This window comes from Panicum virgatum, chromosome 7N (assembly GCF_016808335.1).
Source record: "Panicum virgatum strain AP13 chromosome 7N, P.virgatum_v5, whole genome shotgun sequence".
Taxonomy (NCBI): Eukaryota; Viridiplantae; Streptophyta; class Magnoliopsida; order Poales; family Poaceae; genus Panicum; species Panicum virgatum.
Window position 1 is genome coordinate 32362452 of NC_053151.1, and position 61116 is coordinate 32423567.

At 44.5% G+C, this 61116-nt stretch overlaps 5 protein-coding genes, 2 long non-coding RNA genes and 1 pseudogene across 22 annotated transcripts; 6 read left to right on the forward strand and 2 right to left on the reverse strand.

Moving 5' to 3' along the window:
- Nucleotides 1-6022: 6022 nt before the first annotated feature.
- LOC120682301 (probable protein phosphatase 2C 41) lies at nucleotides 6023-10680 on the reverse strand. Its single transcript, XM_039964131.1, has 6 exons — nucleotides 10526-10680; nucleotides 10158-10367; nucleotides 8522-8764; nucleotides 8167-8443; nucleotides 6615-6769; nucleotides 6023-6508 (listed from the first exon to the last, which is right to left on the reverse strand). Exons 2-6 carry the CDS (start codon nucleotides 10191-10193, stop codon nucleotides 6368-6370), a joined length of 852 nt encoding a protein of 283 aa, XP_039820065.1. The 5' UTR covers nucleotides 10194-10367; nucleotides 10526-10680; the 3' UTR covers nucleotides 6023-6367.
- A 2128-nt stretch (nucleotides 10681-12808) lies between these two features.
- On the forward strand, nucleotides 12809-14251 carry LOC120680569. Of its 3 annotated transcripts, none has more exons than XR_005677726.1 (2): nucleotides 12809-13082; nucleotides 13703-14251. It is a non-coding gene; the product is annotated as an uncharacterized LOC120680569 (long non-coding RNA). The 3 variants fall into 3 exon arrangements; XR_005677727.1 differs by having other exon boundaries at nucleotides 13711-14251; XR_005677728.1 differs by having other exon boundaries at nucleotides 13731-14251.
- A 1306-nt stretch (nucleotides 14252-15557) lies between these two features.
- LOC120683212 (cryptochrome-1-like) lies at nucleotides 15558-19830 on the forward strand. 2 transcript variants are annotated; one of them, XM_039965238.1, is made up of 5 exons: nucleotides 15558-16327; nucleotides 17004-17222; nucleotides 17534-18240; nucleotides 18346-19198; nucleotides 19499-19830. In XM_039965238.1, the coding sequence occupies exons 1-4, from the start codon at nucleotides 15976-15978 to the stop codon at nucleotides 19162-19164; spliced, it is 2097 nt and encodes a 698-aa protein (XP_039821172.1). In that variant the 5' UTR covers nucleotides 15558-15975; the 3' UTR covers nucleotides 19165-19198; nucleotides 19499-19830. The 2 variants fall into 2 exon arrangements, with proteins under 2 accessions (XP_039821172.1, XP_039821171.1); XM_039965237.1 differs by having other exon boundaries at nucleotides 18346-19160.
- A 456-nt stretch (nucleotides 19831-20286) lies between these two features.
- LOC120683213 (ubiquitin carboxyl-terminal hydrolase 4-like) lies at nucleotides 20287-25730 on the reverse strand. Its single transcript, XM_039965239.1, has 6 exons — nucleotides 25177-25730; nucleotides 23180-23296; nucleotides 22088-22186; nucleotides 21577-21759; nucleotides 21310-21491; nucleotides 20287-21023 (listed from the first exon to the last, which is right to left on the reverse strand). The coding sequence occupies exons 1-6, from the start codon at nucleotides 25297-25299 to the stop codon at nucleotides 20624-20626; spliced, it is 1104 nt and encodes a 367-aa protein (XP_039821173.1). The 5' UTR covers nucleotides 25300-25730; the 3' UTR covers nucleotides 20287-20623.
- Nucleotides 25731-26034: 304 nt separating this feature from the next.
- LOC120683214 lies at nucleotides 26035-31610 on the forward strand. Of its 12 annotated transcripts, none has more exons than XR_005678707.1 (6): nucleotides 26036-26763; nucleotides 26877-27042; nucleotides 27779-27814; nucleotides 27903-28285; nucleotides 28782-30688; nucleotides 30805-31610. It is a non-coding gene; the product is annotated as an uncharacterized LOC120683214 (long non-coding RNA). The 12 variants fall into 12 exon arrangements; XR_005678716.1 differs by having other exon boundaries at nucleotides 26037-27042; nucleotides 27593-27814; nucleotides 28782-29195; nucleotides 30565-30688; nucleotides 30783-31610; XR_005678717.1 differs by having other exon boundaries at nucleotides 26038-27042; nucleotides 28782-29195; nucleotides 30557-30688; nucleotides 30783-31610.
- A 1883-nt stretch (nucleotides 31611-33493) lies between these two features.
- LOC120681636 (synaptonemal complex protein ZEP1-like) lies at nucleotides 33494-42145 on the forward strand. Of its 2 annotated transcripts, none has more exons than XM_039963222.1 (20): nucleotides 33494-33653; nucleotides 33764-33953; nucleotides 34048-34097; nucleotides 34930-35137; nucleotides 35210-35335; nucleotides 35536-35634; nucleotides 35932-36608; nucleotides 36709-36957; nucleotides 37047-37175; nucleotides 37254-37322; nucleotides 37416-37526; nucleotides 38301-38408; nucleotides 38483-38593; nucleotides 38670-38765; nucleotides 40123-40212; nucleotides 40303-40395; nucleotides 40529-40612; nucleotides 40696-40758; nucleotides 41234-41335; nucleotides 41815-42145. In XM_039963222.1, the coding sequence occupies exons 2-19, from the start codon at nucleotides 33803-33805 to the stop codon at nucleotides 41330-41332; spliced, it is 2613 nt and encodes an 870-aa protein (XP_039819156.1). In that variant the 5' UTR covers nucleotides 33494-33653; nucleotides 33764-33802; the 3' UTR covers nucleotides 41333-41335; nucleotides 41815-42145. The 2 variants fall into 2 exon arrangements, with proteins under 2 accessions (XP_039819156.1, XP_039819157.1); XM_039963223.1 differs by having other exon boundaries at nucleotides 38670-38756.
- Nucleotides 42146-42298: 153 nt separating this feature from the next.
- Nucleotides 42299-46177, forward strand: LOC120681637 (sugar transport protein MST1-like). The gene is made up of 4 exons (XM_039963224.1): nucleotides 42299-42936; nucleotides 43115-43434; nucleotides 44810-45442; nucleotides 45536-46177. The coding sequence occupies exons 1-4, from the start codon at nucleotides 42801-42803 to the stop codon at nucleotides 45974-45976; spliced, it is 1530 nt and encodes a 509-aa protein (XP_039819158.1). The 5' UTR covers nucleotides 42299-42800; the 3' UTR covers nucleotides 45977-46177.
- Nucleotides 46178-54278: 8101 nt separating this feature from the next.
- On the forward strand, nucleotides 54279-58529 carry LOC120683948 (annotated as a pseudogene).
- Nucleotides 58530-61116: the final 2587 nt, after the last annotated feature.

Below are 61116 nucleotides of genomic sequence, written 5' to 3' on the forward strand. Positions count from 1 at the left end.
GATAGGCGTAGAACTAGCCGCAGTACAAAGAAAACTACCTGATCGTACTGTAGTAGGACTCCGACTGTATTCAGCTAGGACTTTCTATGTAAATCTGTCCCCCCGGATATATAAGGATGGGCAGGTACCCCCTCAAAACACATCAAACACCTAAGGCAATACAACCACCACACAGAATGTAGGGTATTACGCAACTCGCGGCCCGAACCTGTCTAAATCTTTGTGTTCCTTGCACCATCGAGTTCCAGAGCCGTCGATCCCTACCTACAAACCTTACTGTTAAGGGTATCCCTGAGCAGACTTGGCGGTAAACACCGACATCAGCCTCGTATCATGCTATACCATGTCTTTGCATCACATTGATCATAACTTCTTCATTTTGAAGCTTTTCCATACAAAACCTCCAAGTGTGAATGTTAGCGACAATTGTGGATTTCGCTACACATTTCACAAGTTCTACTTTTGTACTCACAACCTTTTGAGAGTACTTGTTCCCTCGAACTTAGCATGAGACCGACATTCTCGATTTCATTCTGCCAACAGTTGAAGCATATGGAACTATTTCTATTTCACATTGGTTCCTGGAACACTAAGGTTCCCAAAACTATTACCCTTGACGATAGGAACAGGCGTAGGTTTACTCATTTGCATACGTCATTTCTTTAGAAGCTTTATGAGTATGCCTTTGCAGTAACCATAGTAACCCTTTCTTTTATCTCGATGAGTCTCAATTTGTAGAATGAAAAACTCATCACCGAGACCAAAACTTGAGGACAAGAATTCTTTATCTATAACAACATATAAATACCACCACTAGAAAGTAGGATGTTATCTTCATTTAAGATGTGGAAATCAGATTTCCCATTCTTTTACTTTGCTTAAAACTATTGTCCTCCTCAATCTCTTTAAACCCAAACTTTCTTCTCTTTGTATCTTTTGACACAAGTCTTACTTTATATCTTTCAACATTCCCTCTGGAGTCGCATTTCGCTTTGTAGGTTCATTATAACCTACTATGATGGCTCTTTTAGGTATCATTCCTTTTTTCTGGACTTAACACATGAAACTCTTATGACTTCTTCAAATGAGGTGGAATCGACATCCATTTGATTTTCTTTACTTTGTATAGGGCTGTTGTTGCTCCTTTTTGCCAAATAGCAATGGACTAATGAGTCCAGCATAACAAAATTCTTCTTTACTTTATTCATTTTCTTTGAGAGCTAACAATATGTGTTGTATACAACATCAGCACGTATGAGAAACTTATTGTTCTTGAATCATTGAAGTGGACAGGCATTCCCTCTTCTATTCATCAAGTCTTAGGTCTCTACATACCATGCTCCCCCAGATTTTGTCATCTTTTATAAAGATGACATATCAATAAATCTCTTTGTTTGGGTTCTATCTATTAAAAACTTTATATGTGCTCTGTAAGCACCATCTTACTATCTTTGAGTGTCATCCAGCATGAATGCTGAAATTTAGCTATTTCTTTACATAGGGGTATTAGTATAGTGACCGTTGTACTCCCCCTGACGGTCACATTCATTCTTTAATAGATCATCTCTTACTTTAGTATAGTGACCGTTGTACTCCCCTTGACGTTCACATTCATTCTTTAATAGATCATCTCTTACTTTCAATGCACATTACAGGGGAGTGTCTTTTTTAACTGTCTCATATATATTTCTCCCCCTTGAAATGTGGCTTGAACTTTTCTGCCATAATTTCGAAAACTATTCCCAACTTTTGTGAATGAGGAAACTTTATACTTCATCCACATGATTATGTCATGTAGAACAAAATAATTTCTTAATTCGTATGAGAGTACCTTTTACTCATTTCACTTTAAGAACTCAACAGAGTCCTTTATATCATATGAAAGTTCTTTTTCCTCATTTCACTTTAAGGACTCAACATAGTCCTTTATTTCAGACCTTTTGGCAAGTCACGCTTGTATATCATTCTTATCTTGAGGTTCGTATGTAACTTTTTGTTCTTCTTAAAACTCATTGAGTGCTAAATCACTGTGACACAATAGAAGTGCCCGATAAATTCTAGAATAGCAAAGCTACTCCAAACTTTTCTCCCAGTGTGGGATAGACCAGCACATGAGTCATCACAACTTTCTCCCACCATGCAGGATTAGCACTATATCAACTTTACCCCATCATGCGGGTATTGTTTCATACTTTTTTCCAGACATAAATGTCAGGATTGGCTCATCAAATTTAGAAAAAAATCTGAATATTTCATGACACACATGCTTAATCTGACGTTGGTCAAATTAAACATGTATGACTTATCACAACTTTGAATGAATTCAAAATGAATTCTACTTGATAGAGAGTACATAAGAGACATTTCTCAAAACAATCTCTTATTGCTCTATCTTCTTTTCTTGGATCAATATCCATAAGTACTTTTCTTTTCAAACCAGTCTTTATAGAGAATGCACTTTCTCATGTGATGACCCCTTTTTTTTCCTCTTTCTGAGTAACAACTACTCACTTCATTTTCTTATGTACCTTCAAGAAGGAATACATGCAAATCTTTGTCTAAAAAGACTTCAAGTTCTATTCTATTTCACCATTGGGCAGAAATAGAATAAAATATCCTTCTTTTTACATTAATTCTGTATCACCGTTGGACAGAGACGGAATTAACATATGGAAAACTCAATAAACTTTAAAACCATATATCTGGTCCAAAAAATTAAATCCACCCGTTGGTTCAAATTTAATTAGAGGATAATCAACTTTATTGCAGCAGAAACTACAAAATATATTTCTCTAGTTTAAGAGCAGTTCTTTTATCTGTTCTCTAAAAAATGGTCACTTTGATGCAACATTTACCAGAGACTTTAAACATTAAGCTATGACTCATAAAAATTATAATACTATTATCATCAACGTTGGTCAGAAAATAACAATACTATAATTAACTTTAAATTTCTCTCCATTGAGAACTATCTTTATGAGTCCAGTAAAGCTCAACTTTGAGACTTCAAATGGCAGAATAATGCCAAAACTCAACTTTAACTTTAAACAGCGGAAGCTTTACTGAAGATTAAACTTTAAATGTAGCTTTTACTCACAGGAAAAACGTATGTAAGACTTTTAAACTATTCTTTCAATTAAATCTTCTGGTTGGTTCCGATTTAATTGAAAGATAATCTCATTATAGCAGCGGAAAACTTTTCTTTCTTTATGGCAGCGGAAAACTAGTACTTTGTACATACTTTCTCTCTAAACAACTTATCCCGTTGGTTCAAAACTGAATAGAGAACATACTTTTACTTTGCAGCGGGAACTAAATAAAACACTTATTCAGAAGCATCTTTGTATTCATTCACTCTCTAAACAATTTTTCATGTTGGTTCATATTGATTAGAGTCAAAACTGTATAAAATTCATCAATGAATTGCTTTTTGAAAATGGGCAAAACCATTTAAAACTTTACTGTGCAAAACTTTACTTTGCAGCCCAGACCAAAATTTGGCCCGCGCCCCTTTATTCTCTTTGCGCGCGCTCAGCCCACTTCGGCGCCTGGCTGGGCTTTCGAATCGCACGCGCGGCCCAGCCAGCGTGCGGCACCGCGCGGCCCAGCAGCCGACGATTGCACAGGCCGGTGGCCCAGCCCGCGGCTCTCTCCCCCTCCCTTTCGCCCGCCTGATCTGAGCCGTTGGCTGTGATCGGACGGCTGGCGTGATTCTCGGAGGGGCAAAACCGGCCGAGCGCAACCTCCCCAACCCTAGCTCTCTCATTTCTCCTCCCCTTTCTCTCGCACAGCCGAGCGGCAGCGGCCGGCAAGCGGCTCGCCGGCGGTAGTGCACGAGGAAACACGCGCACTCGCGGCCCTGTGCCGCCGGAGTCCCTTTGCCCTTTCTCTCTGTTTCCCGCATCTCACGGAGCGGCGGCGGCCATTGCGGCTGGAGGAGTGGCGGCGCCGCCGCCGGCCCCCTCGCCAGCGAGCTCACTCACCCGTGCAGGAGCGCGCCGCCGTCGAGCGGCATGGCGGTGGTGCCCTATGCCCGAATCGGCGCGCATACGAGACGGCGGCGACTCGGGTTCCTTTTCCGCACAACGGCGGTGGTACGCCGGCAAACCAGCGGCTCTGGCGAGCTCTCCGCGTGGCGGTAAAGCCAACGAAGAGGCCTTGGTAAGCCCCGCCGCCATGTCTTTTCCTTGGTTAGGGTTAGGGAAAACCCGTTCTGTGTTCTTCGATTTGAATTGAATTCCTCTTTCTTTTGTATTTGTTTCTTTCGATTCGTGAACGAATCCTCTCTCCCCATCTCGATCTATATCGCTAGATCGGCTCTGATACCAATGTTAGAATCTATTAACACATCTAGGAGTAGATCGAATGGGAGTAGTCTTTATAGAGGGAGAAAACATTGGCCCCCTATGTAAAGAAATAGCTAAATTTCAGCATTCATGCTGGATGACACTCAAAGATAGTAAGATGGTGCTTACATAGTACATATAAAATTTTTAACAGATAAAACCCAAATAAAGAGATTTATTGATATGCCATCTTTACAAAAGATGGCAAAATCTAGGGGAGCATGGTATGTAGAGACCTAAGACTTGAATAGAAGAGGGAATGCGTGTCCACTTCGATGATTCAAGAACAACTCACCGCGCACTGAAGGCCCGGCGATACCTTCGGGGTAGCGTCCCGCGTACGAATCGGATAGGGTAGACAATTTGTACACTCCGACCTGTATGAAATGACCTCATGCCCGGAATATTCGCAGGATATTCCCGGCAGGTAGGGGCATTATGGTCATTATGTAACAAAGGTTAGGGGTATAAATACCCCCGACCAATCTGTACCGGACACATACTAATACGAAGGCGACACTCCGCCACTTTACCCTGTCTAACCTTGGTGTATGCATATTGATTGGGTTGTAAAGAAGCCGAGAACCCAACAGGATATCCTTGCTGGCACACAAACAACAGGAGGCTTTAAAGTAAGTTAGCACTACTTCAAGCCAATGGAGATCGGGTGACTGTCAAGTATCATGCCAATTAGTAGAGCAATATACAAGCATGTTTAATATACTAGCCATGTGCATATGGTACAATAAGGCAGTGTAGCTAGTGCCAAGCTTAAGATGCTACTTGTGTTGCATCATTGTGCTCTTGTAGCTGACGGTGAACACAGACGCAAATTACAAACAACACCACAACTAAACATAAAGTTCGACTAAAGAAGTACACCCAGCATGCCGGCGTAAATCCGTCACCCTCCAGACCCAACTAACATCCCTAATCGGACAAGTCACTTTTTCGATGAGTATCCAAGCACGAACTTAGTGGGCAACGAAAATCTATTGGCCACGATTTGGGGGAAATTGAGACCGATCAAGATCAAAGCTTATGCGGGAGACAGGAGGGGCAAAACTGGCTGGGGATGGCGTGGAGAAACTGAGAGCGCGCCGGCGGCGGCATACGGGTGCCCAAACAGCGGCCGAGGGTAAGCCGCAGGGTTCCACATCCTCGCAGGGGCGACTCAGTATTTTAAGTTTGGGTATTCAACATTTTCAAAGGTCCAAAAAGATTTAGCAACCGTTGCGCAGTTTCCAATATCATAGGCCATTCCTGTCTTATCGCAAGTGGCCATCACCCACCGCGCTGCTAGGGTTCTCTACCGCCGGCCGGAATCGGAAAGGATGCGGCCACATATGGGGGGAGTAGAATTGGGATGGATGGAGCTGGGGATCTAGGGTCGGTGCCAATTAGGGGGCGCGACTGGGCCGTTGCAGCTGTGCCTAGAGGGAAGTGGGCAATCTAAACACAAGAGGTAATATGTGGGAAGGTTGTTTTGCAATGCTAGCTCATCTCCACGCTTTGGGCATAAATATTTTAAGCGGGTCTTACGGACGAAGGCGAACATAAAGTCCATGAGAATTCAAAATTTCCTCCACGCTTAGCACGGAATGGATTTGGTTGGCGAGAGGCTTTTGCAAAACCGTGTCTGTATAACCTTGCAAAACCATTATCTAAAGAAAAAATTATCCAAATGTCAACTCTCAATCTACTCTCACAAATTCACAATGGACGATCACAGGGTTAACTTCCAATATCTGCAACCATTATTTACAGATGGTAGCTATTTACATAGCTCTAAGGCCTCCTCACAATTGTACCTTTGAATTGCCAAACGAAGCCGACAAATCATTTATATATATGAACATGCAATGGAGCCGACAAATCATTTACAACCAAACAACCCAGTAATTAACTAATTATTCTTTGGACTACCACAGCCATCGTCAGGCAGCCTAAGCAGTGCCGTAAAAATCATTTTCTGCTCTTGTTCACAATCCCCCGTGTGTCAGCTGCGATCTGCTATCGATTTACGCCTTGAACCGAACGACAATGCATGATATATCATCTTTACTGTCTCGTTTTAATGCCTCGGCGGTTAATTGCTTGGCAGCTGCACATGGATCCTTGAACCTTTTGGCCACATCAACGACTTCCTGATTGTTCATCACCTGGTTGATTAAAGAAAATTGTAAAGAATGCAGGCATGGATATGGTTCCAAACTTCCAATCAGCTATATTGGCCATGTGGACAAATTTAGAAATAAAAAGCCATACCTTCCAGAGACCGTCACTAGCAAGGACAAGTAGCTCGGCAGTGTGATCTATGTTTTCAACTTTTATATCGGGCTCTGATCTCAGGAGTGATTTTAGATTCCTGTCTCCAAAAGCTCTAGAGACAGCCAACTGACCACATACTCGGGGGCAATCTCCTAAAATTTACAGTGTCAGATTCAATAGGCTGTAAACAGAATGTTTAAATCACATAGTTTTGTTTATTTTTAGGCACATAAAGTTTTCTTAATTGCTTATCTAGGTACTGCATATTAAAGAATAAGAATCACCAAGGGTTTCCACATGAAAGAAGAATTATTAATCTGATATTCCTGGGACTACGACTATATTGGAAATTAAAATGTGCTCGCTTAAAAGAAAAATCATGTGAAGTGAATGGTTTCCACAGAAAGGCGGTCATGAAAATGTGTATGTACTTGGCTACTTGCTAACAATCTTCAAGTTATCACACTTAATGGATTCAGCAATTATCTCCAAATTTAAATGTCGTTTCACAGTCTCAGTAACCAATGAATTGAGCACACAGAAGCTGACTAGACCCACTAAACAGATTACTAGTCAGTTGTACTATAAGTAACCAACCCTAGTGTAGCACAACAAAAACTAGAATCATCGCACAGAACAAAATGTGACAGAAATAAGCAGAGAGGTAAAGCCATCAAAGATGAGTATCTGCATAAAGAACATCACACAAGGAACAACAGAATGATCTTGACTTATAGTATATACCATTATCCCATAGAAAATATGTTCTATTACATCTAAAGAAAGGATCTAGTGCAATTTAAGTGAAAAACAGATACACAAGGCTAGAGAATGGTTTGCCTTCCGAAAAATCAATTGGAACCTTTAAACCCTTTCACCAGTATTCCTGTTTTGCTAAATTTAAACCAAAGTTTTTGTTTTAAGAATACAAGTAATGGCATTACACCTGACTAGAGTTAGGAATACTTAAGATTAACTCATATGTGTCAGTGATAAAATTTTATCCTTCATCCCTTGCAGTAACCCCATAAGATGTCTTTTGGAACCAGAGATTGAGCTCATAATTGACTTTCCAAAAATGCACTGCCTATAACATGTTGTTTCATATCACGGTACAAGAAGTAGAACTATCTATATTATTTTTCTCATGCAATGTATAATTAAGCCATCAGCAACATCCTTTTGCTATAAAATGAATGCTTTTGCTAAATATCAGTATATGGCTTGCCATAAGAAAAAGTCTCAATTATAAGCTAACCACATGGTGTTGTACAATGTGCAACCAACAGAGACATCTGACTAGTGAAGTAGTGACAATGGAGGTAATCATGTCCTGAAATCGGCTAGTAGACACTTTTTTTGAATTTTCCATACTTAAAGAGTCTTTCACTAAGATTATGTCAAAAGATTATTTCAAGAAGACTGTGTATTTAAGATGTTCAGATGCTCTGGAGCAAGACCCATGAATCAAATACCAAAAAGAAGATAGGCACACCAATCATTTAAACCAAGGTACCATGCTTAAAGAATAAAAGAATTGAGGACACACCTGGCATGTTTGAAACAAAACCACCCCTATTTTCAATTACGCTACGCTCAACATTCGGATCATGGTCTATTGACATCAGTATGGCTTCACCGCCTTTGAAAAGAACAGCTCTCGAATCACCGACATTAGCTACCCACAACTTCCTGCCGTTTACAAGAATGGCAGTTACAGCAGTGGAGCCACCTTGTCCCAAGTCTGGAGTATGTGACAGAATAGCTTGGTCTGTTTTTTCGTAAGCTTTTGTGATCGCTCTATCTGGATGTGTCCAAAATTCTTCCTAAAATAGCATGATAAGAATAAGATCACCACAGTGCTAGTAAATTGACCCTCATCAAAACAAAAGCTAGAAACTTACTTCATTCAAAATATTTGAAAACAGATTCTTCTGTAAGTATGCAGGAACAGTATCTCCTAGATGACCATCAAAAATAGCGAAAAGACCGAGCTCGCTTCCCTTTACTTCAACAAAATTGGCGACATGGTAGTCCTCCATTGGATGATTTGTCTTCCCTCTTACAAGGTTATAGCCATAGCAGACCTTGACTTGGCCCTGGCGGCCTTTCCCTTTACCAGATGCCGCTGACCCATGCCCTGTGAACTGTACACAAGCAGAGCAATGAGGAAAGTGATATGGTTGAAGTGCCAATGATATAGATTGCAAGCTCCAAACTTAGTTCATGTACAGTCTTTTGAGAATGCTTCTAGGTAGAGTTTAGAACAGGTATGGTGAACAATTGTTAAACTCATCTCATTGGAAGCTAGGAATAATGACGATTTCTTATGTGAACAACTCAATGGTAGAGATTATTATCAAAGCATACTGCACAAACACTTCAACAAACCTTTTTTCTATGGGCAATGCTATGGTACTCCATTTACCTCTTAGGAGGTAAGAGGTCAAATAAATCTGAGCCATTGAATTTTTAAGGATTAAATCCATCTTAAACATAAAAATATTCGTGCTTATTTATCTTGCATGCATGCATGCATGCAGAATTGCAGATCCGAAAATCATGGAACTCCAACGTTTTCTAATCATGCATGCAGGATCTTTCACCTAAATCATACATGCACGTGTGGGGGAAAAATTTGTAGAAATATTAGTCTCGTTGGAGTTTAGAAAAATTTTCTATAATAGTTGAAAAACATAGCACCTCCCGCACAAACATAGCAATAACATGTGCACATGTATTTATGTCACACTATAGAAAATAAACGCCTGCATCTAACGCTTCATACATCTCTCTGTTTTTTTTTCAAGTCATTCGTTACAGGCATGTCACGTTAGACCAAGTCCTACCACTAGATAACTCAAAAAAAAAGTCCTACCACTATATTATTATGTCATGATACATATGTGCAGCTGTCATGCATGCTACAAAAGTTATAGGCACCTGCCACAATATTGTTGTAAAAATATTTTTTCTGGTCAAGTTTGTCACGTATACATATTATTGTCACGAACATGTTTTTTTTTTCAAAGTGTGACCACACACCTCACGTTTGCTTTTGTTCACATTAAAGTTAAACAAATTTGAGATCTCATCAACTAATATAATGTTTATGACCGGCACATCACATGAAAAAAAAAACAGAAATATAAGATCTCAACTAATCTGCATGCAAGTTAGTTCTGATTCTCTATTTTTTAATTTAAAATATATAAACTAAATATTAAAACTATTACCTCCTAAAAGGTAATATGACATTATATCAACGGTCCACAGTCACTTTGGTGTACCGTAGCAAAGCTCTTTTTCTATACTAAAATTTAAGAGCTTTTATAGCGAAAATGGTAAAAAGAAATAAATACGTTTAGGATGACAAACTAAAGCTTAAATTTAAGCAGAAAAAATCGCTATCTGCTCAACCTGTCACTCTAATGCATAAAGCCATAAATTAACTGGGAGAAGCTACAGAATAACTCCATACATATATGTACTTGATGCAAAGAATGATGAAATACGGAAGGCCATTAAAAGCAGACTTACCTCTGAACCGGCACCGAAACAGTAAAACGTTGCCATATGTTCTGGATCCCCTCTCAGTTCCAATCCAGCAACTGAAATTTATAAAAATAAGAGAAAAGGGGAGGAAGCTGAGAAGTCCCCCACAGCCACCGATGCTTCCCTCGGGACACAGGTCGAGTTCGCTCACGACGGTCCTCCCGAAATCGCTCCCTTTTCATGGAATATCGCACCCTGAAATCAAGCAACCATTCAAATTTCACATAAAAGCAGATCCAGCAGCGAAACCAGACGGAGAAACGGGCAGTAATTAGAAGCGGAGTGAAGAATTGGGCGGTTGAAGCGGGGAGAAAAATCAGGACAAAGAAGTAACAAGGAGCAAATCAACTTACCAATCGTGGAAGGAAGAGGATTGCGAAGGCCGGAGCTTTGAGCGGTCGAGGAAGTGAAGAAGGCAAGAAGCCGAGCTTCTCTTCGAGGCTTTGTTTTTATTATTAAAAAATGATTTTTCTTCGGGTTTGCGCGTCGGGACAAGAAAGTCTATGGGGAGGGCCTTTCAAGGGTCAACACTCAACGCGGAGCAGCCGGCTGGGCCCACGCGCAACCAAGACCCAGTTCTTAAACCTTCCACTTTCTACTGGTCACTGAACGATGGGTCCGAGGAGGTGGGGCTCATACGTCATTTATTGCCGTGAGGTGGAGGACGGGTGGGTGTGGCCTGCGGGACTTCTCAGCTTCCCCCCCCCCCCCCCCCCCCGTTTGACTCGCATGTCTACGGGCCGAGACGGGCGTTAGCCTTCTGGGGACGTGGCCCCATAGAGTAGATGGGCTTTCGTACAGTTTAATATATGGGCCACTTCCGTAACAGGCCGCTAGTTATGGGCGGGCCACCACGGCTTTGACACACAACATTTCCGGACGGCATAGATGCAAGAGTGCTCCTAACAGCAAAAGGGCATGTAGCCTAATGGTTACAAAAGCCTCAGTAGCATCTGAGGTCCTGGGTTCGATTTTTTATGGGAGTGAATTTTCTAGAATTTAACGGCGTTTGTGCTTTTAGTGGTAGGCGATGTTCCCGTCGACAGCGGAGCGCCTGTGGTGACTTCGTTAATCTCGAGGATTTGCCGACTTAGTCTCTCGGATGTACTCATAGGGGTAGGGTTGCGTGCATGTATTCATAGAGATGAGTGTGTGTGCGTGTTTGTGAGCGTATGTGTCTGTACTGTGTTTCTCAAAAAAAAAGAGTGCTCCTAACACGACGCATGCCTTCACCAGAAAAATCGTCGCATGAACCGTGAAGGAAATCTTTAACCTTTCCAAATAGCCTTTAATATTTAATATAGGTATAAATGGCAGAGGTACACTGACTATACTTTTTTTTATAAAAAAGTAGCACTCTACTTTTGTTGCAAGTCAAACTATCATGAATTTGACAGGTGGCCATACTAACCAATAGCTAGTGACACCTTTTCATTTACTCCCTATGTCACAAATTACCATTTATTTTTAGTTTTTTATATATCATTTTATTGTATATATCTAGATATAGCATATATCTAGATGTATAGTAAAATATATATATCTATAAAAGTCGAAATGAATTGTAATTTGGGACGAAGATAGTAGTCTCAGTGGGTCGTGATCTTTAGAACAGTCTCAATAGGAAGTGTTATCATACAGTTGCCCAGAGTACCACATCAGCTTGATACTGGAATAACATAGTCACTCTCAGTGCATAGTTTCATAAACAACTTATAATATTAAATAGTCTAATGGTTGTGCGATCAAATGTGCTAGGACTCAATGAAGACCGACATTAGTTAGAGTGTCATGCTCCTGTCGTGGCTTGAATCATGGTAATGATCTAGATCATCTCTTTCCTCCTAACTCTGTTGCCAAATGGCAATTTTGTTGAAGTGTAATAGTATTTAATGATGATTATGATACATTGATACTCTTATGATATTAGCACTAGTCTTCGTTGCGCGTGGACCAGCCGGCTGCTCCACGTTGAGTGTTGACCCTTGAAAGGCCCTCCCCATGGAAGTGATTTCTGTCACCTCCAGTGACACCTAGCTCCGCACATTTCGGCCCGGAAATTGGAGCTTGGGTGTGGAAGTGGATAGCTTTCGGCCCGTGATCCCCGAGGAAGGAACTGAAGGCCCAATGCAGGAATATGGGGGTGGCAACGCGATACGGTGGCACGTCAGCTAGGTGTAGATGAGGACCACGTCCCCATCCCCGCGCGCGAGTGGCGACCGGCGTCTCTGCCGGCGACGGCGACGGCGACCGCATCAGCCATCAGAGCCAGCCAGCAAGCAAGGGCCGGGGGCCGGAGGATGGGCCGTGGCCGTGGCCGCGCGCAAGCAAATATCCGGGCCGGGCGGTCGGCCGACCGACCGGGGCGGGGCGCGGCTAGGAAGCAGGCTTGGTAGCCCTGGCTTGCTGGTGCTTGCACGGACGGACCACGCAGCTAGCCGGCCCGGCCGCATCACCACTCGCCGTCGTGGAAATAGCGCGGCGCCGATGGCGTCGCCGTCGTCGCCGCGAGCGACTTTATGCGCCCACCCACGCAAAAGCACAACGGGGGGCCCCGGGGCCGGGGGCGGCGACAGCGACGCCCGAATGGGAATAATGGCATCCGCGCCAGGCCCCCGCCGATCCATTCCCGCCGCTCCGACGCGCACGGCGCGGCGCGGCCGGGTCGATGGGAACGCGTGCCCCGCTGGCTCTCGCTCGCTGCTGCCTCTCGCTCTGTGGTGGTGACCGTTCGAGCAACGAAGGCTCCGGCGCGGCGCTGCTCGCCGGTGCTCGATCTCCCTGTTCTGGAGCAGGCGCAGGATTGATCGGCACCGGCGGTCAGTGCTCGACCGGGCGCCTTTATCCGGGCATGAGGTGACAGCGCCGCTGCGTCCTCCGACGACGTGCGGTGTGATCACCATATGCCAGGTTAGATAGGTTCTCTTTATCATCTACAGGGAATAATATATATTCGTCACTAGGATCCGTGGATGCAAAAGCAGCATGCCATACGTCCCAAAACCTATGGGTGCCAATTGGTAACTATTAGGTGCCCCTCCAACCTTCTCTAGTTCAAAATTTTGTACTAATTCTTCAAAACTATATCTCAATTTAGAAAATTAGTATAAAATTTTGAACTAAAAAGGGTTGAAAGTGCATCTAAGAGTCACCCATTTGCACCCCTACCAAAACTTTCTTTTTCCGCCCCCTAGACCTATCAGCTCGTCTTTTCGGTTGTAGGTCAAGCACAAGTGCGCAACACACACCCTCAGAAAAAAAAGGCTCGAGGAGGGAGATGCTTTGGCATATATAAGTATATAACCTGTCCATACGACCATATATGCTACGACCAAGTCTTTTGGGCAACTTGATTATTGCAAAACAACCAGCAGAGTGATTTGATCTCAACATGTTTTTTTTTACGGAACACAGTACAAAGTACAAACATAGACGATGTTGGCACACAGAGTACTTGTATGAAACTCTACCTTTATGAACACCTCCAAAATATTTGACCCATGTATCTGTTGACATCATGTAACCTGTAGATCGTCAGTTATTGGTATACGAGTGTAGGAGTCACAGGCAACAAGAAGGATCAAGCTAGCGTACGCATGGACGACGATCGGCAACTTTCTAATGGCGTCTGTCCTTTCCGGGAGATTGCGTGCATAGGTGGGCACATATGCGTACGTGCATTAAGGAGATGTTTCTAATTTGCATGCAAGATGATTAAAAGGCAGGTGGCCGGATTGATTAACTACAGAATGTCAATGCGTGCATGTCAATGAAGTCCGTTTATGGTAATATGTGCAGAAAAGGTGCATGTATCCGTGAAAGACAAGATGCAGCGACATAGTGATGTTTGGCCTGTTGAGAATAAAATATTTCCTAATCTAATTGTCTTGGCCGAAACAAATGCAAGACAGAAGATTCATTGATGAGGATTCTACGGAAAATAAAGATAGAGTCCATGTATCTTAGTATTTCTTTTTAATTTAGATTTTGCTTGAGAGGCAAGTCAGACCAGACTATAAATATGTACCTCCATCCATTGTAAAGGGTTTGTCACACGATTAGAAGAATTATCTTCACCTTGTCGGTTGAATGGTCAAACTGACTGGCACGTTTGGTTTGTATTCTGAAGCTTTGGCAAACAGTGCCTTCAGATTCTAGTGTGTTGATTTTTACATCAACAGTATCGTGAGATTTAACAATACATTACTTATTTCATAAAAAATAATAATTTAAGAGTAAATTGTACCATCGGTACTCAAACTTGTCGTCTAGCTCCGCACTTTACTCATGCACGCAAAGCCGAAATTACTATTTTAAGTTATAAAGCGTAAATATTTATGCTAATGTGGAGCTTACATGTGCCCAAATTTTATTTTTAATTTTTTCGCGCAACTCATATTTTTGAAATTTTCTCCAAAATTTTATGGATATTTTCCACTGTTTCCTCAAAAATTATTCTTGTTTATTTTCTTCTTTTTACAAATTTTGGCATACGAGTTTCATTTTTCTACAAAATTTTATACAGATCTTTTGTATTTGAACATAATTGACAAGTAAACTTGTTATGATTTTTTGTGTATATATGTTTTGTATCTAATTTTGTGTTTGAACAAATTATATAACTTTCGGTTTAGCTTAAAAACTGTGATTTGGATCTCATGTGATACGAATAGAAAGTTTAAGGATCTCAATATATATTTTGAAAGTTCGAAAATCTGGATGTCACCCCGAGCCAAGTTTAAAATGAGAAATGGTACCTCGTATTACGTTGGAGGATTGGTCTGCCACTAGAAGATGTCGCCACTAAAGTAGTACAGTTAAAAGTTCGAACCAACCATGCAGTCCTTTTTGAATAAAGTTTAGCTTTGTGTCGGATAAGATGGTGGAAATCTGCCTGTGCCTTCTTTTATACTAAATCTGCATGTACCTAAGAAAAATGGTAAAGGTTTGGGTGCATTACTTTGGACATAATAGATAGAAAGACACATCATTTGTGTACACGCTTCTAATTTCTTGCTTCAAAGTTTAGGGGGGGACTTTTGCTTTGAGATTTTTTTTTTGAAATAAAGCTTTGAGATTTTAGCCCTTGCCTTTTATGTCACCGCATTGTTTTTAGTACAGGTCTTTTCATTACTTCAAGAATTTATCTTATTTCAGTAAGACCAATGTGATTGATTCCTTTTTTTTTTGAGAGACCTTTTTTCAATCATCTAGAAATCTTAAAAGCACCACTCGACCATACTAGCCATTTCATTATCGAGTTTATATTCTACGATGTGTGCTGGCTCGTTTCAAAACTCTGCATCGTTTATTGCGGCTAAAATTTCAATATACTGAATATAAAACATTCTCTATTTTTACATCATGAGATGTTTACTTTAAAAACCACAGGGACTTTTTTTGTCACATATACTGTTGCGATACAAATGGAGGGAATATTATATGGAGGAAGAGGGTGAGGACCAGGAAGATAAATGGACAAGAGAAAAGTTAGATCAAATCCAGCCAACCAATCCGATATCCACAGCCTCTTTCTCCATTGGACCAGAACTGTCGTGCCAGAAGCACCAACTGCAAGAGCACCAACACCGAACAAAAACATAATCAAATTGCGAGCCCAGAAATACAAGGAAAAATATTGCTCCTGCAACTCGTGCGGCGCACTCCTCCACTGTTCTGGGGAATCTTGGGAGGAAGAGAGTCTCTGAGCTCCCTGCCAGTTCGTGGCGCGAGTGGCTTCATGGTTTCTTGACGTCCTCTCCTCTTGATCCAAGAACTCGGGGGGTTCTTGGATTGGCCGGCCATGTCGGTCTCGTCCCCGTCCATGTGCGGCGGCGGGGAGACCGGGAAGAGGATCGTGGTGTGGTTCCGGAGGGACCTCAGGGTGGAGGACAACCCGGCGCTAGCGGCGGCGGCGCGCGCGGGAGGGGAGGTGGTGCCGGCGTACGTGTGGTCGCCGGAGGAGGACGGCCCTTACCATCCGGGGCGCGTGTCCCGGTGGTGGATCAGCCAAAGCCTGCAGCACCTGGACGCCTCGCTCCGCCGGCTAGGCGCTGGAAAGCTCGTCACGCGGAGGTCAGCCGACGCCGTCGTCGCGCTGCTCCAGCTGGTCCGCGACACCGGCGCCACGCACGTCTACTTCAATCATCTCTACGGTTTGTTTCAATAATCTCTGCTGGAAATCTCAGTTTTTTCAAGGAAAAAATAGTTATTTCCATAGAGTTATTAGTCGACAGTCGTATCCAGGATTCCCCTTCTTTGTATGTTCATGCTTCAAGATCAACTCTTGAACATTTTTTTTGAACTATCTCAACTCTTGAACTTGGCTAGAGTAGATGAAACAAAGTAAGTTTATAACCTTTTTTTTGTTTCAGTATTTATCTGATTTGCTACGTGTTGACAGATCTAAAAGGTCATTCTAACAGTATATTATTAATTTAGTGCTTGATATAGTAGTAGTAGTAGTAGTGTTAATGTACCACCAGAATCCACATGTCAACTTCTTCACAATTTAGCAACTCTGAACCATGGTCGAGTAGTCGAGTCTTGAATCATGACATACATGTCAACTGAGCTTACTCACAGTTATTAATATAAATTTTATCTATCAAGATAATTCCCAGCATCTGGCCATCTCCCTCCTTAGTTCCCAAAAGTTATTTGCCTCCCCAACTAACCATCCCAATGAGGTAATAGCTAAATGTCCAATTCCTGATATAGTAGTACTATGGTTTTCACTCCATTCATTGCTTGTTCCTGAACCATGGAATCTTGCTTTAAACCTTTGAGACCACCACATCTTGCTCAATAACTGTGTCACCATCTTTTCAGACCCTATCTCACTGGTCAGGGACCACCGGCTAAAGGAGATGCTGACGGCTGAGGGCATCGTTGTGAATTCTTTCAATGCGGATCTGCTGTATGAGCCATGGGAAGTTGTTGACGATGAAGGGCAGCCATTCACCATGTTTGCCCCATTCTGGAACAGGTGCCTCAGCATGCCGTACGATCCCCCAGCGCCGCTTCTGCCCCCGAAGAAGATCAATTCAGGTGCTCGGAGAACTATGAATTCAAATTTTATAGCTTCTACCTGTTTTCAGAATAATTTACGAATCACAGAAATTGTTATGGACTTCCGATGCATCATGCTTTGCTTTGTATATTTTGCAACAAGAATCCACACAATCTCAATTAAAATACTGCATTATCTGTGTTTGTCTTCTGGGAACAATGTACCGTAACTGATCCTTATAAAATTACTAGTAGCCATTTAGTGCTAGTTAAGCATAGTATCATAAGCATTCTGCTACAAGTTGACATTGGAATGAGCTCTTCAGTTGATTGGCTGAAATTTTGTACAGGTAACTTATCAATGTGCCCATCCGATGATCTGATCTTTGAGGATGAATCAGAGAGGGGAAGCAACGCTCTTCTGGCCCGAGCATGGACACCAGGATGGCAGAACGCAGACAAGGCGCTAACGGCCTTCCTCAACGGTCCTCTGGCTGACTATTCAGTGAACCGCAAGAAGGCTGATAGTGCAAGCACATCCCTACTTTCACCTCACCTCCATTTTGGTGAGCTTAGCGTGCGAAAGGTCTTCCACCTAGTTCGAATGAAACAGCTTGTGTGGAGCAACGAGGGCAACCACGCTGCTGAGGAAAGCTGCACCCTGTTCCTGCGTTCCATTGGCCTGCGGGAGTACTCCCGCTATCTGAGCTTCAACCATCCAAGCAGCCATGAGAGGCCCCTCTTGGCACACCTCAGGTTCTTCCCCTGGGTAGTCAATGAGTGCTACTTCAAGATTTGGAGGCAGGGAAGGACTGGATACCCGCTTGTGGATGCTGGCATGAGGGAACTGTGGGCGACAGGGTGGTTGCATGACCGAATACGTGTAGTGGTGTCAAGCTTCTTTGTCAAGGTCCTTCAACTTCCATGGCGATGGGGTATGAAGTACTTCTGGGACACTTTACTGGATGCAGATCTTGAGAGCGATGCACTGGGCTGGCAGTACATCACTGGCTCTCTCCCTGATGGGCGAGAGCTTGACCGGATTGACAACCCTCAGGTGCGTGCAACTTTTAAGTTATGAATAAATCAGGCTATTTTAGTGGTGACTATTTTGTACTGAATACTGATGCACTGTCATGTCACTCCAATTTTTCTGTTCCAGTTTGAAGGCTACAAGTTTGACCCGCATGGGGAGTATGTCCGACGGTGGATTCCGGAGCTTGCAAGGCTGCCGACAGAATGGATACATCACCCATGGGATGCACCTGTTTCTGTGCTACAAGCTGCAGGAATTGAGTTGGGCTCCAACTATCCTCTCCCCATAGTTGAGCTAGACGCAGCCAAAGCCAGGCTGCAAGAAGCCCTGTCAGAAATGTGGCAGCTGGAAGCTGCATCAAGGGCCACAATGAACAATGGAATGGACGAAGGTCTCGGTGACTCCTCGGAGGTTCCACCGATTGAGTTTCCTCAAGAATTACAGATGGAAATCGATCGGCAGCCAGCCCAGGCAACGGCCAATGTGCCGATGACTGCTCGGAGGCGTGAGGATCAGATGGTGCCTACCATGACGTCTTCACTGAACAGAGCTGAAACAGAGGTTTCTGCCGACCTGGGGAACAGTGAGGACACTAGAGCACAGGTTCCGTTTCATGCACATTTCGAACCTCGAGTTGAGAGGGAAGATGCAATCCAAAATGCAGAAGGCCCTGCTCCTAGAATCAATGGAGTTCACCAGCACAACATCTTTCAGCAACCTCAGCCTCGTAGGCGAGAAGCTGTTGCGCCATCCGTGTCAGAGGCTTCGAGTAGCTGGACCGGGAGAGAAGGCGCTGTAGTCCCAGTTTGGTCACTTCCTGCAGCGTCAGGCCATTCAGAAACTTTTGCTGCTGATGAAGCTGACGTTTCTAGTAGGAGTTATTTGGATAGGCATCCACAGTCGCACCGGTTGATGAACTGGAGTCAGTTATCCCAGTCATTGTGAGTTCAGATGCACCGTAACCCACTCACTGTTCTCAGTAAGTTGCATTGTTGTTGCACTCACATTGCAAATTGCATGCTTCATGCTAATAATATGCATGATTCGTACAAAAGAGGATGTTTTGCGCTCCATGCAGCAAAAGGTTCTAATATTGTAGATAATTTGGAGATATGATCAAAGTGGATCTCATATTTAGTGTAATACAAAAGGCCACTCTAAAATAAGAAAAAGTTAACTACCTGCATTTGTAGTAACCTAGTAGGTATAGTATTATACGAAATTTGAAGTCCTAAAGCAGCTGAAATGCTATCAAACATTTGATGTATTGTGACTGCAGGACAACAGGCTGGGAAGTGGAAAATTCCGTGCAGCCAAACTTAATCGGTTAGGGTCTTCTGAAGACGGATTCATATGTAAATTTTCCAGTCTGTTGCTCATAGTCTGGTGGGCATGCAAACCAGGCTGCTCGTTCCTGTATGTGATAATAGTCGTGTAAATCTAATCCGCTAGAACTTGTGTGATCGACATAGGGTGCTTAAAAAAGTCACTATTATTGATCAGACAATGAAGATTTCCTGTAATTTTGACCTTTTTTTGGAGGTGTGCTATGCATGTAAATGTACATTCCCTTGTGTGTCTCTGTTGACTATTGGCGATCTTTGGTTACTATCTCCGATCCGTTTTTTTCTTCTCCTTTTTTTGAGCTGATTACCAGTCTCATTCTTTCACTGCCTGTGTTGGGCGGAGGAATCATGGTTTCAGACAGCATCAACACAGCATGGATACGATGAAATCTCGATCTGTTTGTTTGGTTCCCGAGCTATGACCGCTGCCAGGCTAGAATTTGCATGCAGAGGATTGGACGGAGCCGGCTAAAAGGCCCCATAAACGCAGAGGCCGTAGGGAGCCCAGTAGAGGACGAATGAAAATTACAAATTAACAGATTGTTGCGCGAGAGCAGCATTTCCCCCTCTGAAGAGCATTGTTGGTGTGAAGCGGTACAGTACATACAACTAGATGTAAAATGATTCCAGGTGTAACATGTAAAACAAGATGCTGACGCCCAAACCAGGCTAAGAAACCCAAACATGTAACATGGTTCCAGAACCTAAAGTCATCACAACTGGGAAGTGGGAAGTGCAGCCTAGCTTCTGAACTAGAATTAATGTACAGTGTGCCCAATAGCAATGTTCCATTCTTTAACAAAAAGATGTTAGCCCTGAGAGGAAACTGGTCAGGCGCACTTAAACAATTTACACCTTATTGCATCCCCGGGAGCAAGATTCTATTATCCCCTGTACACTGAAACCACCCAAAATCTGGCGTCCTCATGTCATACAACCTCTTCGATTGGTGATTTTCCATAGAGGTAATGAAATAGTAGCTGTGTAGATACAAGAGTGAACTTGCATGCTCCAAAGAGAAAGGGTGAAAAGGAACAGGGAAGGCCAGGGAAAACAATCTAACTCTTCCCACCAAGGCCCTCGTAAAACAAGATGTACCCATGGTCTGTGTTGCCCGAGTATTCATGCGAGGAACCGAAGAAAGTTTGCAGGGTCTGCTCCTCAACCATCTCCACATTTTCATCATCAAAGAACAACCAGTGGTTGTGGCTTTTGACGAGGCTCACATAATGCCCATGGTTGGGGCCACTTCCGACATGGACCACGACAGCGAAGAGGGAGTACTCAGTGTCTACGTCATCGGATGTATTACTGAGCTTCAGCTCCATGGGGAATACTACCCGGTATGAAAGCTTTTTATACCGGCCAAGCTGCTCAATGTACTTGAAACGCTTTAGGTGGATCACCAATATGTGGGGAGCCTTCTTGATCTTCATTCTCTTCTGTGCTTCTTGCAAACTGGAAGGGGACCAAATATTGGAGTTCAGCAGTAACAAAGAACTTAAATCAAGATGATGGTCCCTTCTGTAAGGTAGCTACAACTTGTAATTTTGTCAAAATCTACACCATAGATTGGGTTCGCACAAAGGTATGAGAAGCCAAGGTCACTAATGGTCAGGGCTTTACACAATTACGTTGTTGCAAAGATATACCAAAACGAGGTGTCCACCAAATAGAATGACAATGGCCAGTAAAACTGATAGCTGAAAAAGACAACCTAAGGGAAACTTGGTGGTGTAGTTACCTGCAGCATTTGTCACAGAAGAATTTGTCTTCTGCATTTAGAGTCTCTGTAGAGCAGAAGTTTTTCAGGCAGCTTGTGATAGAACTGTTTTGTTCAATGTCAACACTGAGATCAAGAAATGTTTCATCTCTTGCAGTTACTGTTTCGCATCTTAAGCATCTTGTCTCGTTTGTCAGTATGCCCTGCAAAGTTTGTATCCATTTAAATATGACGGAAAATTGAATCTAGACGATAAAACACAAGGTATTTTTCAATGATTTCAGTCACCTGAAAATTCTTATGGACCAGGGTAACTGGTGGCTCCTTTTTAACTCCATTGGCTAAAGGTTGAACTGGACCATTTGGAGCTTTTTCAGGAGATGAGTGGGGGGAGTCCTTTGCAGCACTAGACTCCTTTTCCAGAATATCGACAAGTTCATTCAATAGGAAATTTAAGAACTCGTGTGCGTCCTACAGAACAACCATGAAAACATATATTAGTCAAGAGAAGTGACTGCTTTGGAGCCATCGTAATTCATAAAAACTAATAATTCCTGAAATGGCTACTTGTGAAGCTATTACAATAATCCAACATTACGCTATAGCAGATAAATACGAGCATGTGAGAAGACATGCAGTACTATAAACTACAATAATGAGACTGCAATTGCTCATATCCCTTACTGCTAAAGTAAATATTGCTATGGAGTTCATTTTGAATTGTGTCAATCCAACATGAGGAGGCTACCATAACACAGCAGATCAGATGAAATACATTGCTATAAGATGTGCAAGTTACCTGGTGCATGTAGCTACGAAACAACTCATTCTGTTTCTTCACTCTTTGAACAAAACGTTTTGGAGCAATAACACCAGTTTTTTTCTTTGCTTGGCTTATCTACATGATACAATGAGCACCCATTAATTCATTACTCATGGCAATATCTTGCAAAAGTTTCACATAACATACAAAACACTATGCAGTAACACCAACACACATGGGAGGGTGAAATAATTTATTAAAAGATACGTGTCATGTCAAAGTTCTTTATTTTATTACTTTACTTGACAACAGATCATAGTATATGCCAATTTACAGTACAGCACCCATTACCAAGGTGTCCATGAAACAAGTGCAAAGCAAAGGCAGCACAATAAATGTCTTGATAGCCACTACCACAAAGCCCACATTAAGTATGATTAATGTGAGACTCATTAACCAAGCATGTAACTAGCACATGCATGATGCATACATGAGAGTAAATTCAAAACACAGCATATGTAGCTATAGCAAAATCACAACTAGTCAACTAACAGGGGAAATCCAAATAAAGATGATTTAACAGAATGTGTTTTTTCAGTTTCATCAGTACCATCGCACTTCAATTATGAAGCAAAAGTAAATCCCCAACAGGCCAACACCTAAGTTCATTAAAAGCAGCATATGACACATGGAATCCCAAATGGGGCCCCTATTAACAGTGTTATCCAAAGAAAACATACACATACAGCTACTGCATGTGTTAGCACTTCAACTGATGAAAAGAGCAATTAATTGGAGATTTTGTTACTTCTAATATGTCACCACAAAAATATACATATCCCAATAACAATTTTTTTAATATGGCTCAAAACATATGTAGAATATGAGAAAAAGGCACTACACATAACCATCAGGTCACTTGAAAGCAAAACATGAAACTCAGATAAGGTAGTACAGGTTACAGTCATCTTATAGAATATGGAATCATCATTTCAGCCTCCAGTGAAAGTGTCACCCAAGAAAGGACAAAGTCTACCAAGGAATTACACCACTCTATGCTCATTCTCCGAAATATTTCTCAAACCAACTACATCATTTCTTAAAAAATTAATCCTACCTACACTTTACCTGCATAAAAAGGTCAGCCAAACAAGTCAAAAGATTTTCCTCTGCGTCTCCTGGATTTTTGTTATTTGCATAATATTCCAGTAACTGCTCTCTGAATGGAATGCAAAAATAAAGTGCCTGAAACAAAAGTATCATTGTCAGCTTCATGTAGTTATGCACTTGACAGACATAATACAATGTTAACTACAATATTTTGCACAGGGTACATAATCTGAAGATAATAATTTGCAATACACATTAAACCAGCATCACTAATATCTGTTTTTCTGAGAAATTTTGAAAATTGACATCCAATTCGTGAGCCTTTCAAGATTTGACACTCATATCACAATGACATGCGGGTCAGTGTGCCAAATCTGAAAGGCTCATGAATTGGACGTCAAATATCAAAATCTCTCATTTTTTCGCTGAACAATAATATGAGGGCCATTTCTAATGTGTTCTAGAAAGCAATGGTGGAGCAGCAGAATTTGAAAAGGTGGCGACAGCACATCAGATTGGCTTTCTTAAGACTTCAGAGACAGCAAATAATGAATGCCGGTACCAATGCCTTAATCTCCTGTACATACCTCCCCACAAGACCCTCACCCCCTGCCACCGCCACTAGCGGATCAGGCCATCCCTGACAAAGATGTCTCTCCTGCCACTACCACAGCCAGATCAAGCGCAGCCCGAACCCCGAAGTATGAAACAGCAGCTGCAGCATGTCCTTCATGATGTGCTGGACTCATCGCCAATCCCCTTGGCAAAACACAGATTCATGATTCGCTGTGGGGCTGCGGTGGCAGGGAGCAGTAGCTGTGAAGAAGATGTGGTGGTACCAGAGGAAGGACACAACAGTGACCATGGTGGCAAGGCCTGCGGGGTCAGATCCAGGAGGAGAAGACACAAGAGTGGCCAAAGAGGAGGAAGCCAACTCGAGAGGGATGGATTCCAGGGACTGGCGCTGATGTGGTGCCGGAGGAAGGACATGGCCAGATTGCCTCACTCCCCTGGCCTACCCACCACAAAAGGAAAAGGCGGCAGTGACAAGAGATGACAGAGTGGTAGAGGGTGAAAAAAAAACGAAGAAGTTTCTAGTGGGAGTAGTGTGGGACAGTAGTAATTCGGGGACGCCAAGTGGTATGTTTGCAAAATGGTTAGCGGAAGTGGGTATATAAACAATTTGCCCATTCCAAAAAGGAATGCCTGTTTTTAAGGACACTGAAACTGCAAAAATTTTAATTAAATGACTTAACTACTTAAGCAGCTGACATGTTCCCTAAATAGGTAATTCCAAGTGTTTTCTGGTATGACAACCCTGTACTAGTCATACAAGTATATCTAGTCCCTAGGCACATTACCTATGAAGGCAAGTGGATCACAGTAAGTCGGAAGTCATTCATTAAAACAACTTGGTGGTTTCCAACTTAAAAACAGATACAAGTAGTATGAGTAGGCATTATATCATAACTCATTGGCAAGTAGTCTTGCACGAAGACATTGAATCGCTGATAAACAAATGAGGGTAAGATAAACACCTCTAGTCCAATATTTTGGTTACATGCCACAACCAGATTAAATGTTGTAAGATAACGCAGAGCACATCCTGCCATCACGTACACATAGGATTCCAACCATCCAAACATATCAACACATGTTACATTACACTAGCACAACTCGAATGTGCTGAGCAACTACCACACATATAATTTCTATCAAACTGTCAAAGGATTTTAACCATGTCAACAGGCACATCACATTCGATAGCACATCTCAATCCAGCGGACAAGTGTAAAGCCAACAAAATTACTAGCATCAGTCACGGCTATCAAAACTTACCGCCTAAACAAATCAAGGAAGGCGTGAAACCAGGCCGTTTGCCCGTTTCAGGATAAACACACGGGTCACCACACCGCGCAGCAAGCTACCGCAGCTACCAGTACCAGAAGTTCAGAACTAGAATAACCAAGCAGCAAATCTAGTAGCTACTGGTTTCAGCGGGAGTGTATGCAGACCTGGAGGACACTGTTGCAGTAGCAGGTGTTGCCGAAGTTCTCGAGGCCGAAGTAGCGCTCGCCTTCCGGGAACTGGTCGCCGAGGGCCTTCTCGAGCTTGGAGCCGCTGGCTCCCATGACCATCCACCGGTCCAACCACCCGGAGGCGGCGCCGGCGAGGTACCGGAACCCTGACCCGAGCCCTGATCGGCTCCTCTCGGCCGCCGACGAGGCCTCCACCGTGGGCGATCGCACCGGATTTGCCGTCCTAGGGTTTGGTAGCTCCCCGCGCGCGCGCGCGGCGGAGGGAGACGGGGAGAGGAAGTAGTAGGCGGTGGGAGGCGGATGCGAAACCCTAGGGGTTTCGATCCGGGTGGGCAAGCGCGGTGAAGATGAGGAGGAAAGAATTTGCGCTGCTGCTGCTGCTCCTTCCGTTGGGGATTTCTCGCCTTTTTCTGGGGGTGATGAAACGGGGGCGACTCGCTTGATTCAGATCGGCCTCGCCTGTTCTTGCTGTCTGTGTTCGTGGGCAAGCATTTCACTGGACCTGTGGGTCCCGAGCCTATCTGTATTTCTTTACACCTCTTTCTACCGCAGATCTGAGTAGTTGTGGGCTTGTGGCTGCTATTGGAATTCTCGTCAATCGTCATACCAAATCTATCTATTTATCTATACTATAATTTATACTATAAAACATAAAAGAATTGACTACAATTCTTATTCATTCTAACCCACTCACTCCTCTCACAAAATATTTTAGTAGACTCACATGGAAAATCTTAGTGCTTAACTAAACCTCAAAACATCATAAAAAAATATTTCTGCCAAAAATCTCTATTTTTTCTCACCATGTCGTCGCGCTTACCCGCTTGTGTACCCGCCCGACCCCGCCTCCCGTCTATCCGCAAAATCAGCCAATCAAACCCATCAATCAAGCTATTCAATCCCCGTTTCCAGCCGGCCCGGCCTCCACCCCCGGCCGGCTGCCACCGCCGCCTCCTCCCGTGATCCCGTCAGCGGCGCACCCCCGACCGCGCGGCCGCATCCGCAAGGTGAGCTCCGCACCGGATGGCAGGAGCGACGCCGCCCCGGAAGGCAAGAGCGACGCCGTCGGGCCACCCTCTGCTCCGCACCTCGTGGCGTCGGAGGAGGCCCGCACTTGCCAATCTCGATCGAGGAGGCTTCCTCGTCGCACCGAGACGGCGGTCTTGCCCACATCCAGATCTCGCGACCGTGCGTCCCGCCGGCGACTCGAGCCCGCCTCGCGCTGTCCCGGTGAGGCTCTGCGCCGCCGGCTCTCGTGCCGCCCTATGTCGACCGCTCCCGTGCCTCCCTGCGCCGCCTGCTCCGATCTTGCGACCCTGCGTACCGCCGGCGATACGAGCCCCGCCTCGCGTCGTCTCGGTGTGCCTCTGCGCCGCCGGCTCTCATGCCGCCCTGCGCCGACCGCTCTCGTGCCTCCCTGCGCGGCTGCGCCACCGGATCCCGTCCCGCTCTGCGCCTCTGGCTCCAGTGACTCCCTGCGCCGCCGGCGACCGTGCCACCCCGGGTTGCTGCAGCGCCTGCTCCCCAACTTCTCCGCTTTGGTGGTGCGGAGGTGCGGCTCCGGTGAGCTCGCGTGACATCCGTTGCAGCCTCCGGCAAGCTTCTCGCGCGGCAGCCCCTGCAGCTTTGCCGAGCTCTTAGCACCTCCCGAGCTTGAACGGCCTCCTCCTCTGCAGCACATACCTCCACAGGAACGTCGTCGGAGATAGCCCAATCCTCATCCCCAAAGTTGGATTGGTGTCCGCCAGCCGATCTGTGCAATCTGTTCTGAGATTGCCTCCGCCATGCCTGCAGGAGTTCCTGGTGATTTGATGAATCGCCCCCTCATCTAAACCAGCGGAGGTAAGCACTCACGTTCAATCTGGTGATGATCTTTAGCCTACTTTTAATTGTTTGACTATCCATGTTGCACTGGGAATGTCTCTTGTAGCAAAATCTTCTGAACGTTGCCTTCACGAAAATCTCGTAGCTTTGTTTGATTCATTCCAAGTTATAGATAGCCGCAGGTGGCAAATGGTCCACGTTTTTAATTTATTTTTGCTACAGGGATGTCACTACCGCAGGTAGCAAATGACCCATGTTTTAATATATATTTTGCTCCAGGGAGGTCACTCCTTAGGTGCTTGACTGCATTGAAAAGCAAGTGTACTTAGGTGATTTGCTGAGTCCTCGCATTTTTTAACTCAACCATTCAGTTGTGCTACAGTAGGAAATAGAACAGTTTATGAACTGGTTTTGTTATGTACGATAGAATTTTTCTGGTTCTTTTCATATGTCAATAGAGATTTGAATTTTTTGTAATTTTCTATACATAAAGCATAGAAGATGATTATGATATTGTTTAATGTTTGGAACCAATCATTCATATTAATGGGTGGTCCCTCTTCTGCAGTAGAGAACGACTGAATACACATCCATTATAAGCAATATAAAGGCTCTGCAATTTAAAACAAAAGCTTCTATTCTACTTCCTGTAATACATGGGCAAAACAGATCCATTTGGTTTTCAGCAAATGTATCCTCATCTTGATCTCAGATTTATGGTGCTGACATAGTTTCAACATAAATTCCTATGCAGAAGAACATACTGAGCTGTGGTGATCAATAACCAAAGGTGTTGGTTGGTTATATGTTGATCAATGGCCATTAACTTTGCTTACCTATGGTGGTATGCATCTAATAATTTTTTTTTATTTTTTCAGGATTATACATGGTCAATCGATTGGATCTTGGGTAAAAATTTTCTTTAACCATGATTGCTCGCAGTTTAAAGGTGGTTGTTTATGAAGTGAATCTCCCTCGATTCTAAGAGCTCAACTTTCATTATGCCAAAAAAAAAGGAAAATGTTCACTAGCAGCTCAATATATAAATTCACTCTCAAGTAGTCTACCATGTCATCAGCTTGATCAGATTACAGAAGCATGGGGGCTGTTCTTTTCCTTCCTGTGATCTTTCTGTATTTCCTTTCCATATACTAAACTGTGTCAGGTTTCCATATACTATTGATCATCTTTCTGTTTTCACATGTTGCCCATCCCTTACTACATGGCAAGAATGAAACGAGTCTGATGAAAATTGCAGCAGGTGCCAACCTCTTTTAATCTACTAGGTTTCTATAAATAAGAATTTGCAATCCTCTTTTGTGAAGTTAATTATCCTTTGAATATTATTTAGCTTTTAAATTTATGGCTAGATTTCCTCTATCACTTGGATATCTGTTAACAAGACATGCAATTTCTTTGTTACACACTTTCTGAAGTAGGCGCGATCTGAATAATACTTCCTTGCAATGTCCTTCTGCCACACTAGCGGTAACCACATAAGAGGGGACATAATTCATCCAGGCTAAATTTGGTGGCTTCTGTAGCACATGTTGTACCAATGTTTTTACATTGACTGCTATGAAGAGTTTTAATATCTAAATAGTTGCACCCAACGGTGACAGATTCCTGCACGTGTCGGAGAATGAGTGCACTCTTAGCACGGCGAGGGATTTGTCTTCTGGGTTGATCATATTAGATTTAGGGATTTTACTCTCGGAGCAATTGTAGTAACCTGATGAGTTCCTCATCCTTTGCAGTTGCTGGACGTGCTGCTACCTAACCAGTGGGTGTAGGCTGGGAACGAGTGATTCAGTGCACAAGTGTTGTGATTAGCTGGTTGCTTGGCATTTGTATGCCCGGGTAAGTTGCAATGATTATTTCAATGCATGGCGAGGCATGTAGCAAGGTCCCTGAGATGGTAAAGACCCCTCCTATTTTTTCTAGGTCCTTAATGTTTTGTTAACATGATTGCGATACGATTTGGCTCAAACCTCTGCTCCTTTTAATTTTTAATGAATATGGTCACTATATTTTGGATTGTTGGTCTTTAAATTAATCAGCACCATACCCTCTTATCAAAATGGTATCCTTCAGACTTGTCAAACTTGACATCATGCTGACGTGCCGTTGATGGAGAAAACCAAGGACACGAAACTATCACAATAATGAAGGTGACATGGTTGTCTTCGCATGGTTGCAGTTGTCAATTTTGATTTTGCTTTGCTGGACTTTATAAAGCAGGCAAGGTGTTTGCAGCAATGCCTTGCTGAAATTTTCAGTATGTTTGCTTGATCTGTTTTAGTTGAAGCGTGCTGCATGTTTAGATGAACAAACTTCCTTATTTTTCTCTTTGAATTAAATAGTAAATAGATATATGACACACCTCACAATGCATGTTTAAAAGCAAGTTTGCCAGTCTGGAGCGCATAGCAACTTATGTCTATATTCCAATTTTTAATTCATTGTTGTTGACCCCAGTCATTTTGTTAGTATTGATATTCCTAAAACTAGGATGATATAATTACTCATGGTTGTTAATGGAGATAGGATCACTATGTTTTTCTCCTAAAAGTTTTCAGTATTTGTCAAATTAATGCTTTGCTTGAAATTAGAATATGTTCCTCCTGTCTATTGTAATTAAGACACTCAAGCAAAGTGCTACAACCTTCTGTTCCATGAAGACACCATAATTTCTGTTCACTAGGAACTAATTATTTCTTTTTGTTGTCGTGATAAGTCATTCACTCTTTAGTTTCCCAGTTATTCTTCAGTTTCCCAGTCTCCCAAGCATGAAAACAAATGGGTGGATAACCTTTTTTATAAAATAGTATATCTTAGAGCTAGGAAAATAAACCATTGTCTAACATAATTCTTTCTTGATCAGTATGTGCTTAGAATTTTAGATTATTATAGACATCTTAGTAACTGTTTTTTTTGTTCAGTATAGCTATCTGAATTCTCAATTTTGATTTGGTTCCCGCTTTTCTGTAATTGTATCAAGTGCCTTTACCCAAAGAACATAAAAAAATTCCTACCATTTCCATTCTCATGTGCTTGGATAACATGGAGGCAGTGTGTCAGTGCAAATGTGTGAGTTTCTTGCTTAATTCGAGAGCCGGTATCTTTTAAGAATCACCCTAAACTAGCTTGTAATAGTGAGCAACTTGATGAAAGATATCAAATATGCTCTTAAGTAGGAATCTAGCTGGAGAGTTTCTTGCTTAGAAGTGCTCTGCTGGTGAACCAGAAACAATATACATAGTTAGTGATGCCATTTGTGAAATGCAATTAGGTAAAGCTCAGTTCAAACTTTACCTAATTTTGTTAGGTACCATTTGACTAATTGAAACTGAAGCCATATTATTTAGTTGTGTGAGGCCTCCAAATCGCATATAGCTAAGGCTTGAATTGATATAACTTTAGTTCAATGTAATCATTGAGCTGGGTATATGATTTTCAAATATACCACTGGTTTGTATGCGTGTTTTAAAAATTTACACATGGTGAGACTTGGAGGTAACTCACGTTTCAGCTTTCCAGGAGGGGAGTCCCGTCCTAACGTAATCGACCAAGGAGTACTATTTGATACGAGAACAAGAATAGAAATTGAGATGTGCTTGCCTAAAAATGTCACCATGAATCAGTGACCAGAGCTATGTTCTAGGTTTGTTTCTAATCCTTTACTCCATGTTGGATGTGTATAGATAAATTTTTGATCTATTTATTGTCTCTTTAACAGATGCAAATCAATTGTGTAGGCCTATTTTTCTTGTCATGTAGGTCAGGGACAACCCGGTTGGCTCACACGCTCTATCTCCGTATCAAAATTTGCCTATCTCACAAAGACCAGCAAACTGAACAAGTGCTAGAATTTGAGGAAGCAAAGAAGCAACAAAATAGCTTTATAATTCAAATTGTAAACTAAAGCTCTATTCGAATTGTATGCAAAGAAGCGAACAGAGGAAAAGCATGTGTACTCTGCTGCTCCGATTGCTAGCTCGATGAGTTTATCTGAAGATATTGGGGAAGATGTGGTCTCTATCCTTCAGGATGATGGTGTAGGCAATGGGGTTGATAGGGAGCTTCGAGCACCAATATGTTGTATCCTTGGGCACGTGGATGCTGGAAAGACAAAGCTGCTTGATTGCATCCGGCGAAGCAATGTTCAGGGTGGAGAGGCTGGGGGAATCACTCAGCAGATTGGTGCCACCTACTTACCAGTTGAGAATATCAGGGAGGGGTCCTCCCTGAAAGCTGAGGTCACCATCAAAGTTCCTGGTTTGCTTGTAATTGAGACCCCTGGCCACCAGTCACTCAGTAACATGCGCTTGAGGGGATCAAGTTTGTGTGACATTGTTGTAGTGGTTGTTGATATTACGCGTGGGCTTGAGAAGCAGATGATTGAGTCCCTTTGATCTTTTGAAACACCGCAATGTGAGGTTTATTGTTGTCTTGAACAAGGTTGCGATATGTGTTTTTTTAATTGTATTACAGTATAATTACAATTTATTTTATTTTAATCATCACGAATTGTGAATTAAGTATTATTATTCAGTATATAATATAGAATATACAATTTTATTTTATTCATTATTCAGTATTTCATTATCACGAACTTATTGTTTTATGTCAATTAATCATCACAAATGTACAATTCATATGTTGTTATTATTGCAGGCGGTTTGTAATTACCGACGTAGCCCTAAGCATCGTGTCAAATATGGTACTGTGGAATGGTCAAAAAAAAATTTGATGACTGGCCGCATAGTGGAGTTTCATTTTCGGAATGTAAAGTGGTACTTTTTATTTGGCTGCTTATATTAACAAATATTACTCCCTCTGTCCCAAAATAATTGCAACTATAGAGTTCAAAATTTGTTCCACAAAAAATTGCTAACTTTGACCTACTTACCACAAAAGACAAGGCAATTTTCGGAACATTTTCACAAAAGACAAGTAACACTGGATTGAAACAAGTTCTTATGCTACATTATTATTTTTATCAATTATTAATTTTATTTTGTTGAATTTTTGTGATTTATATATTTTTGATTTGTCTATTTGGTGGAACTCTTATACCATGAAGTATATTATGTAGCTCCGTAGAGTTGATATAGAATAGTTTTAAACATGGGACCGGAAACGTGCAAAACCACTAAATAAACACACATGCCTGGGCACGTGCATAACCACTAGTTACTGTAAAATGCAATGCAGCTTCCTTTAAAGGCTCTGTTTGTTTGCCCATGAAATTATATAATTAAGCTTAAAATCTGAAAAATAATCTCACATGGAAACAAACACTCTAGCTTATTCATCAGAATATATAATCTACATCACTAGATTATTATAATCTATAAACGGCTGAACATGCTTATTTTAAATTATAGTAATCTGGATCTCAAATAATCTAGTATATTGCCAAACAGCTCATAGGTTATTTCTATCAAATTTATATTAATCCAGATTATATAATTTATCACCTATAAGCTAGACTAGATCATATAATCTTGTTGTAAACAAACTGTGTAGAACACTAGCTAGTCACGTTTTTTTTTAATTTTTTTTGGGAGTAGCTTATGAGAGCAATTTCTCCTACTAACCAGCTATTCTTTTAACAATTTTATCTACTTGGAGATCTCACGCTTAAACTTCTAGTAATGCAAAGGAATATCAACATATAGTTCGAAAAACTTCCAAAGGGCATCCAAGAACACCAACTAGATCACCTAAATGTTGCTCATCTAAATTTAGAGGTGTGATTTAACTATTTATTATAGGATGAGTCTCATGGCTCTCATCATTTCGAACTAAAGACTGAATGACTCCGTTCGTCTGCTATACTTTGGGCTGCTCTTGGCTGGACGCCTGGACACATTTCAGACGAAGACAGCCTTCCAGCAGCCCGCGTCCAGCCAGCCAAACGATGCGAATAACGTCCATATTGCTAGCTTTTTTGTCCAAATCCTTATATCTCAGGATAGCGTCGCAGACTCACAGGCTCCATCACACCCCGAGGAATTAGATTAGGGGGAAAGTCCTTTAATTAAATTGCTAATTTGCAACGTTTCCCTAGCGAGGACGTATACCTATCATATTTTTTAAAAAAAATTACCATCCATCCATCCCATAGTCATACATATGCCTTTAGGACCATTATTATAATAGTTACATGTTTAAAGAATGACAAGCGTAAAAAACTAGTCGCAAATTATCATAACGTGGCCATATTATACCAAAAAAACAAGATCATTTTGACAACCAGAACTAGCTGAAAATTGTTATAACGTGGAGTAGGTCTCTATAAACCATATTTAGGTTTATTTTTTGAAAATGTTTTAGATTCATTTTGAATATCCCGCATCCTCCAAAATTAAATGCACCAAGCCAAGCCCCACCATCGCGAGAGCCTACCATTACCAAGGCAATAAAGCCCATCGGGCCGACCGAATAAAAAGCACGAGTGTAATCGCGCCCGCAGATTGGCGGTCCACTCCACCCCTCTTCTTCATTTGAATCGCTCGTCTCTCTCTCTCTCTCTCCATTTCCTGGCGACGGTGACTGGGGCGATCGGCGCCGTACTTCGCCCGGTCTTCGTCGGGTCCTTCGCCGGCGACGAGAACCCCCAGGTACGCCCGCTCCTTCCCTTCTCTTCCTGCTGTGCGAAGCCAAGCACCCGAGACCCTAATGCAAGCTATTTGGACACCCATGTCCGCGTCCGCCCCTGCTTTGGCCGCAGTCCTGTGCCTCAGGCGAAATCTAGGGTTTCGTAGACAAGATGCAGAAGCTCACGGGGCTTAGGAGCCTTGAGGGGTTCCGATCCCTCGTTGGGTCCACCTCAACGGCCATGAAGGCCGCGAACCCCAAGCCCTCCTCGGATGCTGGAGGCAGTTCGTACGGGAGCTTCGCCAACCTTAAGATCACAGCAGGTTCTGGTTTCGTTTTTGCCTTCGGTTTGGTTAACCTTACGTCATGACTCATGAGTTATCACTGATTTCCATCGGAATTTTTGTTTGGTTGCAGAAAAATTGGTTAAGGAGCAGGCTTCGGTGAAGACTGATCTGGAAATGGCGGTATGATTTCTCAACATTTTTGCCCTGTAGTGGGATTTTACTGAGTTGATTTAGCTCGTATGATTCAATTGCACGAATTCATGTTATTCCTGAGATTTATCCCGGTTGTCCTGTCATCATAGTCTAGATTTGGTGTATGTCTGGAACTCTGGATGACCCTACTAGCTGGAAACTTGTCTACTGATTGATCATCAAAATACCAAAGTTGTTTTTAAGTAAAATACCAAAGCTGTTTGTTACGGGGATGTGCCAGTTGTATCATCCAGTTAGCTAGCCTGGTAGGACACATATATACTCTTCTAGTGTACCTGTTATGTTTGTCTGTCATGCTTTGTATGTGCCCTTCGAAATCGCTTTTTCTGAGAGAGACCTCTGAGCATTGCTCACCCTCACTCTTTTCTGTTTGTATATGCCCTTCGAACTCATTTCTCCTGAGAGATACCTCTGAACATTGCTCATTTTGCAAAATCTGGGAAACTCCACCTTTTATTTGTCAGTATATTTTGTTATGTATTTTCATCTAGTGGCCTGGTCCTGAATAATTAAACACGAGGCATTTCCTTTTAGGAATCTATGTTGGGTATAATAAGAAGGCGCCATCTTCTTTGTGCAGATATTTCTGTTAGATCCAGAGCGGCACATTATATATTATTTCTGCAGTTACCTTTCATGGTGCAAATATTCCAGTGCCGATGCCGGTTGTAGGGTGAACTGGCTCACTCAAAAAAAAATGAATTTATCAACTTGCATCATTGTTTGTCTGTAGCAACATATTATTCTAATATTTTTCTGGATTGTTTATTACTCATGCATATGGTTTGTATAAATTTAGCATACCAAACTGAGAAGAGCAACAGAACAGATAAACCTTTTAGAGGGAAAACTTCAACAAGCTGTGAATGAAAATGCAAAGCTTAAGGTGAAGCAGAATGAAGATTCGAAGCTCTGGCAGGGTTTAGATTCGAAAATCTCCTCAACAAAGACCTTGTGTGATCAATTGACTGAAACTTTGCAGCAGCTAGCTAGTCAGACAGAACAAGGTAATGTTCATGGTGAAATTTACTTTGCCCACCTTCTGTTCTGATCTGACTGGTGAAACAATACATTTACAGCTGAGGAAGATAAGAAGTTTTTCGAGGAGATGCTTGGGAAGAATTCCAAAGCTCTGGATGAATTCAACTGTCTGTTGCATGATTTATCAACAAAATTGGAGTGTGCAGAACAAAAGATCATTGCAGGTTGGTCAGTCTCTGCACAATCCACTGTCCAGTACAAGTTAATGCAGATCTTTATGGAACCAAAAACTTATAAACTTGACATTATAAACTTTGATATTTTCTGCACTTGTTTACATTGATATGTTAAAAGCTAGAAGAATCCACAATGTACTAATATCTCTGAAATGATGTGATGACTGTCTCTTGTCCATTTAATTCAGGGAAACAGGAGATGTTGCAGATCAAACGAGAAAAAGAAGAAATGGATCGAAGTCACAAGGAACAACTGTATTCAAATGATACTACAATTAAGGAAAAAGGTATAAGTAAGATTATCTGTACCAAATGATGAATCAGCCATGGTATTGGTCTTATGCTAAAATTGCATTAGGAGTATACGAGAACTAAGAAACTGGAAAAAGGCAAGTCATTAGAAAAATAGAAATGTGATGAGTAGTTGCCAAGTCCCACTTATTTTGTTTCCAGAAACATGGTGGGCATTTGACCAAATGGCATATGATATATTTCATCCAAAAATTTCCACTGAGTTGAGCTTATCGTGTATAAGTACTAACCTCTGTAGTAATACTGTAATACAACTATACTTATGCATGCAGATTCCCTCATCAAGCTGTTGGAGGGTTCAGTTGATGAAAATAAATCCCACTTGACATGTCTCAACTCCCGCTTGCAATGCATGGAGAAAGAGCTGAAGCAAAAAGATGGTATTTGCATCAGCCTGAAAGAAAACCTAGCAAGCAGTGAAAGTGAAAAGAATAACTTGGAGCTTAGGAATCAGGGCTGTATTCTTGAAATTGAAAAACTATGCAAGGACAACAAAGATCTCAACGAATTGCTTAGTGGCTTCATGGCTAAAGTAACTGAGCTAGATGAAGAGCATGCCTCTATGTCAAGTCATGTGTCTAGGCTGCTTTGTTCATTTGAAAGGTTCTATGAAAAGGCCCAAGAGGAGAAAATGCTAATAGCAAGATCTTCTAAGGACAAATTTGAACATCTCCAAAAGCAATATGCAGATTTGTCATCAGAGAACAATGCTCTCGAGATTGAAATCGAAGAACTGAAGTCCAGAATCACAGAATTGCAGAAAACTCAAGAAATTGTTATGGTTCAACATGTTGAAGAATGCCAAGTGACTGAAGATAAAATCAGAAGATTAGAGTCTGAAGCTGAAACTTCTGCATCCAACATCAGTCGGTTAGAAACATTAGCTTCTGAACTTCAAGGTAGAGTTCAAAAGTTACTGGAAGATTCTACCCTTGCTGAAAATCACAAGGTTTGTCAACCATTGGTGTCCAGTTACAAAATTATTTACTACATATTGAAAAACAATTGATGGCATGTAAGCTTCCTTACTCATGATATTTATTCTGCAGCAAGAGTTACTTGAAAAGATTTTGAAGCTAGAATCAGATAATCAGGAGCTTCAAGGCCAACTGCAGTCAATTATGGAAGAGAAATCTAACAATGCTGAATCTCTCCAAGGAGAGATATCTAAGCGTGACCAGCAGGTTGACACACTTGAGAATCAGATCAACCAGCTCCGCTGTGTTCTGAATGAGAAGGAGCAACTTTATACTTGTTCTGTAGAGAGAGAGAAGACTTTGGAGGACCAGAAATTACAGGTTTGCTCTGATTGGATCTTTCAAATCTTATAAGGTGGCATTTAGTAAGTAACATAAGTACACAACAACCTTTTCAATCCATTATCCAGGTCGAAGCATCACTTGCTGCAACAGAATGCCAACTTAATGAGGCAAAAAAACAGTATGATCTCATGCTTGAAGGTAAACAGATAGAGCTATCCAAGCACTTGAAAGAGCTATCTCTCAAAAATGACCAGGTATCATATTTCTATTGATTGTACAGCAGTTTAGCATCCCAATCACAAATTATTACAGTTTGCAAGTGAATTTTACAGGCGATAAATGAAATTCGTAAGAAGTATGAACTTGAAAAGATAGAAATCACTAATGCTGAAAAAGAAAAGGTACACGAGCTCTTATTCCAGAAATTATTGTTTCTAGATGTTTAGTATTCTCAAGTTAATCTTATGCTATGATTTTTATGAATGAGAATTCAGGCAGAGAAGCTCGTAAGGGAAATGGAAAACAAATGTGACGAAAAGCTATCAGAGCACAAGCAAGATTCCGAGAGGTATTTGATGCGTCTTAAGGAGGAACATGGCGCAATGGTAAGTTCAACTTGTTCCATTTTATTTATTTCAAACAATTAAGTTTACTCTTTCTTAATGCATGTTCTATTCCATGGAATGATGCAAAATGTCGGTTCTGGATTAGTTGAACAAAGTAAGCCAACCTGTTAATATGATGATAGCTTGGATACAAAATTGCATGTCAAACTTCCTGTTATGAGCTCACGGTTGAAAAGGTTTAGTACTTCAAAACATTACTAGTTATTTTTTTTTCAAAAAAATATAGTTGTCCCTAAATGGACTTGGCATGTACATAAAAAGAAAACCATACCAAAATAGCTATGGTTGCAAAGAGCTCAAAAAGTTTCTTTCTAGGTGCTTTAGGGGAGCAGAAAAGATGCATTTGCATTATTTTCATCTGGCACAAAGGCTCATAGCATACTGCTGTTGAAATTTGATTCTTCAATAACACTTTTATTTCCATTTAACTTGCAGCAGCTTATATAAGATATTTGGCAGAGTGAAAGCATAAGGCATTTTAAATTTATGTTCCTACACCCTTTTAGACTTTCAAAATGTTATTGCTATAACCCTCCCCCTTTTTCTTTCCCCTGTTTTGAATTCAATAAACAAATGTCTTGGATCCTGATTAGTTGCTTGCTTTCCGCTTTAGCTACTTTCACTATGAAGAATAGGTATGTCAGAAAATGGTATCATTAAATGCTACACAGTAGCTAGTTTGAGTAAGAGTGTAAGACTATGTATATTTTTTCCTGGAATGACCATGAAAGTGGTTGTTTGCTGATATTTTAGGTGGCAAGAATTCAGCAGGATAATGAGCATAAAGAGTCAACTCTCCAGGCTTATCACAAAGAAGAACTGCAGCGCATTCAGTCTCAGGCTGAGAATGAACTGAGGGAGGTAAGTTGCAAATTCGTCAAGATGCTCTTATCATGGAAGTTTTCCATACTAATGAAATCTATATAAATATGTAGAGGCTGTCATTGCTCAGAAAAGAGCATGACCTTCAAATAAAATCACTAAGGATGCAGCATGAGGAAGAATGCCAGAGGATGCAGGAAGAACTGGAGCTTCAGAAGTCAAAGGTGGCGATTGACATTTTTGTCCCTGGAGGTACTTACTTGAGTATATATATGTATACTTGAATGCTCTTTGGTGCAGGAGGAGAAGCAAAGGGCATTATTACAGTTACAGTGGAAAGTAATGGGAGAAAATCAACAAGTCGACCAAGAAGTGAACTCTAAGAAGGTGCTGTCTGTGAGTTTGATATACTGTATATTACCAAGTGATGCACATATGCCATATATTCAATCTTTTAGTGTATTCATTGCATAGCATCATAAGCCTTGAACAGAATAAAGTAGCCACGCATGTTTTCACTGAGTAAGGCCAATCATCTCACTGAATGAATAACTCGTGCAATTAGGTGTTTTGTGGAGGTTCTATATTAATTGTCTAGGTTTCACATTCTAATGTAATCCTTGCACCTGCTTAGAGAAGCAAATGCCTAGGTTTCACATTAATGTCCTACACCACTATGGCCTGTGATTTCGTACATAACTAATTGAACCTTGTTCTGATTGGATTGCATGAGCTTTCTATAGCATAAATAATATTAAATGCACCCTTGGATGCTTTTTAGTTCAGGTTGTTTGCAGAAGCAAGCATGTCATGGTGCAGTGGCAAAGGCCACTGGTTGGGGTGCTCCCGCCCAGGGTTCAAACCCTAGGTGCCGCACCTAATTTAGCTTTAGGGGTTTCCCTTAAAGTATTTCTATCAAGAACTTTTAAAAGCAGTGTCAACTTTGGAATCCACTTTTTCGGTTCAGAAACTTTGGAATCCACTTAGGGTCTGGCACTAATGAAAGAACATGCTATTTAATTTTTGATTTGGCTGTGCAATCATTATTCAAACAGAAATTAAATATACCTTATTAACCATCAGTTTCTCAGTTTGCTCTGCACTTTGTCGGCTCTACTCTTGAATATATTCATGCTTTGATTTGTGTTATCTTCATGGAACTATGGAACCATATAGATTTGAAACCTTTTGTTCTGCACTGGGATGCTTTGGCACACTTAGTTTTCATTTGATTGTAATCCTAATTATTTACTGTTTGATGATTGAAAATATATGAACATAATGCTTCATGCAATACACGTATATCCTACATTCTGGTGTAGTAGTAGCTTATTTCATATCTGTCATCCTGATCATGAACTTCCTAAACCTCTAAACATAGTAATTGTATCACTAATTTTTTAGAAGAATAAAAGAAAAAACGTTTTGCTTCATGTATTTGGACTAATGGCTAAGAAAATTGCCTGATAGTTATAGTGTGGTGTAAGAAATATGCTGAATAGTAAGGTAATGCTCCTTCTAGATTTTGGCAAAGTGCTTCTTGAATATCGACAGAAAAATGCATACTAAATTTTTAAATTTGGAAGCAGCAAGGCTAATTGACTAATGGTCCAAATTCCTATCTTGCTCTTTTTACCTGTTTATTGTGAGACACTGAGACATAAGTTTTTTCTCCTTTTCTAGCTTAGCTGAAGGTCATCACTGTTTTTTTGCACCTGTTACTCAGTTCTTATTAAATACATAATTGTTTCAGGAATACTCTGTTTCGTCGATGAAGAGGAGAGATCCATATGGAAGAAAAGAACATGAGCTCCAGTTGGGAAGTCCTGAGACCAAACGGAAGGTAAGGTGCCATTATTCTAGATAATACACTGCACACATTACACTACTCCCAGAAGGTTGAACTATAGTTTTTTCTTAAAAAATCTTTCAGGATGTAAACTTATCTGGGATTCTACAATCACCAATTTCAAACATGTTGAGAAAGGTAGAGAAAGGGTCTCAAGATATTCCTAAACACAGAAAGGTAAATCTTCCACAATTTCTTTTTTTTTTCTTGTCTTGAGCAGCATAAATCAGGTTTCATTTTTGGGAATGAGATAATGTGCGAGGTTCATGTTATCCAATGGCACGGGTTCTCACTTCTTTTGTCAAATTAGGTAACACACCATGAATATGAAGTTGAGACAGCAAATGGAAGAATCACAAAGCGCAGAAAAACTAGGAGCACCGTCATGATTAGTGTACGAGATTTTACTGTATTCCTCTTTTTTTTTTCATTTTACTGGCTTTCGGTTTCAACCTTGTTTTCTCTACTATATTCCAGGAACCGAACACTCAGAAGTCATTGCATAATACTGCTGACAAGGATGTTACAAAAATACGAAAGGTATGATGGCTCTGAAATATTAGTGACTATTTTCTTCGATTTATTTTCATATTCATATGTCAAAATTCCGAAAAAAAGAATTCTTAATGAACCTGACATTATCACTATCTACAATTGTGGAGTGTCCTAGGATTGCTATTTCTACTAAAGGTTCTCACATAAGAATATTGGTATTTGACATCATAAGACAACTCATGGTGACTATATTTTGATGAGCTTCGTTCCACTCTTATTTTTGTTGTTTTTATTCTTTTGTTGCATGACTGCTATATTGATTGGTCTTCCTATTTTGCCTATGACTCCTCATGCAGTAAATGCATTGGATACAGACCAAAGTATTAACCCAGCTCTACTCTATGTTGCGTCTCATCATGTAGTAGTGTTGAATTAGAAACTTTTTGAAGGGCAACTTTTCAAGACATAGCAATTTCCTATATGTGTGTATTTTTGCGATACTTACACTTGCAGTCTGCAGGTTCCCACTGGATCCCATGCTCATCCCGCAAACATCGGCGAATTATTCTCTGAAGGATCCTTGAATCCATATGCTGACGACCCTTATGCTTTTGGCTAGAAGGTGAAATATTTTTTCCCCTTGGTAGAAGTTTTTTTTTACAAAATATGAAACCCTTGGCAGTTACTAATTGGGCAATATTGCAATAGTCCATGATGCAACATTGAATACGTCCAATACTATTTCATTTATTAAATTCTGAAGAACGACAATTTCAACCTGGAATTTGCATTTAAGAATCATATGAACTCATCCTAAATTCAACTGGAGCTGTTGAGTTGATCATAATCAACTTTGCATCTTGTTGAGTCCAGAATGCATTTTTTTTTTGTCAGATAATCTTACAGAGATTTTGTTCAAAACGATTTCTTGAAACCCTCAAGCTGATGCTCAATATCAAGTTTACCTGGAAGGATGGATATGTTTCTTTTAGTCTGGAATTGGAACATTGCATCTGCATTTTGCATAGTGCTGCCTGTTAGTGTTCTTCAGAGAATAAGCATCTTTCCGGTGGTGAATTTGAATTGAATCTCGTCTTGCAGCTCACACCTGGAGATATGATCTTTGCATGCACGATGATGAAATCTGGAACACAAAATCGCCTCCATTGTGTTGAACCAACGATCCTGTGGTTTTCCCCTGGTCTTGGCATCTGACCACCTATTGTCGTAAGACTGCTTTTAGCTTGATGTATCTGGAACATTGCTACTGCAATAAACGTCACAAATGCGCGGCATGTAGGTGTGGATTTTTAAATGAACCGAACATGTGACGAACTTTGGACCAATTGAATACCTTCAAGTAAATGCTACTCCACAGCGTCCACATATGTACCTTACCTGCTATAAACTTTCTGGACGTTCCAGCGTGCGATGCTGTGGGAGTATGTGTATGTTTGCTCTTCCTGCTGGATATCAAGGGCGCCGTTTGAGGCTTTGCCTCTTTGGGCACGGTTTGGGTGACAGCGATGCTGGAATATGGTCGTTGAGCAATGCTAACAACTAGCAATGTTGTGGTATACATTTACTTAGACGCACACGCACGTGGGTGAAGGGTTTTTCTGTTGCTGGCTGTTTGCATCTATGATACGATAAAAACAATTTTGAGTCGATCAACGATGTTTGACAGTGTTGATGATCTGTGTTTTGCACATGGGCTTTGCTAGCTTTACAACCATCAAGCACGGATTGGTTGGCTTGACTAGGGATTGGACTATTGGAGTGGGTATTCTTAGGTAGCCCAATTTTGCTCAACAATATTAATTATCTTCAGTGCTAACTTGTTCCGTATGAATTGGAGACTTAGGTTAGCTCAAGTCAGTGTCAACATATCGCTCGCACTAAGAAACGTCATCTTGCCATTAAGATATTACTAGTGGCCGTTCAATAGTACGTGTGCAGCTATATAATATAATCCCAATTAACAAGGTGAAGTTCATATATATCTCCTGCATCTCTGAAAAAGAGGAGACATTGGCCTGGACAGAGCTCTCTCGTTAGGACTAGTGGAAAAGGTGACGGCCGGAGAGATGGCCGGAGGTGCCATTGTTCCGAATGATGGCCCTGCCACGGACTACGGCGGAAGCCTGACTCTCTCGGTGTTCATGAGCTGCCTTGTGGCTGCCTCGGGCGGCCTGATCTTCGGCTACGACATCGGCATCTCAGGTTCGCTGTTCAAAACAAAACTTCTGTATTTTGCTTGCTCTTAACTCTGAACTGTAGTACTCTGTACTCCATGAGCTTCAGTACGCCTGTGTTCTTGAGCTGAAAAAAAAAATCTTACAGAAAGGTCAATGAACTAACAGATTGATCGTGTACTTGTTGACATGTTGATCCGATGAAGGCGGCGTGTCGGAGATGGAGCCGTTCCTGAGGCGCTTCTTCCCGCACGTCCTGAGGCGGATGGCGGCGGCCAAGGGGAACGAGTACTGCCTCTACGACAGCCAGACGCTGACGGCCTTCACGTCGTCCCTGTACGTGGCCGGGCTGGTGGCGTCGCTGGTGGCCAGCCGCGTGACCGGGGCGATGGGCCGGCAGGCCGTCATGCTCATGGGCGGCGCGCTCTTCTTCGCCGGCGGCGCCATGACCGGCTCCGCCGTGAACATCGCCATGCTCATCGTCGGCCGCATGCTGCTCGGCTTCGGCGTCGGGTTCACCAACCAGGTCAGTAGAGTGAGCCTCCCTTGCATAGCTGCCATCTCTTCCGGAGCTCATCCGCAGCGCAGTTTTCTTCTCCACCGTGCGTCGCGCGCATGTATGCGCGCCAGCGAACGGTCCAAGTCTTGGATGGCACAAACTTAGCTTTTTTTCACTGGACTCATTGGACCTTGCAGTCGCATTAGACTCTTCTGCGATTGGTTCCCCGACAGCGAGGCCACAAATTTTCACATCAAGAACGACTGACTGAACGAGTCGCAAAAAATTCTTGAAGATATTTTCTGAAGCCACAGCTAAATAAGCGCATTCTTGCTTAAGTAAGCGCGTGTGATTTTTTTTTTCGAAAGACCCTAAGCGCGTGTGAATTGAGCGGCATGTCCATGATAGAGAAGCAAGTACCGATTGAATAATCGCGACTGCCTAGTAGAGTATGTCAAATTAGTGATGCAGGCATGTGGGCTAGGAGAACGATCCACGGGAAGAAACAAACAAGAAGGGAAGAAAAGCCGTCTCTGTCCTCTCTGATCTCCAATCTCTTTTGACTTTGCTAGTCCAAGCTTTAGCTATACGGTAGTAGAGCGGAAAAACGCTGATCGCGACGGGCTACGGCAGATGGTGGTGGTTCGCCACCATTTTCTGGTCGCCTAAGGGGGCATTTAGTTCCCAAACACAAAATTTTTTTGGGTGTCACGTCAATATTTAACCAGATGTCGGGAGGGTTTTTCGAATACTAATTAAAAAACTAATTTCAGAACTCACTTGGAAACCGCGAGACGAATCTTTTGAGGCCTTTAACCGCATCATTGGCACATGTGGGTTACTGTAGAACTTATGGCTAATCATGCACTAATTAGGCTCAAAAGATTCGTCTCGTCGTGTACATCCAAACTGTGTAATTAGTTTTGTTATTTAATTACATTTAGTGCTTCATATGTTCAAAGGGGAGGTGAAAATTTTTGGGTGAAAATTATTGGTAACTAAACGGGCTAACTGTACTCGTCGCTAGTGGCGTGCCAAAGGCTTCTTCGGATAGAGACAGTTGGTGGCGAGTAGCTGTTGCCTTTTCTCTTTCTTTTTTTTTTTTTGAGGGGCAGAGTAGCTGTTGCTTCTTCTTCTTTTTTTTTGAGAGGAGAGTAGCTGTTGCTGAGGTGTGAGTGTGACACACTTGTGATTCTGTTTAATCGGACGGAGGAGGTAACCGTGGCACGCGGGCCTGAAATCGGGTAAGGGGACATGAATCGGCCCAAATAGCCTTCTCTTAAAGGCCCATGGAGCCTGTGCGGCTCAAATTAGCCCAATAAATATATGCAAGTAGATATCGACCTGGGTTGGGCCACATGATTGTCGCGAAAAGATAATTTTCGTCGATATTGCATTGCAGGCTGCTCCTCTGTTCCTCGCCGAGATGGCCCCGTCGCGGTGGCGCGGCGCCCTCACCGCGGGCTACCAGTTCTTCCTCGCGCTCGGGGTGCTCACGGCCAACCTCGTCAACTACGCCACGGCGCGGGCCTCCTGGGGCTGGCGCGTCTCGCTGGGCCTCGCGGGCGCGCCGGCCGTCGTCATCTTCGTCGGCGCACTCTTCCTCACCGATACCCCGACCAGCCTCGTCATGCGCGGGCGCGCCGACAGGGCCCGCGCGGCGCTCCTCCGGGTGCGCGGGCCCGACGCGGACGTGGACGCCGAGCTCCGGGACATCGCCAAGGCCGTGGAGGCCGCGCGCCGGAGCGAGGACGGCGCGTTCCGCCGGATGGCCACGCGGCGCGAGTACCGCCCGCACCTGGTGCTCGCCGTGGCCGTGCCCATGTTCTTCCAGCTCACCGGCGTCATCGTGCTCGCCTTCTTCGCGCCCCTCGTGTTCCGCACCGTCGGCTTCGGCAGCAACGCCGCGCTCATGGGCGCCGTCATCAACGGCGCCGTGAACCTGGGCTCCCTCCTGCTCTCCACCCTCGTCATCGACAGGTACGGCCGCAAGGTGCTCTTCATGGTCGGCGGCATCCAAATGGTCATTGCCCAGGTATTTCCAAATACTTTACGCCATGAAGATGACGCGGCCAATGTGTTATACATCTTCTTCTTTTCATCTGAGTTTCTTTCGTGATCCTTGAAGGTTGGGATTGCTTGGATCATGGGCGCAAAAATCGGCGAGAGCGGCGAGGCGGCCATGGCGCACCCCTACGCGGTGGCGGTGCTGGTGTTCACCTGCCTGCACACCGCCGGGTTCGGGTGGTCATGGGGGCCTCTGGGGTGGGTGATCCCGAGTGAGATATTCCCGGTGGACATCCGGTCGGCGGGGCAGGCCATGAACGTCTCCATCGGCCTCTGCCTCACCTTCGTGCAGACGCAGTCGTTCCTCGCCATGCTCTGCCGCTTCAAGTACGCCACCTTCGCCTACTACGCCGCCTGGGTCGCCGTCATGACCGTCTTCATCGCGCTCTTCCTGCCGGAGACCAAGGGCATCCCGCTCGAGTCCATGGGCACCATTTGGGTGAAGCACTGGTACTGGAAGAGGTTCGTCCACGACGGAAAGAGCGCCGTGGCACTAACCTAGGGTAATAATGTAATAATGTGCGTGCGGGGGGGGGGGGGGGGGGGGGGGGCTAGAGACAGTACGGTGTGGAGTATGTAGAGTGACTAGAGTGAGTAGTTGTAATGTTTCATTTAAGTGGCATGGCCATTTGGCATACCAATTTCTGTTAAATAATCGTCGTGTGATTTAGGTTATGCAAGTTCATTTTCCTTGTGTGGCATACTACAAAATGTTGGAAACTTGGAATGGTGGCTAACCGCTATGATGTATGGCCCATCGGACTCACTCAGCGGGACGCTCGGACTCGCTCAGCAGGACGCGCTCCACGCGCACGTCTCGCCACCCGCTGCGCTCTGCGCGCCCTCCATGCACGCTCCGCGCACTCCGCACCGCCACGCCACCGCAACGGTCGCGGCACCGCGTCATCTATGTACATAAATATGTTGTTGTACAAGTATAAACCCATTCATGGGATCAATACAAAAAGCGTGGTTGATCCAATCTCCTTTCAACATGATATCAGTTACCCCAAGATCCTAGTTTCTCGCTTCCGCATCTCTTCTGCTCTCTTGCCTGTCGCGACGTCTCTCTCTCTCCGTCCATGGTGTCCCACATGCACTCCTCCAGTTCTTCCTCCGACGATGACTCCTTCGTAGCTGCTTCTCAACCTGCTCCGGCCAACGTCGTGCAGCAGATCAACATTTGCCAGCACATCCCGGTCCTCCTCGTCCTGCCGTCCGTCAACTACGGGCAATGGCGCTCCATGTTCGAGTCTGTCCTCCGCAAGTTCGGCCTTGACAACTTCGTGCGCTCTGTGCCGCCCATCACCGAGCGCGACGCTGAGTGGCGGCAGATCGACCAGACGATCGTCAACTAGATCTACACCACCGTGAACAAGAGCGTCTTCGACATTGTTTACCACCATCGGCTCTCCGCGTTTACCCTGTGAGGGCCTCTTCCACGACAACGAGCTGCATCGCACCGTCTACCTGAAAGCTGAGCTTCGCTCCACCACCCAGGGCGACTCTAGCATCGACGAGTACTGCCCCACTCTCAAGCGGATCGCCGACAAACTGCGTGACATCAGCTAGCCCATCTCCCAGCCAAGTGCTAAATCTCCTGCGTGGGCTCAATCCGAAGTACTGCCACGTCAAGCCGGTCATCACCTCCAAGTGTCTGCCGCACACCTTCCAGAGCGCTCGGTCGTTCCTTGCGCTTGAGGAGTTGCAGATGGCTCATGAGGACAAGCTGGAGGCCGGCCAGGCACTGCTCGCCACCCACGATGGCCATGGCGCGCTTGGCCAATCTTCATCCTCCGGCAGCGGCTCGGGTTCTGGGCCTCAGCCTCGGCCCAAGAACAAATTCAAGCCCAAGAACAAGAAGTCCCCTGGTGGCGGCGGCCACGCCGGCGCTCAGCAGTAGCAGTCACGCGCTCCATTCCCGGCGGCACCTTGGGAGGCCGGGTACAACCCATGGACGGGCCTCGTGCAGGCATGGCCGATGCCCTTCCGTGGACCGGCCGCTGGCGTTCTGGGCCCCCGACCCCCATTTCCCAGCAGCAGGCCATGGTGGCGCATCACCAGCAGTGCCGCCCGACCAGTTCCCGGCACCGCCACTCCCCTCGGTGCCCCAAGATTCCTCGGCCCCTGGTGCACAGCCCTAGGACATGTAGGCATTGTACACTGGCCTCGGCTCCACTGGCGTCGCCACCACCCCGCCGAATGCCAGCAATTGGTTTCTTGACACTGGTGCCACCGCTCACATGACCTCCAATGCTGGTAATCTTGTTCAACCCCGCCCCTTTCTGTTCTCTACCTTTGTCACTGTCGGCAATGGCGCTCAGCTCCCGGTCACCCATACCGGCAGCCGTCCCATACCGACATCATCCCGTCCCCTCTACCTTCACAATGTTCTTGTTACTCCCTCCCTTATTAAGAATCTCATTTATGTCAAGCAATTGACCCGAGATAACAATGTCTCACTTGAATTTGACCCTGTCGGTTTCTCCATCAAGGATCTTCAAACGCAGGTAGTGAAGGTCCGCTATAACAGCACCGGCGACCTCTATCCACTCTAGCTTGGACCACATCAGTCTCTCCTTGCCACTGCGCCTGCTTCGGTGGACCTGTGGCACTGCTGCCTTGGACATCCTGGGTCCCATGTTCTTCAGTAGGTCCCTTGTAATTTTCAGTTTCAGTGTAATAAATCTGTCGTGCATTCTTGTGACTCATGTCATCTTGGCAAGAGCACACGGCTCCCTTTCTCTTCCCCTAAAACACAAACTTATTTCCCTTTGCAAGTTTTACATTCAGATGTACGGACCTCTCCTGTTTACGGTCACTCTGGTTACAAATACTATCTTGTTCTACTAGACGACTTTACACATTATGTTTGAACTTTTCCCTAACGCCAAAAGTCTAAAGTCCTCCCCACCCTACGCTCCTTCCTCGTTTACGTTCAAACCCAGTTCGGCCTCCTCGTCCTCGCTCTCCAGACAGACAATGGGAAGGAGTTTGACTCCCATGTGGCACGCGCCCTGCTAGCCAGCATGGGCGCCGTCTTTTGCCTCTCCTGCCCATATACGTCCCAGCAAAACGGCAAGACCGAACGCATCTTACGGACCCTCAATGACAACATCTGGACTTTACTAATCCATAGTGCAGCTCCCTTGTCGTTCTGGGCCGAAGCTCTAAACACGGCAACACACCTGCTCAACCGGCGCCCATGCTGTGCCACAGGCTCCATCACGCCCCACCAGCTGCTCCTCGGCGCACTGCCGCACTGCGACGAGCTTCGAGTCTTCGGCTGCGTCTGCTACCCCAACACCTCGGCAACAACCGCCCACAAGCTCAGCGCCCAATCAGTCGCGTGTGTCTTCCGGGGCTACCCGGCCAACCACCGCGGCGACCGCTGCTACGACATCGCCTCCAGCCGCGTGTACATGTCGCGCCATGTCGTCTTCGTCGAGCATGCGTTCCCGTTCCGTGACCTGAAGCAGGCTCCCTCAACATCGCCGGCCGACACCAACATCGGCCAAACATACCTTGACACCAACATCGCCACCCACTGTCACCGTCGCCGGCCACACCAAGCCGGCCGCAGTGCCCAACACCGACACTATTGCACCTCCTGCTGCTTCACCGCCTCCACAACATCACATGGTGATGTGTGGCAAGGTCGGCATTGTCAAGCCGAACCCCAAGTACGCCCTCGTCAACTCCACGCCAGCGCTATCACCGGCGCCCACCTCCGTCCGCACCGCACTCAAAGGCCCACACTGGCGCGAGGCAGTGCAAAAGGAGTTCGATGCACTCCAGGGCAACCTCACGTGGACCCTCACCTCACGTGGACCCTCATTCCCCGGCCGGCTGGCGCCAAGATCATCTCAGGCAAGTGGGTTTTCAAACATAAGCTCATCTCTGACGGATCGCTGGAACGCTACAAGGCACGGTGGGACGTGTGCGGATTCCATCAGCGCCCCGGAATCGACTTCCAGGAAACATTCTCGCCAGTCGTCCAACTGGCGACCATACGTACAGTGCTCACGCTCATCGCTTCCAAGAACTGCCCAGCTCAATGTCTCCAACACCTTCCTCCATGGCAACCTTTTCGAGCACATCTTTAGCTAGCAGCCAACCGGGTTCGAGGATCCCAGCCAGCCTGATGCGGTCTGTCTCCTCTCCCGGTCGCTCTACGGCCTACACCAAGCACCTCGGGCATGGTTCCAGCGCTTCGTCGAACACATCACCCCCCCTCGGCTTTCGACAGTCCTGCTCCGACACGTCGCTGTTCGTGTACAACCAGGGCGGCGCCTCCACGTATCTCTTGTTGTACGTGGACGACATGATCTTGTTGGTCTCCAGTAACGCCCTGCTCCGCGACATCATCGCCAACCTACGTTCCGCATTCGCGGTGAAGGACCTGGGTCCCTTGCACTACTTCCTTAGCATCGACGTCCGCCGCATGCCGTCGGGCTTTGTCCTCAGCCAAGCCTTGTACGCGACAGACGTCCTCGAGCGCGCCGGCATGAGCAACTGCAAGCCGGCGCCGAGCCCAGCCGACACCAAGCCGAAGCTGTCCAGCAGCGATGGCGACCTGATCAATGACCCAACCTGGTACCGCAACACCGCTGGCGGCTTGCAGTACCTTACCTTTACCCGGCCGGACATCGCATATGCCGTCCAACAGGTCTGCCTTCACATGCACACGCCACGGACGAGCCATGCCACGATGCTCAAGCGGGTCCTCTGCTACGTCTAGCGCACGACGCAACTCTGTCTCCATCTCCACGGCACCACTTCACTGACTCTGGCCGCTTACACGGACGCGGATTGGGCGGGTTGCCGTGACACCCGCCGTTCGACGTCCGGATTCTGCATCTTCCTCGGGGACTCCCTGGTGTCCTGGTCTGCCAAAAGGCAGACCGTCGTCTCTCGATCCAGTGCCGAGGTGGAGTACCGCGGCCTCGCTAATGCCATGGCAGAGTGCACCTAGCTCCAGCAACTACTTGGCGAGCTCTGCTGTGGCATCCCCAAAGCCACAGTAGCGTATTGTGACAACATCTCGAGCGTCTACATGTCCTGCAACCTCGTCCATCATCGGTGGACCAAACACATCGAGCTGGACATTCATTTCGTTCGCGAGAAGGTCGCTCTCGGCGAGCTCCGGGTAATGCATATTCCAAGCGGGCGTCATTTCGCGGACATCTTCACCAAGGGCCTTCCCACCGCCCTGTTCGAGAATTTCCGCTCCAGTCTCTGCGTCGGCGAGAGGACTGCTGCGACTGCCGGGGGGTGTTGGAATGGTGGCTAACCGCTCTGATGTATGGCCCATCGGACTCGCTCAGCGGGACGTGCTCCACGCGTACAACGCGCTCTACGCGCACGTCTCGCACCCGCCGCGCTCCCCCTGCATGCACGCTCCACGCACTCCACGTCGCCACGCCACCGCAACAGCCGCGGCACCGCGTCATCTATGTACATGAGTATGTTGTTGTACAAGTATATAAACCCATTCATGGGATCAATACAAAGCTTGGTTGATTCAATCTCCTTTCTACACAAAAAATACCTTCATCCCCGAAATAAATGTGAAGAGCCATTTCTTTTTATCCAAACCGTCAAGTATTCTTACCTTAACATTACTCAAGAAAGCAGGGCCCTCTCCATCCAAAAATATAAGCCATAATTTTATTAACAACCAACCAGAACCAGGTAACAAGGGGTCCGGTCCGGATACTACACAACAGCCGTGCTGGGCCGGGGGGATAACTATAAAGTTTTCAACTGAAATGGCTGCTCAAGACGAAAAGGATGGTATCTATCATATAAAAGTTAAAACAATTGAAACCCTTTCTCACCAAGATTAGGTTCACCGTACCCCTCACGGAGGTCTCACTTGTCAGGCCAAAAAGTTTGACGAAAGGGGATGGAGACCCATTTTTTGATAGAAGGAAAATATTTCTACCAAAAAGTTAATATTTTTTACACCAAAAATTCTACCATACCCACCCACCCTACCCGCATAACGCTTTCCAATTGTTTGAATTGGCAATTCCTCCCTGTTAGAGTATATTAGACAACTCCGGATATGATTAGCTTAGAATTGATTGTAATCCCGAGATAACCTTCCTTATCTCTAGGAGAGATTACTTGCCCTCCAAGCCATGCACTCTATATATACCGCCCAAGGGGCTCAATGCAATACATCGACCACATTAGACACATCCTATTTTCCTACATGGTGTCCGAGGGTCATGATCCTGTGACCTAACTAGGCTTCCGCTGCCGCCGCCCCACCCCCGGGGAGATCGATCTCCGCCGAGGGCAGCGCCCTCGTAGGATGCCCGGCGGATCCTTCTGATCCGCCGTGCTTGTCGTCGTCAAGCACAGCAAGGGGACCTACCTCGCCGCCAGGATTCGTCGCCAGCGCCGCCGTCTTCGCCTCCCCCGCCGAGCGCCCCGCCGGCCACGTGCCCCCCAATCCTCTCCTCCAACACCCTCTCCAGTCTGTCCGTTCGTGTTGCTACCGCTATGACTGCGCAGGGGGGTTATAGTATATTAGACAACTCCGGATATGGTTATTTTAGAATTGATTGTAATCTCGGGATAACCTTCCTTATCTCTAGAAGAGGCTAATTATTCTTTAAACACATGTCTGTGGCACGTACACCTCTACTAGTATTGGTAATAATAATTTGTTATGGAACTCAACTCTAACGAAAGTAGATACGCATGTACAGCAAAGATTCTGTTCATAATTGTTGAAATCACCCAACCTTCATTTGCTTATCTTGATCGGAAATGGTTGGGTGTGAATCAAAGATCAATATATATGGAGCGAGAACAAGATGTGAAAGATCCAGACCGGGCTTGCATTTGCCTTATTATAAGAAGAAAATAGCTGTAGTCTGCTCAGAGTCAACATCGTATACTACCTTAATTACAGAATCTGAGACACGTGTTGAGTATACTAGTACAGCACTGAGACATCACATCCCGTACAATGACCAGCTACTAACTCTCCTTCTGGCGACATGATTGGTGCATAAAACTAGTGGGAGCATTTAAGATTTATAAGGATATGGTCTCTTGAATATAACAACATGTACAATTTTCTAAAATTCTCTACTAGACGGGGCTGCTTTTCTGGGGGATTACCATTTGTGCGTTGCTCTGCTCCCCTTGCTTGTTGCTGCTTATCGCCCAATCAGTTACTTGTCAACTCTCCCGTCAAAATCCATACGCCTATATTGCCGATGAACCCCCTGTCTCCCTCACCCTCTCGTTGCTGTGCCTGAACCCTGAACCCAACCTCGTCTCCAGTGTAACGAAAATGGTCTCATTAAGCCATTACTTTGTGATTTTGGTGATTGAGTAACAACGCAATCAATATGACTAATGCGTTTGTCAAGTAAACTTTAATAGATCCCAGAGATGAAGCAAAAAGGCCAAGCAAAGCAAAACACGAGGAAAGAACTCAAAAAAATGCTGAATTGGACAAGTTCCACTGAAGACAATAGCGCCGGATGAACCGGTGACCCTGCACCGGTCTATCCGATACGGGTCGGATGCACCGGTGCCCTTGCACCGGAGCAAGTTGCATTGCTGGTGACAACAAGTCGTGTGGCACCGGATGCACCGGTGGTGCCAAGTTGATGCACCGGTGCAAGCACCATGTCATGCATCAAAAAGCATGTCAAGTGGCCTGGACGAAATTATTCAGCACCGGATAAACCGGTGATACACCGGAAGAAGCACCGGTGCAATTCCGGAACAGTTGCAAGGAAGAGAAGCTGCACCGGATGAACCGGTGACAAGGCATCGGTCTATTCAGTGACACCACGTCGGCTGTCAGAGACCCAACGGCTACCCTAAGGCGCAGAGTGATCGGATGCACCGGTGCTATACCTTCGGATACTCCGGTGTATGCGCAGAAAGTTAGGTAACGGTTCTAAATGGTTACTTCGACTTGGAGGCCTATATATATGCCATCCCCCGGCCATTTGAAGCGAGCTGAAGTTCAAGGAAGTGACAAACACACCCAAAAACATCTCCAAGCTATCCAAGAGCTTAGCACTCATATCCTTAGCCCTTAGCACACTTTGAGAGTGTTGTGTAGAGGATTAGCTCATAGTGAGTGAGATTGCAAGGCCAAGTGCCTTTGTGCTGAGGTTCTTTAGTGAACCAAAAGAAGATTTCGGTGCGCCGGCACCTTGGAGCTTTGAAGGCTCGCCGGCACGTCATCGATCCTTCGACTTGGTGTGGAGCGGCGATGACAACATTGTGCGGGGGACGTGGAGACCCCCTTCCTTTATGGAGAAGCTCCTTAGTGGAACCCAGGGGCAAGGTGACCGTGAGTGTGTTCACGGAAGAGACTTGGTGGTCGAGTAGCAATACTCTTAGTGAGTGCTACAACAACGTGGATGTAGGTGTGCCTTTGTGGCTAACCGAACCACGGGATAAACACCCGCATCAAGAGTTTGCTTTTTCCTATCCCTCTCTTTAAGCTTCCGCATTTTATACTAGCAATTTATGTGTCTTTACTTTCATAGATTAGTTTCTTGATAGGAAAGGCTATAGGTTGCTAAACTCTTTTGAGATAGGGGTTTCACACTAGAACAACCATAGTTGCACATCTAGATAATATGTTTTAGTTTAATATTATGCAAATAATTGGAGTCATATGTCTAAATTTTTAGTTTATCTAATTTACTCCCTCCCCCTCTTAAGTTAGAGTGCGCTACCGGTCCTTCCATCCAGAAAACAGCCAGCAGGCAAAACCTGCAGCAAAGCTCGCCCGAGCAGACGAGGGAACGGTTGTAATGGCTGGAGGGGGGATTCGTCGCGGCGGAGGGCGGGCCGGGTGCGCGACTACAGCGGCGGCGTGACCTTCTCCGTCGCGGTCACCGGCCTCATGGCGGCCTCATCTTCGCCTACGACATTGGCGTCTCTGGTGCGCTCTCTCTGCTGGCTGCGGCCTCAATTGTGAAATGTTTGCATATATATATATATGTATATATATATATGTATATATATATGTATATATATATAGAGAGAGAGAGTGGACCTTGTGATTTGTGCATTCATGCTGCTGTGGTAGTAATCTATCGATACAGACCTGTTAACCTCAAGATTTGCTTATGCATCGAGCAAACACAAGCCTGCTCAAAGAATGGATAAACTTCTTTGTCTGATTCTTGTAATAGTTTTGATTTTCTTTCTTTGTCTCTTAAAGTGATGTTGCTCAGACTTGTAAAAGATTTTTTTTTCTTTCCTTTTAATATATATAAAAAGTAGGGGACTTGTGCCCCTCGTGTTGCCTAAAAAACTCGTGCTTCCATACGGCTAATCAGAATTGATATAAAAATAAAACTTTATGGCTAATAATTATAATTATCTATCTCACACCATCTTTTATCTATTAAATATTCTAACACATACCTTAAAATATATATATTTATCATTATTCAGTTGCAATAGATTTCATTTGCATCACACATCCATATATGTTTGATATATATTTAATTAAACATTTCTTTATGAATTGGTATTCTTATCTCTTCCATCATACATGAATACACTGTGACAGATATTGTGGTTATTATTTTTATATAAACAATAACATAAATTAATATTTCAATAATGATAGAAATATAGTAATTTATAATTTTATATTCTTGCACTTTAATATTTTTATAATTATATAATTGTTGTCGGTCAAAACCCAACCGCGAGTAGCGACAGGCAACACGAAGAGCTGGGAGGTCGCCGGGGCGCTGGCAGGCACTGCTTCCTCGTCAACGGCCCGCAATCCAGCACACGCCGAGAATTCCGGAGAATGTAAGGCGTGTCACCTGACCTATACCCGATCAGAAAGATGCGAACGTGCTTGCAACGATTTGTCTGCATACACAAACACATGGAAGCGTAAGTCCGAGCCGTGGTCGGCTCCCCGGGACGACTCTTGCATCGGCTTTAAAGAGCCGATCGGGTCCCGGTGTCAGATTGGATCTGCATCTATCCGGATATTGATGAATAAAGCAAATAATTATGGAAAACTTGCTTCAATTAAATCCAGCTGATTCGATCCCCGACAGTAAAAGCCTCACTGCTAGATCGGAACATCTTACACATAACTAGGCCTAGCGAATATAACAGATAACTAAACCATAACCGAAAACAGAGGCCTAAGAACTAGCCAGAGCCGATTCCCGGAACAACCCATATCAAGGCTAAGATAAAGCATCTATTACATCACCGGAACATCCAATCCGTTTGCAGGTCTAACCTAGCAGATATAAACTAATCCTTATAAAATAAGAACAAACCGTAACAGATTGGATCTACTAGATAGAAGAGAAGTAAGGTGTTGCCTCAATGCAACTAATTCTATGCAACAAGAATTAGCATAAGATTGAAACGTGAATGCACAGAGACAACATGATATTTGTAGATGATAAGCAACAAAAGCATAATGAATATACTAAAGGCCATGCTACGAACATTAAGATAACTAGTACTACTCGCCATAAAAAACGCTTCAGTACGAGTAATACCAAAGTAAAAGCAAGAACAATACTGCCCTGATCGCGAGAAGCGATCAGGGCAGCATGACACTTACTTGGATGAAACCCTAAGATTAGGGGTGGCGATGCGCCGAGAGTTGTTGTTTGCGAGACGTGATGACGTTCTTCTTTTACGAATACCATAGGGTACATATTTATAGTCCGGAGACTTGGGAAACAATCTAAACTAATGTGTCCATATCGGACTCTATCTCTAACTCAATCTGAACTAAATATAAGGATACATGGCCCACATGGCCCAAATGCTCGCGCAGGAGCCGATTCGTAAGCCTTCTTCAATCTCTTCATTAAGCCCAACTCACTCGCGGCCCATTAATTAACTCTGTTAATTTATGGCGATAACAATAATTTAGACTCAAAATTTAGGGAATAATTTAACTTTAGTAATGATATGATTGGATAATTTATATGCAAATTTAGAGGATTTTTGACATTATTTTATAATGGTATATGTGGGCAATTTACACGAAGATAGAGAGTTGTTTTAGATTTTTTTATAATGACAGAGGTGGATAATTTAGATACATATATATAGGGGTTAGGTATGATAACAGATCCGATGATTGGATGTTTCTAATTTTTATAAGAATTTTTGAAATTCACTATTTTTTAAACGTACACCCAGAATCCTAGCTGCATGGATTTCTTATTTAAAAGCGAAAGAAATTGAAGAAAAGTAATAACCTTACCGTTGGATTACACTCAGGCGGCGTGACGCAGATGGAGTCGTTCCTCGAGAGGTTCTTCCCGGAGGTGCTCCGCGGGATGAGGGGCGCCAAGCGCGACGCCTACTGCAAGTACGACAACCAGCTGCTCACCGCATTCACGTCGTCGATGTACATCGCCGGCATGCTGGCCTCGCTGGTGGCCAGCGGCGTGACCAGGAGGGTGGGCCGCAGAGCCGTCATGCTCGTGGGCGGCACCATGTTCCTCGCCGGGGCCGTCATCAACGCCGGGGCCGTCAATATCGCCATGCTCATCGTCGGCCGGATCCTGCTCGGCTTCGGCGTTGGCTTCACCGCGCAGGTCTAATTCTGCATATATTCCCTCTCCATTTCCAATTAACTCACAATTTTCATGCACCGTTCGAATATTGAATATTAATATTTGAATAATGCATAGCAAGATGTTCAGCTAATTAAATACTATTTCCACGTACTTACTGCGCTAATGTTTATACTGTACTGCTAATCAAAGTTTAAAAAACCAATTAAACTCACTCAGTAATTTAATGATTGCTTCAGCTGCGCTGCTTGACAGCTTGAGTAGTATCTTACCATTCATTCAGGCGGCTCCACTGTATCTCGCCGAGACATCACCGACCAGATGGCGCGGCGCCTTCACCACGGCCTACTACCATTTCTTCCTTGTCGCCGGCACGCTGGCCGCCAACGTCGCCAACTACTTCACCAACCGCATCCCCGGCTGGGGCTGGCGCGTCTCCCTCGGCCTCGCCGCCGTGCCTGCCGCCGTCATCGTGACGGGCGCCCTGTTCGTCTCGGACACCCCCAGCAGCCTCATGTTGCGCGGGAAGCCGGACAGGGCCCGCGCGTCGCTCCAGCGCATCCGCGGGGCGGACGCCGACGTGGAGGCCGAGTTCAAGGACATCGCCCGCGCCGTCGAGGAGGCACGCCGGAACGAGGAGGGCGCGTTCAAGAGGCTGCGCGGCGTGGGGTACCGGCACTACCTGGTGATGATGGTGGCCATCCCCACGTTCTTCGACCTCACTAGCATGGTCGTCATCTCCGTGTTCTCGCCGGTGCTGTTCCGGACGGTCGGGTTCAGCAGCCAGAAGGCGATCTTCGGCGCCGTCATCATCAGCCTCGTGAGCTTGTCCGGTGTCGTACTGTCTACCTTCGTCGTCGACCGCTGCGGCCGCAGGTTCTTGTTCCTCGCCGGCGGCACCACCATGCTCATCTTCCAGGTACGCACATCATCAACACATGTTGCATTGGGTCTCTTATGCCGTTCATCAGGTGAGCACTGTCATGTGCGTTGTCTAACTCTAACATGAACCTTGCTACTGGATCGACCAAGAAGGTGGCCGTGTCATGGATCCTGGCGGACCACCTCGGGAAGCACGGCGTGGCGAGGATGCCCCGGAGCTACGCGGTGGGCGTGGTGGTGCTCATGTGCCTGTACACCTTTAGCTTCAGCCTGTCGTGGGGGCCGCTCAAGTGGGTGGTGCCGAGCGAGATCTACCCCGTGGACATCAGGTCGGCGGGGCAGGCCATCACCCTGTCCGTCGCGCTCACCCTCTCCTTCACGCAGACGCAGGTGTTCGTCTCCATGCTCTGCGCCATGAAGTACGCCATCTTCCTGTTCTACTCCGGTTGGGTGCTGGCCATGACGGTTTTCATCGCGGCGCTCCTGCCGGAGACCAAGGGCGTGCCCCTGGAGGCCATGCGGTCAGTGTGAGCAGGGCACTGGTTCTGGAGGAGGTTCGTCGTCTCTGACGCCAAGCAGGAGCAGCTGAACCGCATGTAACAAAAACAAAGAATCATGTCGTCAGTTCGTCACTGCAGCTAAGGCAATGAAAAGTCGAATTATTACCAGCATCTTAGTGTGCAATAATGTGTATTATCATAGTTGTAGCTCGCTTCCGCAAAGGTCATCTGCTCTACTTGTGATTTGTGACAAACTCATGTACTCGTGGTCGTCGCAGGCTCGCAGCTAGGGAAAGATAAGATAAAATGTACAGTAAGATTTTCCGCTATTCACCAAGGCCACCAAGTATGTTGTTTTTTTAATATGGGATTTAACCGGCCTCTATATCCTTGTCGATACATAAGGCCAAATGTTACAAGACTTTTTAAACTCTAGACCTCAAAAGAGAAATTTCACAAAATAAAAAAAACTACAAAACAAAGGAAAAACTAGAAGACTAATTTTCAATCATATTCTTGGTTTCCGCTTCAACCTTGCATTATCTTCATGCAGAACCACTCCATCATATCTCTCATCTACTTAGAAACTTAATGTTCGGACCGTGCTTGCAAAATCTTTTCACGCCAATTGTTGCCTTACGCATGAGTGTGAGGAGATGACAAAATCGCCTTAAACAAGGAAGTGACACCACGAGATATCACCGATGTCAACGCCAGCATAATGCTGGACAAGGATTCCCTTAAACGGTTTCCTGTAGCACCTGACGACACCAAAAACCTACAAATAGCATATCGCAAAGCCTCTAATGAGAAAATCGACACAAGAAGCGTCGCCATTGCCGGCTAGCGTGAGGCCGGGCTCCTCCCTGCGCTCCGTGGAACCACTTATGTATGCCTACGCTCACCACGAGCCCCTGCCGGCGGTCCACCTCTGATGTTGAATCTCCACCAGCAAACCTTAGATGCCATTGTCACCCCCATCTTGTCGTCGCACCAGCAATGTACGAAATCGGAGCCGGTGCACACCCCTCCCCGCCCCCGCCCCCATAGAGGGGGGGTGCCAGCAGGCGTGTTGCCACTTTCCACTGTGTAGCGGTATTGGCATTCCTTAACGTCGCCACTAGGAGGGGTTAGTTCCCAGCAACGCCGCCAAGGAATGCCGGGTTGGTCGTCCCACAGCCCCGTCGCCATGAACGAGTTAGGTTCATAGCAGCGACGCCATGGAACGATGTGTGATATGTCTTAACGATTACAGAAGGATCCGCAAGCGCACAGATATATCGTTGTAGCATTTCACCCGGAAGCATTTAGGTATCGTTATTTATATTTTTCCAAGGGATGGAGAGGTTGTGTAAAGATGTTTACTAGTTACATAACCATGACATTATGAGATAAAGTGCAGACTGCTAATTATATAGGGGTAGGTGATAAATAAAGATAATCATGGGTAATGTGACACACAAAGAACAGCCAACTCTCATGAATAAAGAATAAACAAGCACACCTAAGGTTAGCGGGAGTATAGGCAACAGATCCTATTATACTATTCATGTTAGCAGATAAGTTATGTTAGCCACATGCTTAGAACTGCAGGTGCCGGGAAATTAGGGACATCGGGGAGAATGACCCGCACTGGAGACATCTAGTCCCGTTTCATCTTTGCGTGAACTCCTACACGATACCCAAACGTCGGGGAGTACGCTAAGCGAGAAGCAGCTTTCCGGCGGACTGACAGGGCTGTCACCACCTGCGGTCTACCCCAGTCAAACCGTGGAACACCTTATATCCGAGGGATCCCGCATACCCGGGCACCATGCCCGCATATGAGGTCACTACCTTAGCAACCCCGGGTCCCCCACCCTTCGGATGGACATGTAAGATGCTAAGGCAAGCCCGAAAGCACAACGAACCGATATTCTTACCCAGATAATCTGGTCTAAACAAGCAACTAGTATAACTTGAATAAGCACAGATCAAGGCTAAGCAAGATAAGAACATAGCAAGATAACCAAGAACAAACTTTTTATGAATAGCATAACGATAGTCGGAATACAAAGCCATACCAGAGTCTGAGGATTGCTCGCCGACCCCGAGGATGACTGGATTCACTAAGGAAATAAAGAACTAGCCTAGCTCCACTACCCTAAGGAGTACAAGTCACAAATGAGAGTGAGAGAGAGGCTTCCAAGTGGTGTGTGTTGTGAGAGTGGAGGGAGGCCCCTTATATAGCTCTTGAGGTCGGTTCCCGCCAAAGCTAAACATGGAAACGTTCGTAACTGCCTTCTGGAAGATCAGAGCAATCTTCCCACCAAAGTGCACCTGGACAGGCGTCTGTCCAGGTTCGGCCGAACCATGGGTTCGGCCGGCCCCACTTTGGCGGCTCCGGCCACCGTCTTCCTCTGGGTGATTGCCTGGTGGGCTTTGATGTTGGTACGTCAGTGCCGGGGTCTGGTTAGTCGGTTTGCTCTGGTTTGTGAGCCTCTTTTGCATGTGTTACGCAGGACGCGATCTTCTGCGACTTCGTCTGTGTATTCTTCGTATTTTCTTCTTATTCCGGACTTGTGCTCCTGAAAACATAAATCTTCGAAAACAACTATGGAGCTAGGTTAGTGACACAAATATGCGAGTAAGAGATATGGTTTTTTTTCTTTAATGAGTATATTTGACGGTTATATTTTGCACTTAAC

What these genes read in the sequence shown, in the direction of transcription:
- LOC120681637 (XM_039963224.1), top strand. Translation starts at nt 42,801, where the DNA reads ATGGCCGGAGGTGCCATTGTTCCGAATGATGGCCCTGCCACGGACTAC. An exon ending in CTACGACATCGGCATCTCAG is followed by an intron (nt 42,937 to 43,114) that starts GTTCGCTGTTCA and finishes GATCCGATGAAG; the next exon opens with GCGGCGTGTCGGAGATGGAG. An exon ending in TCCAAATGGTCATTGCCCAG is followed by an intron (nt 45,443 to 45,535) that starts GTATTTCCAAAT and finishes TGATCCTTGAAG; the next exon opens with GTTGGGATTGCTTGGATCAT.
- LOC120681636 (XM_039963222.1), top strand. Translation starts at nt 33,803, where the DNA reads ATGCAGAAGCTCACGGGGCTTAGGAGCCTTGAGGGGTTCCGATCCCTC. An exon ending in CCCTTGCTGAAAATCACAAG is followed by an intron (nt 36,609 to 36,708) that starts GTTTGTCAACCA and finishes TTTATTCTGCAG; the next exon opens with CAAGAGTTACTTGAAAAGAT. An exon ending in ATATTCCTAAACACAGAAAG is followed by an intron (nt 40,396 to 40,528) that starts GTAAATCTTCCA and finishes TTGTCAAATTAG; the next exon opens with GTAACACACCATGAATATGA.
- LOC120682301 (XM_039964131.1), bottom strand. Translation starts at nt 10,193, where the DNA reads ATGGCAACGTTTTACTGTTTCGGTGCCGGTTCAGAG. An exon ending in GTTTCGGTGCCGGTTCAGAG is followed by an intron (nt 8,765 to 10,157) that starts GTAAGTCTGCTT and finishes GCTTGTGTACAG; the next exon opens with TTCACAGGGCATGGGTCAGC. An exon ending in TTTCAAATATTTTGAATGAA is followed by an intron (nt 8,444 to 8,521) that starts GTAAGTTTCTAG and finishes ATGCTATTTTAG; the next exon opens with GAAGAATTTTGGACACATCC.
- LOC120683213 (XM_039965239.1), bottom strand. Translation starts at nt 25,299, where the DNA reads ATGGTCATGGGAGCCAGCGGCTCCAAGCTCGAGAAGGCCCTCGGCGAC. An exon ending in TGGTCCATAAGAATTTTCAG is followed by an intron (nt 21,492 to 21,576) that starts GTGACTGAAATC and finishes CAAACTTTGCAG; the next exon opens with GGCATACTGACAAACGAGAC. An exon ending in TTCTGTGACAAATGCTGCAG is followed by an intron (nt 21,024 to 21,309) that starts GTAACTACACCA and finishes GTCCCCTTCCAG; the next exon opens with TTTGCAAGAAGCACAGAAGA.
- LOC120683212 (XM_039965237.1), top strand. Translation starts at nt 15,976, where the DNA reads ATGTCGGTCTCGTCCCCGTCCATGTGCGGCGGCGGGGAGACCGGGAAG. An exon ending in CCCGAAGAAGATCAATTCAG is followed by an intron (nt 17,223 to 17,533) that starts GTGCTCGGAGAA and finishes AATTTTGTACAG; the next exon opens with GTAACTTATCAATGTGCCCA. An exon ending in ACCGGATTGACAACCCTCAG is followed by an intron (nt 18,241 to 18,345) that starts GTGCGTGCAACT and finishes TTTCTGTTCCAG; the next exon opens with TTTGAAGGCTACAAGTTTGA.